The following is a 72089-nucleotide window of genomic DNA, read 5'->3' as shown; positions in this document are numbered from 1 at the left end:
TACTTTGTTGAGAATTTTTGCATATACCTGTTCCATAATTCTCTTTTTTCATCATGTCCTAGTCCAGTTTTGAAACGAGTGTAATACTGGCTTCGTAGAATGAGTGTGGTATCATCCTTCCCCTTTGTAGTTCATGGAAAAGTTTGAGGAGTATTGCTATTAGTTCTTCTTTAAAGTTCTGGTGGACTTTGGTAGTGAATCCATCAGATGCTGGGCTTTTATTTGCTGGGAGATGGTTTGTTTCAGTCTCATTGCTTGTTATAGCTCTTTTTAAGTAGTTGGTTCAAGTTGGGTAGGTCAAAGGCATCGAGGAATTCATTTATTTCTTCTGGATTTTCCCCTTTATTTGAATATAGGCTTCAAAGTATTCCTTCAGGAGACTTTTGACTTTATTATGTGTTTTGATACTGCTTTTTCATTTTTCATTTTATTAATTTGGGTCTTTTCCCTCTTTCTTTTGGACAGATCATCTAAGGGCTCACCAATTCTATTTATTTTTTCAAAGAAATAAGTTTTGGTTTTATTAATTATTTGTATAGTTTTTTTAGTCTCCATTTCATTAATTTCTGCCTTAATTTTTATAATTTCCTTCTGCCTGGCAATCTTTTGGTTTGGCTTGTTCTTGTTTTTATAGGAGCTTGACTTGTATCATTAGGCTATATATGTGAGACCTCTCTGGGTTTTTTGTTTGTTTTGTTTTACTTTTTTTATGTAGACGCTCATAGCTATAAACCTTCTTCTTAGCACTGTCTTTGCTATATCCCAAAGGTTTGGTATGTTTTAATTTTTGTTAGATTATAGAAGCTTTTTTATTTTCTCCTTTATTTCTTCAGTGGTCCACTGGTCATTCATTAGTGTATTGCTCAGTCTCCCTGTGTTTGAATATTTTTCTGTAGTTTCTTTTGCTGTTGAGTTCTAGTTTTATTCCATTATAGTCTGATAGAATACAGGAAGTTATTTCAACTTTCTTATATTTGTTAAGATTTGATTTATGTCTAAAGATAATCTACTTTCGACAAATTTGCATGAGCTATGGAAAAAAGTATGTGTTGTGCACCTGCTGGATGAAATATTCTGTAGATATCTGCTAAATCCATTTGGTTTATGGTGTCACTTAATTATGAGGCTTCTTTGTTGATTTTTTTTTGGTCTGGGTGACCAATCTATTGGTGAGAGTGGGGTATTAAAGTTTCCCACTATCATTGTGTTGGCATCTATCTGTGCTTTTAAGTCCAGTAGTGTTTGTTTAATGAAGTTGAATACACCAGTATTTGTTGCATATATGTTAAAAATTATTATTTCCTCTTATTCCCTTTATTAATCTGAAGTGACTTTAAAAAAACATCTTCTGACTAATTTTGGCTTGAAGTCTGCTTTATCATATATGGGTATAGCTACTCCTGCCTGATTTCAGGTTGCTTGTGCTTGGAAGGTCATTTTCTACACTTTCATCATGAGCCAATGTTTGTGTTTTCAGTAAGAGGTATTTCTTGCAGGCAACAAATGATCAAGTCTTGATTTTTAATCTAACTTGCCATTCTATGCTTTTGTTTGGAGAATCAAGACCATTAACATTCAGTGTTAATACTGAAATGTGCATAGTATTTCCTGTCATTTTGTTGTTTTTGTTTGATGTTTACTATTTTCCTAGTCCTCATTTGTTAACCTACTAGTGGTCTAGTGGTGTTTATTCTTTCCTGTATTTTCCTGGTTGCATTTATCTACCTCTGTTATGTGTAGTACTAGTTTGGCAGTCATAAATTCCTTGTAAGTTTTGTTTATTATGGAAGATTATTATTTCTCCTCCACATATGAAGGATCGTTTTGCTGCATACACTAGTCTAGGATGACAGTTGTTTTCTTTGGGGCTCGAAATACTTCATTGCATATCCACCAACTACTTAGAATTTGCCATGAGAAATCTGCTGCTATTTGGTTAGGTTTGCCTTTTATATGTGACTTGTCACTTCCCGCTTGCAGCTTTCAATATTCTTTCTTTGTGTTTTAGTTATAATGTATCTGGGGTGTTTCTTTTTTGATATTGCTTGTTTGGTGTTCTGAAAACCTCCTTTACCCGAATGCACCACTCTTCTCAAGATTGGGGGAATTTTCTTCTATTATTTTATTGAATAGGTTATCTATGCCTTCAGTTTGTATCACTTCTCCTTCTTCTATGCCCATGGTTCATAGGCTTGGTCTTTGGATAATGTTCCAGAGGTATTGCATGCTCCATTTGTATTTTCTTATATTTTTATTTTATTTTTGTCTTTTGACTAATGTAATTCATTCATTTTATATTCAATCTCTGATACTCTATTTTCATCTTATTCTGTTCTATCAGCAAGGCTTTCATTTTTCATTTTTTAGTAGTACTGGTGTTTGGACTCAGGGCTTTGTACCTACTTGGCAGGTGCTCTATTGCTTTAACCACACCTCTAGTCCTTTTTGTTGAGATAGGCTCTTGCTTTTTGCCCAGACTAGCCTGGACTGGGAGCCTCCTACTTTAAGCTTCCCACCATTATGTGGATGGCAGGTGCATGCCAACACATTCAGCTTTTTTTTTTTTTTGAGATGGGGGTCTCCCAACTTTTTTCCCGGCTGGCCTGGAACTGTGATCTTTCCAATGTAAGCCTCCCAAGCAGTTTGAGATGGCAAATGCATGCCACTGTATCCAAGTACTGGTTGAGATGGGGGTCTCATGAATGTTTTTTACCCAGTCTGGCCTTGAACCATGATCCTCCCAATCTCAATTTTTCAAGTAGCTAGGATTACTGACATGAACCACCAGCACCCTGCTTAAACTGAGTTTTTTATTTGGGTTATTGAGCTCTTCATACAAAGATTTCAATTTGATTTTTTCAAGAGTTCTTTGTCTTTATTGAATTCTTCTTTCATATCCTGTATTGTCTTCTTTATTTCATTCAGCAATTTGTTTGAATTTTCTCTGAGCTCAGTTAGTTGTTAGATTATCTGAGTCCTCTTTGCACTCATTCGGACACGTATACCTCTTTGATTTCATTGATCATTCTTGTTATTGTTTTTAAATTTTTTGTTTGAAATTTCTTCCTACCATTTAAGTCCTTAATTGTGGAGCTGTTGACTTTTGAAGGAGACCTATTGCCTTGTTTTTTCATGTTATTTGATTTCTTTGTTGGGACTTACACATCTGTGACAAAGGTTTGGGCTGGAAGTTCTAATCTGTGTACTTTTAGTTGGGAATTTCTTGAAGATTATTTAAAAACTGGGTAGAGGCTGAGTTGTGATGTATTTTCTTGTCACTAGACTGGAGGGTGAGGCTCAATCATCAGATATCAATATCAATCCTCAGGACACTGGATGCAATCCCCTACTCCATTCAGGGAGAGGAAACTTAGCAGCAGAAGCTATCACAGTTGACAAACCACAACTTTAAAACTACAACAATTCTTAATAAAATTCATTCACCTCTAATGTTCCAGTATGTTTAGAGGAATATGGTAATAAAATGAATCTTGATGATCTAGAAAGACCTTAGTTAATAAGGTTGGTAATGGGAAAGGGGCATAGGGAGATAACAATAATGAATAATAGAAGGTATATGATTTTATAAGTCAGGAAGTTGTGGCATCTAAGCTTAATAGGATGGGTTAATAAAAAATGGTATGAGATAAGTAGAAAAGATCTAACTAATGTTTTGAGGAAGAAAAGAAAAGAAAGTTAAATCAATAAACACACACAAAATAATCAGATAATCTAATTACCTGCTTAAAGTATAGATAAAAAAGAAGGATTATGGGTGGGGCAACAGAGATAGAAGAAAATATGAATGAAAGAGCAGCTCTAATTGTAAATGGAAGGAAAGTATAAATGGGGAAGAACAATAGGAAAGAAAAGGAGAAGATATAGTTTAAGTTTTAGTACTGAAATCCAGGTGTTGTGACTCACATATCATGATTACAGAGACAAGGAATGGAGGGAAAAGCAAAACTAAAAAGAGAGAGAAAAAATTGCCCAAATCATAATATCATTCTGTCCATAACAAGGTACAAATTATTTTTCTCTTCTCAACTGTAATTTTGGTGTCACATCAAGAAAACATTGCAAAATCTAATGTCAAGTTTTCCTCCTGTCTTTTATTTTATGAGTTTAATAGTTTTAACTCTTACATTTAGGTTTCTATTCATTTTGAGGTTTTTTTTTTAATGATAAGTGTCCAACTCCTTGCATTTGCAGGTGGATATCCAGTTTTCTCATCACCTTTTGTTGAAAAAAACTCCTTTCCACATTGAATGGTTTTGGCACAATTTTCAAAAGTCATTCAATAACAATAAGAGTTTGTTGCTTAGCTTTGTATTGTATTCCATTTATCTATGTGTCCATCTTTAAGCCAGTAACATACTCTCAACTACTGTAATTTTGTAGTGACTTTGAAATCAGAAGATGTGAGCTTTCAACTTTGTTTTTATTTTTCAAGATTGTTTTGGTTATTTAGTGTATCCTGTTGATAATGTGAATATTTAATAAAAATTTTAAGGATGGGTTTTTTTATTTCTACAAAATTTATCCTTGGGGATTTTGTGGGGTTTCCATTGAATCTCTAGATCCCTTTAGATAGTATTGATGTCTTAACAATACTAAATCATCCAACCCATGAACACAGGATGTCTTCCCATTATCTGTGTCTTTAAACTTCTTTAAGAGTATTTTGTAGCTTTCAGAATACAAATATTATATCTATGTGGTTAAATTAATTCCTAGGTATTTTATTATTTTTGATGCTATTGTTGATGAAATTGATTTCTTCCTTTCTTTTCAGATTGTTCAGTGTTACCATGTGGAAACATATTTTTTTAAGTTTTTAAGGGTTTCTTTTTTATTATTTTATTGTTGTGCTGGGGGCACATTGTGACATTTACAAATGTTCTTATAATATATCATAGTTGAATTCACTCCCCTCCATCATTATTCTTTATCCTCTCTTCCTCCATTCCTGGAATAATTTCAACAGGTCTTATTTTTCCATTTTCATACATGAGTAAATAACATTTCCACTACGTCTTGCTATGTAGCCTCAACTGGCCTCAAACTCTCAAATCCTCCTGCCTCAGCCTCTATAGTGTGTCACCACATCCAGCTCACAATTTTTTTTATGTACTGACTTTGTATTCTATAACTGCTGTTTTTAGCTAGTTTTAACAGTTTATTTGTGTAGGTGAGTAGGTTGTTAGGATCTTTCTGCCCATAGATCATGTGATTTGTGGACAAAGATTATTTTACTTTTTCTTTTCCAATTTGAGGCCTATTAAGTAATAAATGCTTTTCCTACTTGTTGTAATTTCAATTCTGTGTTGAATAAAACTGGTAGAAATAGGTATCTTTGTCTTTTGCTGATCTTAACAAAAAAGCTTTCAGCCTTTTATGATCGTGAGTGTGATGCTAAGTATAGGGAAGATGCTATTAGCAGTTTTTGAGGGTAGAATTCTGCATTAAATGATGACATTAAGTGATCACATTTATTGTCCAAATTCAGAAATATTGAAAAATATACCACATCTAAATATGTACTGTAGTCACTACAACTGTACTCCTTTGATTGTTACTTTAAACTGTGTGTTCATTAAACATACTTAAAATTTTTATGTACATATAATAATTATACATATTTGTGAGATGAGGAGTGATATTTTGATGCATGTATAAGAATGCATAATGATTACATCAGAGTAATTTGTATAGCTATTGCCTCAAATATTTATCATTTCTTTTCTTTCAGAGCATTCAAAATCCTCTCTGCTAGCTATTTTGAAATATATAATTAAATTTTGTCAGCCATAAAAAAAATTGCCCAAATCAATACAAACAAATTAAAACAACCAAAACAAAACAAAACAGTGATAAAAATTAACACAGTTACCAAAAAAATTTTAATTGCCCTCTGCATGGAGATTGGTTGTATCTATCTATCTATGTATATGTATATATAATTTTCTCTCATTGTCCAAGTCTTTTGAACCAGTGGATTGCAGTCTAGTTAGAAACTTCATTCTGGAATGGTGCCTACTTGTGTTTGTATTTCAGCATGGGTTGAGTGGCAAGAATTTGGAGATCTGAATACAATCTTCAGTAAAGGCTTCTGGGGTCTGGGTCCTCAACTCCTCATTCCCACAATGTGTTCCCACTAAATGTGTAGTTTCTTCTTCTTCCAAGTTGCCCACAACTCACAGTCTGTTGTAGTCTGCATTGGCGGCAATCCTTTCCCAGGTCAGAAGCTGATGTGCTGTGCATCCCACCCCTCCACCATGTTGCATACCGCTACAATTTCTTAGATGGGGCTGTGGCTGTTAGTAGTGCCCAGCCTGACCTGAGGGTTCTATCTTTTGTTTCAGTGGAAGTTTGTATTTAGATGAGTGTGCTGCCTGCTGTTTCTTACTGGTTTCTCTGTCACATTACAGCTTATGCAGCTGATGCCCCACACCAGACATCAGGTGGGGTCCTTGCACAGGGTGCAGTGTGTGTGGGCTTTTGAGCTTGCATTCTGTGGATCCACACAACCTGGAGCTACCTGCAGCTTATGAGATGTTGATTCTTTGTAGTTCTGCAGGGAATTAGCTATGAGAACCAATGTTCAATAAGGTGTGTCAAACAGGAAGAATGCTGGATGATGTCACTCTCCCACCTTCTTTTCATCCTCCTATGTGTATCACATTTTTTAAAATCTATTTACCATTAGGTCGAATACATGTTTTGGCTATTGTGAATCGTGATGTGATGAACGTAAGAGTGCAGATATTACTTTGACACAGATTTCATTTCCTTTGTTTTTATTTTTATCTTTTACTGTTTTGAGACAGTCTCACTATGTAATGTAGCCCACATTGGGCTCAAACTCTTGAGCCCAATATAGGCATGAGTTAACACACCTAGTATTTCCTTTGTATGTATACCCAGACGTGGAATTGCTGTATAGTAGTTCTAGCTCTATTTTCCTGCGGTATCTCCATACATATTTGCACAATGATGTTACTAATTTACATTCCCATCAATAGTGTGCAAAGGTTCTTTTTTCTTCACATCTTATGCATCCCTTGTTATTTAAGTCTTTTTTGTAATAGCCATTCTAACAGGTATGCAGTGATATTTTCTTGTACATTTGAATTTCATTTCTCTAATAATGTGGAGTTGAGCATTTTGCATTTATCTGTTGGTCTTTTGCATGTCTTCTTCTGAAAAATGTCGTTCATGCCCTATGCTCATTTTTCTTTGATTTTGATTTTTGCCATTAAGCTTTTTGTGTTTCTTATGTATTTTGCATATTCACACTTATCAGATAGACTGTTTATGGTTAGTGAAGTTCCATTTTATCAATGCTTAACCCAAGATTACTAAGTTTTCTTCCATGCTTTCTTCTACAAGTTTTATAATTTTGCTTTTAAAATAAGTTTATGATCCTATAGGAATCAGTTTTTATATTATACTGAAAGAATTTTTCCTCCCTCTTTCTTTCTCCCTCTCTCCCTTCCTTCTTTCCTTTCTCTCTTTAGGTCTAATTTTTTGGCACCAATATGGAACAGAATATATTTTCTCCTTTAAAATACTTTGACATCTTTGTCAAAATCAATTGACCAAATTGATGAATTTGGTGTAGTTCTGAACTCTTATTTGTTCCACTGCTGAACACGTCTACCTCTAAAGCAGTATTACATTGTTTAGAGACTACTGTAGATATATAGGAAATCCTTAAGTCAGGGAAAGTGTCACTTCAAATTTGTTCTTTTCAAGAATTAAAAATTTAATAATTTTTAATTTACTATTTAAATTGTAGAATCATGTGAAAATCTTCAAGACTGATAACATTTTGAATAGTATTTATTTGAATTTGTGAATCAAATTACCACCTTAATAATATTAAATCTTTTTATCTAGAAACATCGTGTGTCTCTCTACTTATTTAGGTCCTTTTAATGTCTCTCATCTTATTTTTTAAATTTTTTTCACTGTAATATTTTACACATACTTGCTTAGCTTTCCCCCTTAGTATTGTATGGTTTTATACTATTTTACATGACTGTTTAATTTCATCTTCCATGTCTTCCTTGCTCAAAAACAAATAAAATTTATTATTTCAAGGTGTCATATGCCCCTTGTCACTGTTAAAACTCATTATTAGTTTTAATATTTTTGGTGGATTCTTTGAGGCTCCCTATTTCAAAGAAGATTATATGATTGGTAAATAAAAATTTTTCCCCTATTCAAATCTGTGTGACTTGCATATTTTTTGCTTTCCTTTCCACAGTGACTAGAGCCTTCTATAGAATGTTGAATGAAATGCTGAGAGAATCCCTCCTTGATTGTTTCCAATATTAACAGGAAAGTATTCACTCTTCCATTCAAAATGGTGCTATTAGATTTTTGTTGAGATCTTTATTTCAGATTGAGGGCGTTGTCTTCTATTTCTGGATGCCTTATTTGTTATCATTTATTGTCACTAAATTTTGTCAATTTTTTATTGGTTGAGATTATCTAAAAATTTCTGTGAATACATTGGTAAGAGTGTATGACTTTTCTTCAAAAAGGTTTTATTTCAAACTATATTTAGCTTTACAGAATATTAGTGAAAATCATAGAGAAAGTTCCTCTTAAAACTAACATCTTACATAGCCATACAACAAATAGCTAAAAGAGAAAATGAACATTGGTATTATTAGCTAAGCAATAATGCTTAATCTATCAGATTTAATATCAGATTTAATTTATCAGATTCTACCAATTTCTTTTTTCTTTTATTCATTTTAAAATTTAAGATGTTGCACATTTTTTTGTTATTTCTCTGTTTTATTTCTTTTGATAACTGTTTTGTTCTTTACTTTGCTTTGATGCCACAAAGCTTTTGAGGACTATGGATCAATTGAATGTTATTCTCACTCTGCATCCTTGGGATAAAAAAGTCAATTTGAAAATACTGCATTTAAAAAATTTAGCTAATTGGCCAAATGTATTTAACACGAGTTATTTTAATAAGATTTTCAAAAATTCTTTTGTTGTCTACAGGATCTGCAACGTTGTCAGTCTTCCATGTTTAATACTGATAATTTGTGTCTTTTTTCTAACTTATTGTTCAGACAGGATAGAAGATTACCATTTTATTGATACTTTAAATAATAGGTTTTCCATTTCCTAGGTTTTCTCTACCTTTTTAGGGGGTAGCTTTGGAGTTTGAATTCAGGGCCTCATACCTGCTAACCTGGCACTGTATCACTGCAGCCATGCCCCCAGTCCTTTTTGCTTTTTCAGATGTACATTTTTGCCCAGGCCCGTTGGGACCATGATTCTACTTATGACTCCTTCATAGCTGGAATCAATGCCCAGCATTTTTTGTTGTTGTTGAGGTGGCTGTCTTGCTACCAGTTTTGCCTGGATTGGCCTGGAATGATGATCTTCCAGATCTCTGCCTCTAGAGTAGCTAAGAGTAAAGAAGAGAGTAGTAGCAGCTGGCTCTTTACTACTTTTCAGCTCCTGTTTCACTGACTTCTTAACTTTCTCAATTGAGCTTGAAATGCTTTGTCTTCTGGCCATTAATTTCTTGTAGCATTTGCATAACTAGCTACATTCTTATTTGTCCTTTGTTTTTGAAATGCACATTCCATGAGCATAGAATTCTAGGTTAGCATTTTCCTTTGTTCTCCCCCACTCTTATCTTTGTTCCTTTGTATGTAATGTCTTTTTCCTTATTGCTGGGTTTTTTTTTTATCATTTTAAAATTTATTATTGCTTTTCAGCATTTTGATAATGTACCACTTTGGTGTTTTCTTATCTACTTTTTATGACTGATGTTCATTGAGCTACCTCTGTGTTCATTATTTTCATTGCATTTGGAAAATCAGGGTTAATGTTTCCTAATACTGATGTTGTGTCTGACATGTCTCACCCCTCCCTTTGCCATCTGGAATTCAGATTTCAGTTTGACATTTCTCACAGATTATTAAAGAACTATTCAATTTTCTAGCCTTTCATTACTGTCTACTTCATTTTGCATAGCTTCTGTTGCTATGTCTGCATTTCTGCAGTCTTTCTGCAGTGTATTGTCTCCTCTTAATTCCACATAGCATAATATTTCTATCATAGGTATTGTATTTTTATCACCTATAGCTCAAATTGAGTATTTTATGTATTTATTTCCTTCCTACTCATGGTTAGACTTTTCCCTCTCACCTTCAGTATGTGAGGCTCTTTTATAATGGACATTGTAACGCACTTTCTTTGATTGTTTGTGTTTTATTCTGCATGTTTCTATTAATTGATTTTTCTCCTCATTTTTCCTCATTTGAATTCTTTCTTTTTTTTTTTTTTTTTGTGGCCTGGAACTGTCCTGTATATTTGCATGCCTGGAAATTTTTTTATTGGATCATAGATATTGTGAGTTTTATGTTTCTGGATGCTGGATATTTTTGTTTTTCTTTAAATATTTTTGCACTTTGTTTTGGCAGGCAGTTAAGTTTCTTGGAATCCTTTTATATTTCAAGCTTCCTTTTTCAGGGTCATTAAAATGGGTTCCAGGGCAGCTGAAGTGCAGATCCTATGTGCATCAATACTAAGGCTATATCTTTTTGAGGACTTTACTCAATGTCTGTGTTCTTGAGATCTTTCCATCCCAACTGGAGAGACTATGAATTATTCTATGCCCTGTGTGAGTTTTAAGGTGGTTCTGTTTACTGCTTTTCTTGGACTTGGTAGGTTTCTCACATTCATACATAAATCTGTAGTCAGAAAAATATTTAAAGACAATTTTCCTAAGCAAATGTCCACCTTCAAATCTGAAACTCTCTTTGCAGCTCTGCACTTTTTGGTACTTTTCTCCAACCATGACTTGTTTCTTCACAGCTCAGAATGATCGCAGGACTTTTGGGGGCCTCTTGGTTTGTGCTATGGCTTGGAAACTGTCTAGAAGTGACCAGGAACATCTTGGCTCACTGCATGTGCTTTTTTTCTCTCAGGGGTTACAGTCCTGCACTTCCTCTTGTCCCATGTCTGGAAATTATTTATTCTTGTCATTTTTCTAGCTGTGTTAACAGAATAAATACTATCCCTGTTAGTTAATCATGCCCTGTAGTTGAATTCATATTTGACTTCTGGTATAGATTTATTCAATCTATTAACATACCTGATCATTTTTAAATTTATCTGCATTATATTCATTTGACTAACTTACATAGAAAAATATATAATTCTAAACTAAAATAATGGTGTTGTTCTATTTTTCCACTCCTATTATATTATTCCCTGTCTTCTTCCACTGGTTATGACTATCAGATATCTATGTCAGGACACAGAATATAATTACTGAATGGAAAAATTTTGATATATGGACCTGCATGCATAATTTCTTCAAAGGAACAATTAAGAGGATTTAGAGGAAAGTCACAGTATAGAAGAAAATATTTGTAATATGCTTAAGAGAAACTCAGATTATCAATACGCAAAGAAATAAAATAAATAAGAAAAAGAGCAATTACCCAATATAGAAATGGGCACAACATTAAACATACATGTCAGAAAATGGAGTATCAAAATGACAAATAAGTATTTGAGAGTATGTGCAACCTCATCAGTCATAGGGGAAACATAAAATATAACCAACCACAACCTAATAGTACTATATAGCTACCAAAATGGATGAAATGAAAAAGACTGACAAAACTGAGGATAAATAAAGTTTGGAACAAAAGAAATTCTCATACATAGTTGATGAGAATTTAGTTAGTACCACTATATTTTAGGATGTTAGCAATATTAGCCAAAGCTGGACATTGTGTTCACCTGTGATGTTGCAATTATACTGTAGTCAATAGAAACGGGTACCTATATGGGACAAAGGATGAGTGTGTGGCTCGTGTATACAAGTGTTCATTGCAGTACTGTTTTTAACAGCTATAAATTAGCAACAACCCAAATGTCCATCAGGAGAATGACTATAACTAGAGATGTTCAATGTGCTAGTTTCTATAGTATTTGTGTAAAGTGAAGGCAGGCTTTTAGATATAAAAACAGTTAAATAATTTCACAGTTCCTACTTAAAGGGAATCTTTGAATAGTGATTCAGAGTGAGAAAAAGCCCCTCAAAATGTTTACATCAGTTATGAAGAGAATATTTGACAACAAATCATGTACAACTGAGGTGTTGTGTTACAGGAGCTATTGCTCAAAGATCCACAGTCGGTCCATTAACAACCGGACACACTGTGTTAAATATTCTAAATCATGAGTGTGAGGAGAGAAGGCCATAGGCAAGTCATAATTTCCTCAAAGAGAAACTTCAGCAGAGACTTGGGAGACGGTCACCTGGGGAGAAGAGACTTTGGATCATCTTCACATGCTTTTGGGTTAGTTAAAACTAAATTGTCGCTTTTAAAGTCTCTTACATATAGATGAGAACTTAAGAAAAGGAAATAAAAATACAAAAATTACTGAATGAAGGGGGAAATTGAGTAAAAAAAAAAAACAAGGAGAAAAAAATGAAGATGAAAAAGCAACAGAAGCCTAACAAACACAGCACAATTGGCCTGCAGAGAGTTTATCTCTGAGGGAAAAGAATACCGCATCTTGGGCAGCCCTCCTCTCTTCCTGGGGCAATGCTGGCTTCTTGTTCTGGAGATCAGCAGGCATGTTTAGGTGGGCTGCTGAGTACAAAAGCAGGAATTCCAGCCCCAAATCTGGGGTTTCCTGAACACACAGCCTCTTCCTAGACTTTTGAGCCTCTTGTGGCAATTGGACTGAATTTGTTAACTGAAGATATAAAGGTCCCACTTTCCCGACAGGTTGTAAAAACACACATTTTGGGTAGTGAAACAGAGGAGTGAGTTCTTCCAGATACATCTGAGGAAAAGGATAAGCATTCAACTTTGCTTCTGTAGGAATCAGCAGACTTCGCTGCCATAGGGCATATTTCTGGATTTGTCTAAATAGAGCATAGGTGCAAATCTGTCCTCCTTCATTGGAGGAAGGGGAGAAGGGAGGATAGCAATGGAGAAGGGGATTACATTTCCTTTGTCAAGCCCTTAACCAATTAAGGAAGAAGGGAGGAAAATGCAAAAGAATAAAACAGTGCCTGTGGACTCTGGCTTATGGACCAGTGCACAGGTTTGTGCTGCCCTGTCATTCTCCAATGGTGCTGGTCAGAAGGTCACTTCACCTGAATGATGGGTTTTCAGTGTTCTGTTGCCATAAGCAACAGAGTGTGTGTGTGTATGGGTATGTATATGGAAATAGGGATAGGTGAGGAAGACAGCTTAACCAATTACCACGTTTGGAACAGCTCAAGCTTACCTTGTGGTTTTGTTTGTTGAGAGAACACTTGTGATGTGGGACTAGTGGAAGCTAGAATCACAATTCCAAGGCGGAAGGGTAGTACAGAAATGCTTGTTAACTTTGCAACAATTAACACTGCCAATTAACTTTTGAAAATTTGTTGTTAGGATTTATTTACATATCAATTTTTCAAAAATATTTTGCACAGTTTTTATATAATTTTACTTTTTGTCCTATTTTCCTATAAAATTGCTGTTTCTACTATTGATGCCAAATTCTTATCCCACTGAGTACTCTCTTCTGTCTTTCTGTCAATGAATTTGAAAAACCTGAATGCATGCTCCTTTTAGACAGATCAAGAAAGTAGGTAATACAAGTTAGCAGCTTATTGACCACTCAGTTCACTCATCCTGGGAGACGTACTTTATCAAACAGGGAGATAATATAGACAACTGGTGGGCCTTTAAGGGAAAGTACTGACCCCAAATCAGGAATTATATTTTCTTTGTCAAATTCTTAACCAATTATTATTACTTTTGAAGAAATAAAATACTTAATACACCAAGGGATTAATATTGATTAAAAATGTTAAAAATTCATTATTTGGCACCTGATAGAGTCAGCAATCTTTGTACATATTTTTTCATCCCTCTGCTCTCATGAATTCCTTTACAAAATTGCTTCCTATGCAATAGCAGAACAGGGGACTACTCCTAGTATGGAAAAGAGTACCTGCTTATGGTCAAGTTCCATTGACAGGTCCCATACTTTGACTTTTCCCTCTGAGGTGACCTGCTTCTCTCTTTTCTATCTGTAGTGTTTGCCAATGATGCTTTCATATTTCAACTCTTCCTTTTTCATTAGGGACAAAAAAAGGTAGGTCTTCTCTTCCTGATAGAAATATTATAATGTGACTCAGTAATTTTTTGACATTCTAAGGTAATTTCTAAAAAAAATTAAAGAACATTTAGTAATTTTGTTGGCTTACATGAATTATATCAGGTAGGAATGGCTTTTCAAGTTTAATTTAGTAAAGAAGGATGTGTATGTGAACTCCCAGAGACATTTTGTTTTCTAGTACACTATTATTCTGCATGTAGCTGACCTTACTCTCATGAACACACTCACTACAGAGTATGATTCTCATCATGGATAGTCATTGGCACTGCCTGATCACAGATGCAAACAAATAACATATCTGTATATGAGTTTCATGTTTTCTTCCCAAAAGGCAGAATAATTAGAGAGATGGGGCATGTGAGAAATTGGGAGTGGCCCTCTTTCTCTCAGTCCATGAAATTTTTGAAAGTCAGTTGTGGAATGAATAAGGTGGAAACACAAAATGACTAGGAGCTCCAAAGGGCATTTATGAATACAGAGTCTGGGGAACTTTCTGAAATACTAGAGCAACATCAGGACTAGAAAGTTTAGGGATGGTATCAAGCAAACTAGACTATTATAATCTGCCTCTGTGGGTCACAGTCAAGTGAGAACAGCACAAAGATGAGAGAAAACAAAGTTTTCCAAAAGTGTGAAACACCCAAATATTTCACATGAGATAAGACTAAAGTACGTGGATGTGATGTGATCACAGCACTCAGGAGGCTGAGCAGGAAGACAGCAAGTCCAAGGCCATCCTGGTCTACATAGCAAAATCCTGTCTGAAAAAATAAAAACAAACAAACAAACAAAAGAATAAGTGTCAATGGAGTAAATAAGAAGAGATAACCAACATTCATTTCAATGAGTCAATTTCAGTGAGTTACTTTCCATCATAACCTACTCTAAACCTATCATCATTCAAGAAACGTAAAAAAGAATCAGTGAGCATTTGCAGCCAGATTCCAATGACCTTTTAGTTAATAGACTAATATTTGTGGCAAGAGCTTGGGTTCCTACATTAATGAGAGAAGCTAACTAATGCATCTTTGGGGTTGACTTGTTTTTCAATAGGCATATCCAACTGTGAACCCATTCTTTGCCACTCCTCCAAAGGAAGAAGAACATAACTCTGGTGATTGTTTCCTCTTCCTCCCATCCACACAGAGACATTCCTGTGAGGAATCTTCAGACTGATCTGGATGACCCAAGTTTTCCTCTTTTTAATATTACTAAATATGAAATGTAATTTTCACTATTTCTTTGTAGCTTAAAATCTATTTGAATTTGCTATTTCCTAAGTTGAAACCCAACATTTCTCAGTATAAAAGGATGAACATTGAGCATCATCTTTTCATAGTTAGAGAATCCAGAGATAAAAAGTAAACTATGACACCAAAGTTCATAACCGCTGGGTAACTTCACTATGGATTCTGAGAGGGTAAGCAGTGAAAATCTGGTATCCAACAAAGAAAGGAATGAGCTCCATGGTTAGAAATTGGATGCAAAGAAGAGTCAAGTATTACAGTTCATCTTTTAAACTGAATGTCTGGTCATTTTAATAAAATATTCCCCATTTAAGGAAGGAGACAAAGAGAGTTTGGTTTTGTTCTGTTTTGGTATTTAATAATGTGTAACTTATAACTTGGGTTAGGTGTTCAGAGGCTCATGGGCCAGGATAATCAGACATGGATGAGTGAGTTCATCTTGCTTGGGCCGTCAAGTAACTGGGAGACCCAAGTCTCCCTCTTTGTCCTGTCTTGGCAATGTATCTGCTGACTGTATTAGGGAAATTCCTTATTATCCTCCTTATCAGACTGGACAGCAGGCTCCATACCCCTATGTACTTTTTCCTTAGTGTCTTGTCATTCGTGTATATCTGTTATACCAACAGCATGTTCCACAGATGCACATTGACTTCCTGTTAGCCCGGAAGTCCATCTTATTTCACAGGTGTGTGTTCCAGACGTATAACTCCCTAGCAATGGGCAGCACAGAGTTCTTCCTGCTGGGAGCCCTGGCCTATGACCGCTATGTCGCAGTGTGCTTCCCACTGGACTACACAGTCATCATGCATGGAGGGCAGTGCCTGGAGCTGGCTGCTGGCTGCTTGGTGGCTGGTCTCACAAATTCACTGATGCAGACATTTATCATTTTCCAGTTGTGTCGTAATGTCATTAATCATTTTGCCTGTGAGATGTTGGCTATACTGAGGCTGACTTGTGTTGACATCTTCAACAAGGTCATAGTGGCCATCTCAGGATTTCTGGTGATCCTGCTTCCCTGTTTTCTGGTGCTGTTCTCCTACGCTCACATAGTTGCTGTCATTCTGTGCATTAGTTCTGCCCAGGGATGCCACAAAGCCCTTGGGACTTGTGCCTCCCACCTCACTGTGGTTTCCATGTGCTGCAGAAATGCCATCTTTACATACATGAGGCCTGTCCTGGCTTCTCAGTAGAACGGGAGAAGATGGTTGCCCTCTTCTATGCAGTAGTGACCCCATGCTTAACCTTTTAATCTGCAGTTTGAGGAACAAGGATGTGGTCGGTGCCTTGCTAAGAGTGTTGGGAAAAGTTAGAGAAAAATGGTAGTTTCAAAGAATTTTTCCTTTCCTCCAACAGTCCACACAAAGGTGTTCCAAAGTGGAAATGATAGACATGCCTCTTCTCCTAAGATTTTCTGACAAGGTGGATCACATTTTCATAGCCCCACTCTCCACATTGCAATTTTAATTATGTATCACTGCCCTATTATACACATGATAAAAACAAAACAAAACAACAGAAGCAAAAATTCCCTTCATTTGGTAATTGGCGTCTGCTTCTATTCATCAGGTAAACCATAAGATTCTTGAGAGCAGGGTGTGTGGAATTCATCATTTTTGATTGCCAGTGCCTTAGCAATGCTATCAAATCCCTGCTGACTGAATAATTTATTGATGATACTTCCACTATTATTTAGTTGTATGAAATATATGAAGTCAATATATGTTAGAATTTATATTAGAAAATAATCTATTTTGTGAAACCACAGGTATAGAAATAGTTAATAATTCTAGGTACATGGAACATTATCACATGCATAGACCTTTCCATAATTTTTAGAAATGAATTTTTTTTTACTCATTCATTTTTACTTACTTACATTTCTTTCTGTCTTTTGGAAAGCTATTCTAATATGTTTATTGTAATAATTATGTTGGAAAGTGCATATAGTTTTATATATTTAAATGAATTTTACTAACTATCTTATTCTATATATTAGCTTTTCAATATTCATTGTATGATTAATACTCATAAGTATTGCTAGTCTACTATTTCTACTGCTCATGCTAATCCATAGCATCTATAATTGTTTACTTATCATTCTTGGTGTTGGCACCCAACTTCCCAGTCTCTTGTGATTATTCACTTAAGCCCATTCTGTCAATAAAATATTTTTTATTAATTACTGTTTTCATTTTACATTCTTTCACAATTATTTCCTTAGGATTTCTGACATGTACTTTTGCATAAGTTGCTAATTACAGATCCTGTCTTATTTACTCAATATGGTGACCCATTTATGGAACAATGCATTCTTTAGTCATTCATTAGTAATAACTTTAATGCATAGTATTAGGTTCATCTGAGTAAGAGTCTGTTTTTGAGATCTTGATTCCATTCTGTATGTTCTTTTGTCTGTTTCTCATTATTATTATATTTTTTTAAAATTAATTTTTTAGTAATTTACTTTTTAGTATATAGCATATCAAATATAATGGGAAAATCTATCTTTTTAAAGTTAATTCAAGTATTTATAAAATAATTAATTCCACATATTTTTTGGTAAGTCTGTTAAATCCCCTAAAAAGTTCACTTCAAAATTTGATTGGGTTTGCATTGTTGTAGGTTGCTTTTGAACTGATATCTTTATATTACACCATCCCATCAAAAGCATGTCTTCACAGTTATTCAGAAAATCTGCAATGTTTGCTTAGAATTTTAATACTTTCTTTTCATTTTTTAAATAAATATTTGTGAAGTGAATGTTAATTACAGGTACTTTTCCAGACGTTGTGGATGCAACAACAAAAGCAAACAAAAATATCTATCCTCATGGAGCTTGATTTCTGTTTAAGAGAAACAGACAATAAGTACAAGAAAAAATAAGATCTCCGTATGTTGGTCGGTGTTAATTATTGTGGAGAAAATCTAATAGGTACACAAAGAACACTGGGAGTACTAAAGGTTTGGTATAGAGTTCCAAGAAGTCACGTAGATTCTCTCTTAGGCAATTCCTGTATTCCTCATGATTTCTGTCACTGCTATAAGCAGCATTTTCATTTGTTTTTGATTTGCTTATAGCTGGGGTACAGAAATGTTATTGATTTCTACAAGATGGACTTATTATTAAAACCAATAGATTATCCACAGTCACTAGTGACTTTTATATAATCTTTGTACAATGTAATTTATTTTCTTTTCTTATATTTTAAGCAAGAATCTCTAGTATCATGTCAAACTTTAACTTTCCTTATTCTAAAGAATGCATCTAATTCTCCATCTTGTTGTGGAAATGGGGTATTTTACACTGATCATGTTAAGGAAGCTCCCTTCTAATTCTAATCTTGAAATGATCTTTAAAAGAAATGTGTGTTATAATTTATCAAATTCTTTATGATCCATTAATTAAAATAACAATATTCATTTTCTAAAGGCTTATTAATGTAGTTAATTGCATAAATGAATTTTATGGTTGTGAGCTATTCTTACATCCCCAGGACAAGTCACATATGTTATGAGGCATGATTTTCCAAAAATACACTAACTAGTATCTCACTTAGGGTTAGTGGTCCTATCACCATTTGCCTAGACACATTCTTACTGTTTTTTGAGGAAAGGACTATATCTTCTCATATAATTAATAGATGAGGCACCTAATACAGAGAGAATTCTGAGCAAAACCAACCCCTATAGCATAGTACTTTCAACAATAAATATATTAACAAGTCTTCTTTTTTCTTTAAAAGCTAATAGAAAAAAAATCCCAACTTACAATATCAGCAGAAACTAAGAAATAAATACAATAAGACATATAGAAGACTTTAATGAGAAAATTTTAGTTTAAAGAAAGTAATAAAAGAAACCTAACATAAATGGAATGATATTTGCTTTTGGATGAAGAATAATTAATATTTAAACATTATATTTGCTCAAGTGAGTCTATTTTGGTGGTACTGGGATCTTGAACTTAAGACCCTGCTCTTGCTAAGCAAGCACTCTGACATTTGAGCCATACCTCCAGCCCTCAAAGAAATATCTGAATTCAAGGTAGTAGCAATTGAAGCCTAGCACACATTTTTATTATTTGCACTTATCAGGTTGATTTGAGATTTCACAGGAAATAAAACTATCAAATAATAATAATCAGAAAGGTTTTTAAGAAAGTGAAATATTAAAACATATTATAAAGTAACTACAATTAAAACCGTGCTATTGGTATAGACAAAGTCAAATCTTTTGATGAATCAAAATGAAGTCCAAAACAAAATTTGTGTATATCCGAATCTACCATATTTTAGATTTATAATTTCAAATAATTTTAGGAAAATATGTATTACTAATAAATAATGTTAGAGCAAAAGATTAAACAGGAAAAGACATGTCATTTTTCTGTTAAATATCAAAAAAATTAATGCATTAAGTGAGGAAGCACATTTGCTAATGAGTTTATTTCTGTGCCCTCCTACATTCATATAAATAATGTTAGAAGAATAAAACTATAATAGTAAATCCACAAGGAGAATAGAAGGAAGAAAAAAAGTGCTTTATGATAGATGTAAACAACATTTTGGAAGCATGAGGAAAACAGCTTTTTTCTTTCATCTCTTCTTTCCTCTTCTTCCTTTTCTTCTAAAGGTCCAGGGCTGACTCAGATATGTTGTATCTCCACCTCTAGCTCCACTGCTCATGCTGTGTGCTCTCTACACAGATTGTATTGTTCTTAGAAAGTGGTTCTCAGACTATTGACCAGAAGTGGATGCCAATGCTGTCAGCTTCAGAATGAAATAGAGAGAACTCAGAAGTCAGTTTTTCTAGCACAGTAGTAAGTAGCTGAGCTGAGGATGCACACTCTCATATGAACAGGTGCACACCTGTGGAAATTTTCATTCTTATTCTTGGGGAATGAGAAAAATGCTTTGCAGGTCTGCAGATTTCACTGCACAAGGTTTACCATCCTCGATAGACTTTCTTTCACATAAGATACTTGTGTTTTCATTAAAATGACTTTCTAAGTCATAAACCAGAGTAGGATCTATCTTCCTTAAAAAAAGGGAAAGCCAAAATTCTGAGAAAGTTAAGATATGGTGTTAGAATTAAAAACATGGAGAAAAGGTCAAGAATAGCTAAAGTCTCATTAGGGATGCAAATGAAAATGAGCCCCTGCCCTGCTTTCATCAAATTATACACAGAGAGAGATCACCATTTAGTGGAGCCCTGCGTGACCTGGACAAGTAGCTATTCTTCAAAGGGAAGTTGAGATGGGTGAATTGGATGAAGGTTTCACAGCATTTGTATCCTCATTAAGGTCAATGAAAGTGCTCACTATTTGATTTGGAATCACTGAAGAGCAGGTGCAGTTCCCTTGAGAAATTAAAGTTTGGTGAACTCCTTCCTGTGCCCCAGGGACAAGACAGTAAACTTTCATTTGCAAAGTTGAAGTGTAGACTAGAGTGTTAGGTGAAGAATTGACCAAACTGGGGACAGGGGGAGTTGTGGGAAGAAAGAAACCTAATAAACAACATATAATTGGCCCTTTGAAATTTCCTTCCTAAAATTTGAGAAAGTTAACTGTTCCGACCACTGTTTTCAAATTTCAAACTTAGTCTGCCATACTTCGAACATCCAGGATAGTCTTACACACTCTCAAAGGTGAGACAGGCATTTTTATTCTTGTTGTTTCTTTAACACTTTCAAAAATATGAATCATGAACCCAGTTTCCTAAAATCCGTGACCTTCTCTATTGAAGCCTAAGACTATGGTGGCTTGATATAGTTGTCCTCTACTAGAAATCTGTCCTAAGAATCCAGGGTCTAGTTATTCAGAACTGGGAACCAGAACTTTCCAAGTGATTTAAGGGTTCCAACCTTCGATGGGCATAGCCTCCTAATCGGTCAGCTACAAATGCTCAGCTTTGGTCCCTGACAACCCACACTGTGGGATTTTCCTTTGCAGATGTCACCAGAAGGAGAATCTCAGAACCAAGTCTTTTTTTCTCCAAACCAAATTGCTGTTTGGAGAACAAGTATGTAAAGTAACATTTCTGTATAAATTGTTTCTCTCAACTGCCCATTTAGAGATGGTGAGAATGCTATACAGACTCTCTAGGTTTCAGGTTGCTTTCTGATGCAAATTTTAAAAATATGCTTACAGTTTCAAGGTTATTTCCACTTGTATATTCACTTAATACATTGTTTTGATATTTTAATTTTTGCTGTGTAACTATGTCTTTGACTGCTGAAAGAGTGATAATTTATGTCACTTTCTTGAATTTATACATGTGAAAGCTGATGCATTATAGTGTTAAGGAATATTTTTTGTTTCCGTAAGTCACCAATCCACTGGAAAGGGTTTTCTAAGGTGAAAATAAAATATCTGAGCCACATGAAGATGATCCAAAGGCACAGATTTGTTATGGTAACACTAAATACTGGCATTTCTACTTTCAATAAAAATTTAACTCTGTTCCCCCTTGTAACCAGGTCCACGTGATTTTTTTTTTTTTTTTCTGAATTTTGGGCACAGAAGAGGTGAGGGAGGAATGAGACCACAGCAAAGACCTGGACAGGAGCTGAGCAGAGGGGAGGGAGACCGATGGCCACGGAGGCAGAAGACCCAGGGTTCCTGGTTATGCTCCAGATCGTGTTTGTGTGCTTCCTCTGATCCTTTAGGCTCTCCGTGCATTTTACTGAGGTTCCTTTTCTTCATTACATGTCTATTTTCAAAACTGTTTAAAGGCTCTGAGTAAAGGCATATGGGCTTTTGTACATCTCCACTATGTACTGGTAATGTAGGGATGATTCAGGATAAGTACTTGCTGTCCTTTACAAAAACAGATGATGACATAGGAGTGGGAAGCCAGAAATAAGGTTGTAGTGTGTTGAAATAATAATGCCATAGCTATGTAAAAGCTAAGTGTTTTTGAGTTCTTTGGCTTTTGCTTAGGGATTTAGTGTTTGCTGTAATGTATGTGGAGATAAAAAGGTGAATGTATGGGAATGTTCTGAAATTCTCACTGTTCAAAGCTTCAGATTTGAAGATTCAGATTTCATTGATTCTCCCTGGTGACTGTTTTGAGCAGTTTCTATGATAAACTCAAATTCCAGAAAACCTTCACTACAAAGGATTAAGCATAACACTCTGGAATGGAGTAACAACAATAATAAAATATTGAAGGTGCTTGAGTATTAAAATATTATAAAAATTTAAAGATACAAGAATTGATTAAAAATGGCCAGTGCCATCCATAAATGTTTATTTCAGAGGTTATTTTTCTAATAGTCATGGATTCAGTTGTTCACTTGGTTTAATTTTAATTTCTTGGCATCTTTATTATACAGTTTTTCCACTTTCTTTTTGGTTCCCTTTTGCCCTCATGCATGTTAATTATTTTTTAAATACAAACCTTAGTTTTCTAACTTTTTCCCACATAGATCCTATCAATAAGTTCCTCATTTATTTGTTCTTATTTACAGGTATTCTTGTTTTTATACTTCCATTTTAAAAAATATCAAATATATTTTATTTGGGAGAAGCAACATTTTTTTACACTAGTAAAAGTCCCTTGGGTAATGCACTTCCTTGTCCACATTACTGAGCAAAATCAACGTGGATCAAGCACAAATTCAATGCCTTTGGAAATTGTTTTTGACATATTTAGGAAACTTTTCTTGTTTTGTTACTGTTTGTTAGATTTTTTTTCTTTAAATCCAGAATAGAGAGGTGTAAATAGTACACATGAATTCACCATTAGCCATCTGTTTAATATTGAGGCTACCTGTGTACCCATGTTCTACTAAGAACATCTGGGGGTGGGGGGCTGTTGTCACATTTGAGCTCTTGGTAGATAGACCCAAAGAAAGGTTAAAATAAGTGTAATGTTCAAGAAAGACAAATTATTGTTATTTCTTCAAAGAACAGGCCACAATATAAACACTTATAGAAATTATACCTCCCACTTTGGTATATTTTAAGTTTTACATATAACTTACATAGTTGCTTAGTTCATTTGTTCCAATTCTATCATGAAGCAGTATGCACAAGGTAACTATCTATTCCTTCAAGATCTACATTATCAGGAATTCTTTTTTGGGGGTTGGGCTGGGGTTTGAACTCAGGGCCTCACACTTGCTAGGCAGGCACTCTACCATTTGAGCCACTCCACCAACTCTTATCAGCAATTCTGGATGTGTGTGTGTGTGTATGTGTGTGTTTGTGTGTGTGTGTGTGTGTGTGTATGAGAGAGAGAGAGAGAGAGAGAGATAGAGAGAGATAGAGAGAGAGAGAGAGGTGTTATTCTCTTCTAAAATGGCAGACTTGTAATCATATTAGCAGGGGAGGAGAAAATAAAAGAAGAAAAAAAATCAAAGACTCCCACGTGAAAGAAACATAGTTCAAAATCTAAATTTAAAAGAGCATCTGCAGAGAAGTTAGTTATAATTAATTTTTCAGAAAACTCCCTTGCCTGTCAAAATGAACCTAATGATACCCTCAATCTATATATTTTGAAAACTGCAAGTGCTGGAAGTCATAGGTATAGAAAAAAGCAGTTACATTGGGATGGATGGATGGGGCTGGCATTTAGCTGGATTTTGTAGTGTGGTCCCTGTCACCATTATTGCTTCTCTAAAGAGCATTGGAATAGCAAAAGCACATTTACATCAGAATAAGAAAACACTGTGAACAGTGTCAGTCCATGTTTGTATCAGAGCTTTCGTGGCTAGGGAATTTCCTAATCATTATAAGAAATTTCCTATGATTATAGAATAAACGCCTTTTATGCCAGTGTAAAATATGGCAGAATAAAAAGCAATTCATGTACAAATAATATATCACAACAGAAAATTACAAGAAGAGGAATACAAAAGAATTAAGACAGCACATTCTTTTTTAGTTATGGGTTAAAAAATAACCTTGAACATTCAAGTAAGATATCACTTTTAATCATAAACTACCCACTTGTGCCAAGGATTTAGAATCCTTTTATCTTTTCCCACAGTGAAGAACCACATTTAACACCTTAAATGCTGTGTGTTTCTCTACAAGTCTTATGGCTACTTTGTTTCATATATTTTGGTGTGGGTGGATGAAAATTCTCTGTGAAATATGTTGAATGTGGTGCATGTGTCATATTGATTATTTTCTCTAATCCGTTTGACATACAATTTCTGAAATTTCTGTTTTGAAAACATTTTGTTGCCATTTTAGACCTTATTTAAAACAATATTAAATCCTGAATGTGTTATGATGAACCTCTGAATATTGCTATCTTTAGGATGCTGAAATTTAATCTTAAGTACTCCAACCTCCTGTTACCAGTCATTTGATTTCTAGCAACCATGGCCAAATATGACCTTTCCTCTAATGTGCAAAGGCTTACTAAGGTGCTAAACAAACAAACACTACTCCCTGCTGCTAGCTACTACTATGTTCTTTGATTGTTGTCTCATGTCCTATTATCCTATCTTCATTGGTGAGAATGAGTCCTTCTTCCTTAAGAAATAAATGAGGTTAGTACCAAGCAGCATATAAAATTCAGAATATGTTGTTCATGTGGACCAAAATTTTTCTCACTACAAAGACAGGAATTAACCCTATTAAAACTACTAAATCAAATAGATTTAAGCCTAAAAAACTCATTGATCCCCTTACCCAAATCACAGTAGCCATTTAGGAGAGGAAATTATGTTCATGTAAATTGAATTCAGAGAATATGACTTCTTTTCTCCTTGATTTTTATCTGCACAGCTGGGTCCTGTTGTGTTCTTACCATGGATGTGACCAAGCTGAGTCTGTATGAACTTTAAGCTCAGAAAGGCAGGCACCTAGTAGGGTCTGAAATCATCCTTTCAGTCCTGAAGCTCATGGGGCAGGAAACTACCAACCAGACATGGGTGAGCGAGTTCATTCTGCTGGGCCTGTGCAGTGACTGGGGCACTCAGGTCGTCCTCTTTGTCTTGATCCTGGCCATGTACTTGGTGACTATTGTGGGGAATTCGCTCATTCTCATTCTGATAAGACTAGACAGCAGGCTTCATACTCCCATGTACTTCTTCCTGAGTGTTCTGTCCTTTGTAGACCTTAGTTATGGAAACAGCTTTGCCCCACAAACACTGGTCCACTTGCTCTCAGCACAAAAGCGCATCCCGTTCAAGAGTTGCGTGCTCCAGCTCTGTGCTTCCCTGGGATTGGGTGGATCTGAGTTCTTCCTGCTGGCAGTCATGGCCTATGACCGCTATGTCGCAGTGTGCTACCCACTGCACTACACAGTCATCATGCATGGAGGGCTGTGCCTGGGGCTGGCTGCTGGCTGCTTGGTGGCTGGCTTCTCCAATTCACTGATGGAAACAATCATCACTTTCCAGCTTCCCCTGTGTCACAATGTTCTGAATCACTTTGCCTGTGAGACCCTAGCAGTGCTTCGACTAGCCTGTGGGGACATCTCCTTCAACAAGGTCATGGTGGCCATCTCAGGATTTCTGGTGATCATTCTTCCCTGTTCCCTGGTTCTGCTCTCCTATGCTCGTATAGTTGCTGCTATTCTGTGCATTCGCTCTGCTCATGGACGTCACAAAGCCTTTGGGACCTGTGCCTCCCACCTCACTGTGGTCTGCATGTGCTTTGGAGCTACAGTCTTCATCTACTTGGGGCCACGCTCTGCCTCTTCTGAAAACAAGGAGAAAATGGTTGCTCTGTTTTATGCTGTGGTGGCACCCATGTTGAACCCCTTGATCTACAGCTTGAGGAACAAGGAAGTTAAGGCTGCTCTTGGGAAACTTCTAGAGAAATTCAGATAAAGATGAGGACTAAGACTTCTTGTTTTCTTTCACCAAAGTCAAATGAGAGACCAGATAAAAGGAGACAGATCTCCTGATCTTATACAAAAAAAAAAACCTATTATGTTCAAGATCTGTGTTCATAAAAGTGTTCCTTTACATTCTTAATGAATGTCCTTAAGCAGAAGCATTCTGGTAATTTACGTGCTGGTGATCCATGAGGGGGCCTCTTTTAGATCCTGTTCTCTCAGGTATACAGTAAGTTTTAAATATTTTTTCAAAGATTTAAAAAAAATTTCATATAATAGTTTTACAGCTAAAATACATTGTGACATTTTCATATGTTCTTATAATATATCTTAATTAGATTCTCTTCCCTGCATTGTTTCCTTCATCTCTCCTTTTAACTACTTAGAACAGTTTCAACAAGTTACATCCTTCTGTTTTCATACATGAATACAAAATACATCCACCATATTCACCCTCCCTCACCCTTTTCCTTTTATCCTCCTGCCTCTCACTGGTACTCTCTTCCCATTTTACCTCTGTCCTACATATTTTTTAAGTGTATTTTGGTTGTTTAAGGGGGTTTTGTCCTTGTATTTCACATATATACATATAACATATTAATACTTATTAATAGTGTAATTTTAAATAACTTGAAAAAATAGGAGAAAATTCTAGAAGGGTACTTTTTACATGTACATATTTGGGGGAGAAACACTGACCTGAACCTCACTAAGCTGTTGTAACTATGTCTTCTTTTACTGCTTAATCCCTTCATGGACTAATTTTCAAGTTTCCTCATTTATTTTTAAATGGCTGATATCCTTCAACATTTCTACCCTGTGTAAATGTCACTAACATGGATAGATTTAAGACAATAATTCCTACCTACCTTCCAATTGTTTTGGAAATTGCTGGAATACCTCAGTGCATGTTAGGCTCAGGTCTTTGGAGGACAAAGATTTCATCTTTTGTATGTAATAAACCTAGTGTTTAGTCACATACATATTATGTAATAATAGGTCAACAAACATTACTGAGTAAAAGAATAAGCGAATGGATTTTATGTTGCTGGCAAAGACTTCTTTTCTATAACACTCTTACGATATAAAATTATTCCAATTACCTAAACCTAGGTAACGTTTCTGTTTTCTCAATTAAAAGTTTTATAGATGATAACATATAAATTTGCACTGTTATATGATTTAAATCATATGCTCTATATGTAAGGGCTGTTAGTACTGATTTTTAAAATGCCATTAAAATTTAATTTGACATAAAAGTAAAAAGAAGCTAACTTTTTTGTGCAGTGGAAAGAACCAGCACTTCGAAGGAGAATACATTATTACCATTCTGGGTCATTATGGTTTTCTCAATTGTAAAATAATGAAAAGAAGGGTGACACGGTTTCAGTTTTCTAGGTCCATTATTTTGTTATTTTATTTTATCCTAAAAAGGAAAGTAAAAATTTACAGTATGAGAAATCTCGATATGACCTAAGCCTCTCACTGACAGATTCTTCTCCAACACCCTGACAGCGGCTATCCATTTATTTTTCCTCAATCAATACCTCCAGTAGTCAGGAAACTGTGTCTTCTTATTTCTAATCTACCAATCTAAGTATATAGCTTCTACCTCATGGTGCAAGACATGGCTTGAGTTCTAGCTATTTTCATATACTGGCCATCAAAATAAGGAAGGAAAGAACTTGTATATATATATTTCTACTTAGAGAACTTTTTAAAAGATTAGTCACAAGGGTGGAAAGTGGTGGTATATTTCTGTAATCCCAGCTACCTGGGAGCCAGAGATGTGAGAATCAGAAAATGTGGACTTTTAGTCCAACTTAGGATTCTGCCTCTGAGCTAGATCGGTTATTGCAATATTAGATAAACAATGAAATAATATCTTTCTATGGAATTCAGAAAGTAATGTTGAAAAAATTCTGTATTAATTTGAGGCATCAATTTTATTTTATTTTCTTTTATTATTCATATGTGCATACAAGGCTTGGGTCATTTCTCCCCCCTGCCCCCACCCCCTCCCTTACCACCCACTCCGCCCCCTCCCTCCCCCCCCACCCCTTCAATACCTGGCAGAAACTATTTTGCCCTTATTTCTAATTTTGTTGTAGAGAGAGTATAAGCAATAATAGGAAGGAACAAGGGTTTTTGTTGGTTGAGATAAGGATAGCTATACAGGGCATTGACTCACATTAATTTCCTGTGCATGTGTGTTACCTTCTAGGTTAATTCTTTTTGATCTAACCTTTTCTCTAGTACCTGTTCCCCTTTTCCTATTGGCCTCAGTTGCTTTTAAGGTATCTGCTTTAGTTTCTTTGTGTTAAGGGCAACAAATGCTAGCTAATTTTTTAGGTGTCTTACTTATCCTCACCCCTCCCTTGTGTGCTCTCGCTTTTATCATGTGCTCAAAGTCCAATCCTTGTTGTGTTTACCCTTGATCTAATGTCCACATATGAAGGAGAACATATGATTTTTGGTCTTTTGGGCCAGGCTAACCTCACTCAGAATGATGTTCTCCAATTCCATCCATTTACCAGTGAATGATAATATTTCGTTCTTCTTCATGGCTGCATAAAATTCCATTGTGTATAGATACCACATTTTCTTAATCCATTCATCAGTGGTGGGGCATCTTGGCTGTTTCCATAACTTGGCTATTGTGAATAGTGTGAGGCATCAGTTTTAAAGATGACATAAAGAAAAACTTAAAAACAAAAAAAATTCAATAAATTTATTATCCATTTTTATTAGTTAGGTTTCCATCAGTATAACAAAATATCTGAGGCAATGGAATTACAATGTTTATTGTGAGAAAATGTTTATTTTGTCTCTTGGGTCTAGCATTTCTAGTCCAACACTGAGTGGCCCATATGTTTGGGGCTCTAGTAAGGCATATCATGATGGAGCACACAGCAGAGCAAACTGCTCACTTCATGAGCCAGGAGGAAAAGAGGAACATGAAGGAGCTGGGATCCCACAATCTCCTTCTATGGCACACCCAACGTACTGAGCTTTTTTCTTTTTATTATTTTTTGGCCTTACTGGTTTGAACTCAGGGCCTCATAATTCTTAGACCCCAATGTACTGAGGACTTCCCACAAGTCCCCTTTTCCAGAACAACTGAAGTTCTTCCTAAAAGCACCACCATAGGTACCAAGCCTTTAACACATAGACCTTTGGGGAGCACTTACTGAAAACAAAGCACCATCCATCATTCATGAAGACTGTAAGAATTACAAAAAAATGTGAAGATAACTTCAGGCACTAAGTTATGACTTACCATAAAGTACTGGAGGACACAAAGATTGTGATGGGACAGGCAACAAGCTAAAAATTTTTACTATAAAATTAAATTTAAAAGGCTATGCATTTCTATATGTTGAAAGTGAAGAAATAAAAACCAGAATGGTCAGTACAATTGGAAGTTACAACTCATAGAAAATGAGGACTTGGGTAGAACTCAGTATCAAGAAAGTCATCTTAATTAGATCTGATAAGCTGCTTCCCCCTATGAGTCTTTCCTCAGCAATTTTTTTCTCTGTTTATCTGAAGCAGAATAGGAAGTCCATAATGTATAGGTGATCTTTTTCATCTGCATTCCTTTACATAGCAATATCTTGAAAGAATTGGCTGCACTCTAAATTTCCATTTCCTTCCCTTTCAATTTCTCTTTCACTATTCTTCTGACATATTAAAAGTCAAAACCTTTCAAGTTGCAAAAGCCAATATTCAATTTCAGTCCTAATCTCACTCAGCTTTTCTAAAAGGATGATAAGAGGAGTCCACATTCACTTTGTTAACTTACTGAAATACCAAATAATTACATATAAGTACATGTTAGAAAATGCAGAATTCAAATATGTACTTATCTTCAAGTATTCTAGTAGCAATGTAGAGCTGATCAAATTTCATAATATCACCCAAGTGCTGGTGACTCCCAAATGTGCATACCCAGGGCAGATCCTAGATTTAACTCCCTTTTAGTGACTTCACTTGGACTTTCACATATCAAAACATAACCCTTCATGGACCCCCCACCAGATTATTCCTCTTCCAAAGTCCACTTCAGCATATGACATCACGATTCATTTATACTCTTATTTCCTTAATTTTTCTCATAATGCATATTCAATTCATCATCAGTGAATCCTGTTAGCTTTTCATTCAGAATATACATTGATTTTAGGACTTCACATTTTGCTATAGTAGAGCATTTTATGTCAGATATGCACTGCCACAAGAGATCATTTGAAAAGTTAGATAGAATTATGAAATCTGGAAGAATTAGAGAGCTTCATAGTCACAAAATTTGAAAGACCAAGATCACAAAGAGAGGGAAGAATGAAAATTTGAACCCAACACTCATTCACCCTATGTTTTCCATACATTTTCCAGGTTTATGCTAAACTAAAAAAAACAAATACAGAGAATATGTGGTAGAACAGAGATCTGAGAAAGAAATAATCACATTTCAAAGCTGTCAAGGAAAAGGATCTCTTATTAGCACCCACACCACCATTTGGCATTTATGAAGTATTTTTCTCTAGAAACCAGAACCATCACTATTCTAGACAGTTAAGTGAAGGTAATCTGTCTGCAGGTTTATTGCCTGCCAGAACTCAAATAAATCCACTTTTGAAGAGGATAACTTCATACAGAGCCTCAAATTACCCTACAATTTTCCATATACTATTTCTAATATTCAATCAAATATTATGAGACACAAGAGACGAGATCAAAACACTGAAAAAGAGAAAAAAATTGTTGGTAAATATAATCTGAAGATATATTAATATTGATACTCTCAGACATCACAATAAAATAATTGTTTAACATATCAATATGACAAGAGAATCCATTTTGTAGAGTAGGTTCAAAATGAGACAAACAGTACATCTGGAATTATTTTACAATGTATGTAATTGCAAATTAAATGTAGCAAACATTAATAAGTCCAAATGGCATATTAGAGAGAACTGAAGGTGATTTGTGAAGTAGAAGAAGATAAGTCAGTAAAATATAACCTGACTTAGTGGAAAAGAGGTAAAGAAGGAAAATCAAAAGGAGCATTAGTGATGTATGAGACATGGTAAAAAGGTTTAACACTTGGGAAATAATGAAGGCCTAACATAAAGTAACAGATGATTTAATCTCAGAAAAGGAGGAGAATACAAAATGAATATGTAAAATATAGTGATTAAGTATTTTCCAAAACTGAATGAAGTCATCAAGCCACAGACACATAAAATATTAAAAATCTACAGCAGGAGAAATACAGTGGAATCATCCCTTGGTATAACTGCTGAAAACCAAAGGTTTTTTTGCTTTTTAAAACAGAGAAAATAATCACTTCTAAGAATGAAAGATAGAAAGATAGACCAAAAATTCTCCTCTGAACGAAGAATAGAAACCCTCTGCTCCCACACCTTGTGAACATGGTCATCATAAGTTTACTTCTAGGGAAAGGTCAGAAGTCCTTCCTGTCTCTTGACCAGAAAAAAGCCCATGGTTACTGAGGGAAAAGTAAAAGTAAAAGCAATCTTCCCTAGAAGAAGAGTAGAAATTTGTTCAGGCCAGGATCCTGATGCCAATAGATCCCACTAGGAAAGAGACAGAAACTCCCACCCATGACCAGTCAAAAGGTAGAGACAGGATGTCATGATGGGTGGGGTAAGGTTGGAACACTGATTCCCAAGCTTCAGTTCTAGGACATGATAAGACAAAGGCTGGAGAAGGGAAACCAAGGATATTCCCACCCTACCTGCCACAAACCTCATGCCAAATAAAAAGAAACATTATCTATTTCTGGGGGAGAGAGTTGACCTGTATTACAAAGGCAATGCTGTGTTTGGTGAAAGCTGGGTAGAGCAGAAACACTCAGAAAAATACTTTATTTGCTGAGCTTAACCAATGGCAGTAGCACTACTGATGAATCTGCTGTCTTTGAACCACCAAAAGTAACTTTAACAGCAATACCCAAACCATCTGAACCTCACACAATCAACCTGACAGAAGTACCCCATTTTTAAGTATAAATACTATTTACCCCAGTTTCAAGGGTTCCTTGCTGCAATTTCCAGGAATTTATAGAAAGCAGGTTTCAAATATTTGCCCATTAAATTTAAAAAAAGTTAAAGCATTCCTAAGTATGAGAACCAGAAAAATACCTAGATTGAGGTATTTTTTAATATGTTTTTTAGCATGATTAATACATTAACTAATACTGTATAGATGCTGCTTACTTACACTGGGGCTATAGATCAATAATACCAAGGTGAACTGAGAGTGTGGTAATTCCAAAATGCATTTAGTCACCTAACCTATGGGACATCAGCACAATAGCAACACAGTAGGGTACCCTCTTGAACACCCAGTTGACTAGAAGCTGGAGAAAATAGAATAGTGTAGTTTCACCAGCATGGGAAAAGATCTAAATTCAAAATGAGTCCAGGTTTTAACTAAATACATATTGCCTTCACACCATCTGACTGTCAAAAAAATAAAACAAAACAACAAACCCATTCTAAGCTGGGACTATGTATGTTAGAAAGCATGAGCAACAATAATGAATGAATGAGGACTTTTCTGAAGGCAATAAATGCTATATTAAAGAGTGAAATAGAAAGCTAGAACTAAAAAAGCATGAAAAAGTAAATGATTCCTTTGTTGGACTTAAGACTAACCAAAAAAGGGAGAATTTGAGGATAGGGAAACTATCCCAATTGGAATCTGAATGAAAAGAAAATGAAAAAAATAGTTTAAGAAATTCAAGAACTGTGTGACATTATGAAACAATCTAACAATTTTCTAAGTTGAGCCTCAGAAGAAGAGGGCACAACAAAGAAGATAAGGATCTTAAAGGATTATGGTTAAAATATTTTTCAAAATCAATCAAAGAAACCACAGATTCAAGAACACCAGACAAACATAAGAAGAATCAGAACAAAAATCACATTCAAATTGCTTAATTATCAAAAGAAAACCCTGAAGATATGCAGAGAAAAATAAATATACACACCCCAGAGACACAATAAAAATACAACACACATTATCAGAAATGAGACAAACTATAAGATGAAGGAAGGATACATTTAAAATACTTGCAAGAAAAATAGAACATGCTCATATAGAAAACTACACCTAGTAAATATCTGACAAGGAGTTCATGCCATGAATAGATAAAGAACTGTAGAAACCCAATAGCCACTAAAAATGGACAAATAAACCTTAAATAAATATTTCTCCAAGGAAGACATACACATGGCCAACAGTTCTATGAAAAAGATGCTTAACTAGTTATTAAGAAAATAAATCAGATTCACCCACACCCAGGCAGCTTGGGATGACGCAGACAAGGTGAGCTTTGTGGTACCATGGTACTCCCACAGAGAAGCCTGGACCAGAGCAGCATAGCCCCCTGGACAGACTGACCTCTACCGGGGGAAAAAAGAGAAACTGACTAATAAGCAATAAGAACAATAAAGACATGTGGGAAAGAGGGTGGGGCACCCTGAGCACTGAAGAGTGGGGGAAGGGAATCCTTCTCAGGACTGTAAATAAACAAGCCAGGCTGGATGGAGAGGCTCTGACGGGAGCGGGGGCACACCGAAAAACCAGGAGTGGGAAAGCTTCTGAGAATGGCAGAGGGAGGAAAGTCCTCTGGAGAAGGGGGAAGATCACTTCCCATGTGAGCTGTAAACAAACACGCTGGCTGGCAGGAGCAGCAGCACATGCCCAGCAACCAGGAGTGGGAAAGCTTGTGAGAGTGACGGAGGGAGGAAAACTCCACAGGAGAGGAGGGAAGACCCACTTCCCATGTGAGCTGTAAACAAACATGGCAGCTGGCAGGAGCAGCAGCACAGCCCAGTAATCAGGAGCAGGAAACCTTGTGAAACTGGCAGTGGGAGGAAAACTGCACAGGAGAGGGAGGAAGACCCACTTCCCACATGAACTGTAAATAAACATGCAGGCCTGAGAAAGTGAGTGCAGTGTCACCTTTCTCAGCGGGCTTAGAAAGGGAAAAGCTTGTAGCAGAGGCTCATGCACAGTAGAACTCTGAGTAAACAAAGCCTGCAGGGCCAGGTGAGTGCTAAGCTCACTCCTGAGATCTGCATAAATAACATCTCCAGCAACAGCAGGCTGGCAAAAGTGGGCAGGGAAGCCACAGCCGCAGATACCATTCTCAGAACAGTCTCCAGACTCTTTTTTTTTCTTTTTCTCCCTAACTTTGATGAGAGAACAACCGAATTATACCTGCATGCTGAAAAACTTACTGAAACTGTATTGCATTTGAACTGGGGACACTTGGTGGGGTTTTTGTGTGTGTGTGTGTGTAGTTTTGTTCTACTTTATGCGTCCCCTTTGATGAGACAACTACAGAACAACATCTGAGGCAACATCTCCAGGATTGGAGATTGAGATGGACACCCAAATTATTAAGACTGGAACTTCATTGCATTTGAACTTGGAGGTTTTTTGGTTTTTTGGGTTTTTAAAATTTTTCTATTTTTCACTTTATTTTAATTTATTTTTATATATAGATATTTTTTTCATTTACTTATTTTTTATTTTTATTCTTATCTTTTTTTTCTGATTTTTGATTTTCAATCCTCTCTATGTCTCTCTAATGTCTGTTCAGCTTACTGTCAATTAGTACACTAAAGCTCCCTGTTTATACCTTTGAAACTTTCATGTCTGATTCCTTGTTCTGTATTCTCCTTCTTGTCTGTTTGTTTTTCCCTTTTCTTTAACTTCTTGCTTTCCATCTCTGCTTACCCTTCCATTCTAAATATTACCATTGTCACTATTAAAAGCTAGAAAATACTTAATTGCACACGGTACAGGAACAGTAACAACACCAAAGACAATGATGGAAAGACAGAAAAAAAGGGAAACCAGTTTCCCCACAACAAAAAATTAGCACAGGAACCAGAGGGGAATGAAGAAAACAGATACTCAGATCCAGACTCCAACAAAATGAAGATAAACTATGCCAAAGGATCCAATGAAGCCCACAAAAATAATTTAAAAGAAGACATACTACAGGTACTCAACGAGAATTTTATAGAGATGATACTGGATAGGGTCAACCAAAATGTACAGGAGTCACTCAAGAAATTCCAAGACAACAAAAATAGAGAATTTGAAAAAGAAAAAGAAGAAATAAAGGAAACCATAGAAGCATTGTATAAACACCAAAGTGAAACGGGGAACACAATGAATAAACAGATAAATGAACTCAGGACAAAAATAGACAACATTAAAGAAGAAACCACCCAGGATATGGAAAACCTCAGGAAAAAGAACAAAACAAAACTGCAAAACAAAATGGAAGGCCAATCTAGCAGAATAGAACAAACAGAAGACAGAGTCTCAGAACTTGAAGATGAAATGATAATTAAAGGAAAAACTGAAGAACTATTAATTAGACAACTCAAGACCTGTGAAAAGAAAATGCAAGAACTCACTGACTCCATCAAAAGACTAAACTTGAGTATTATGGGCATCGAAGAAGGAGAAGAGGTGCAAGCGAAGGGAATGCACAATATGTTCAACAAAATAATAATGGAAAATTTCCCAAATCTAGAGAAAGATATTCCCATACCGATGCAAGAGGCCTCCAGGACACCAAACACACCAGATCAGAATAGAACTACCCCATGACATATCATTAAAACAACAAGTTCAGAAACTAGGGAAAGAATATTGAAGTCTGTAAGAGAGAAAAAATAAGTAAAATAAGAAGGTAAACCCATCAAAATTACAGCAGACTTCTCAACAGAAACATAAAAAGCAAGAAGAGCCTGGGGTGAGATCTTGAGGGTACTGAATGAAAATAACTTCAACATCAGGATACTCTATCCAGCAAAACTATCATTCAAAATAGATGGAGCAATAAGAGTGTTCCATGATAAGCAGAAACTAAAACAATATGTGACCACAAAGCCACCACTACAAAAGATTCTGCAAGGGATTCTGCATGCAAAAAGTGACACCCAACTTAACCATGAAAAGACAGGCAGCACCAAACCACAGGAAAAGAAAAAGCAAGATAGTAGAGAGTAACCTCAAAGTAGGCACATACAATGAAACCTTCAAACAACTAAGACAACTAAATGACAGGAATCAACACATACCTATCAGTACTAACACTTAATGTTAATGGACTTAATTCACCCATCAAAAGGCACCATTTGACAAAATGGATTAAAAAGGAAGATCCAACAATTTGTTGCTTACAGGAGACCCATCTCACCGACAGAAATAAGCATATGCTTAGGATGAAAGGCTGGAAGAAGATTTACCAAGCCAATGGCCCCCGAAAACAAGCAGGAGTAGCAATACTTATCTCTGACAAAGTAGACTTCAACCCTACATTGATCAAATGAGATAAAGGAGGACGTTCCATACTAATAAAAGGGGAAATAGACCAAAAGGAAATAATAATCATTAACCTGTATGCACCCAACATCAACACATCCAATTTCATCAAACATACCCTGAAAGACCTAAAAGCATATATTAACGCCAACACAGTGGTTGTGGAAGACTTTAACACCCCATTATCATCAATAGATAGGTCATCCAAACAAAAACTCAATAAAGAAATCCAAGATCTAAAATATACAATAGATCAAATGGACCTAGTTGATGTCTACAGAACATTTCATACAACTTCTACACAATATACATTCTTCTCAGCAGCCCATGGAACTTCTCCAAAATAGATTATTTCCTAGGGCACAAAGCAAGTCTCAGGAAATATAAGAAAACAGAAATTATACTGTGCATACTATCTGATCACAATGCAGTAAAAGTAGAACTCAACAACAAAAGTAAAGACAAAAAACATGCAAACAGCTGGAAACTAAATAACTCATTACTTAATGAAGAATGGATCATCAATGAAATAAAAGAGGAAATTAAAAAGTTCCTGGAGGTCAATGAAAATGAAAACACAACCTACTGGAACCTATGGGACACAGCTAAGGCAGTCTTGAGAGGTAAGTTTATAGCCATGAGTGCATATATTAAAAAGACTGAAAGATCCCAAATCAACGACCTAATGATACTTCTGAAACTCCTAGAAAAACAAGAACAAGCAAATTCCAAAACAAATAGAAGGAGAGAAATAATAAAAATAAGAGCTGAAATCAATGAAATAGAAACCAAAAAAAAAAACCATACAAAGAATTAATGAAACAAAAAGTTGGTTCTTTGAAAAAATAAACAAGATCGATAGACCCCTGGCAAACCTGACTAAAATGAGGAGAGAAAAAACCCAAAGTAGTAGAATCAGGAATGCAAAAGGGGAGATAACAACATGGAAGTCCAGGAAATCATCAGAGACTACTTTGAGAACCTATATTCAAATAAATTTGAAAATCTTAAAGAAATAGACAGATTTCTAGATACTTATGATCATCCAAAGAGGAAATGAATCACCTGAATAGATCTATAACATAAAATGAAATTGAAGCAGCAATCAAGAGTCTCCCCAAAAAGAAAAGTCCAGGACCTGATGGATTCTCTGCTGAATTCTATCAGACCTTTAAAGAAGAACTAATACCAACTCTCCTTAAACTGTTCCATGAAATAGAAAGGGAAGGAAAACTGCCGAACACATTTTATGAAGCCAGTATTACCCTTATCCCAAAACCAGTCAAAGACACCTCCAAAAAGGAGAACTATACGCCAATCTCCTTAATGAGCATTGATGCAAAAATCCTCAAGAAAATAATGGCAAACCAAATTCAATAACACATCAAAAAGTTTATTCACCATGACCAAGTAGGCTTCATCCCAGGGATGCAGGGTGGTTCAACATATGAAAATCAATAAATGTAATAAACCACATTAACAGAAGCAAAGACAAAAACCACTTGATCATCTCAATAGATGCAGAAAATGCCTTTGATAAGATCCAACACCATTTCACGATAAAAGCTCTAATAAAACTAGGAATAGAAGGAAAGTTCCTCAACATTATAAAAGCTATATATGACAAACCTACAGCCAGCATTATACTTAATGGAGAAAAACTGAAACCATTCCCTCTAAAATCAGGAAGGAGACAAGGATGCCCACTATCTCCACTCCTATTCAACATAGTACTGGAATTCCTAGCCAGAGCAATTAGGCAAATAGAAGGAATAAAAGGAATACAAATAGGTAAAGAAACTGTCAGAATATCCCTATTTTCAGATGACATAATCCTATACCTTAAAGACCCAAAAAACTCTACTCAGAAGCTTCTAGACATCATCAATAGCTATAGCAAGGTAGCAGGGTATAAAATCAACATCAAAAAAATCATTAGCATTTCTATACACTAACAATGAGCAAACTGAAAAAGAATGGATGAAAACAATTCCATTTACAATAGCCTCAAAAAAAATCAAATACCTAGGTGTAAACCTAACAAAAGATGTGAATGACCGCTACAAGGAAAACTATACACTTCTGAAGAAAGAGATTGAGGAAGACTATAGAAAGTGGAGGGATCTCCCATGCTCATGGATTGGTAGAATCAACATAGTAAAAATGTCGATACTCCCAATAGTAATCTACATGTTTAATGCAATTCCCATCAAAATTCCAATGACATTCATTAAAGAGATCGAAAAATCTACTGTGAAATTTATATGGCAACACAAGAGGCCACAAATAGCCAAGGTAATACTCAGTCAAAAGAACAATGCTGGAGGTATCACAATACCTGACTTCAAACTATATTACAAAGCAATAACAATAAAAACAGCATGGTACTGGCACAAAAACAGACATGAAGACCAGTGGAACAGAATAGAGGACCCAGATATGAAGCCAAACAACTATAACCAACTTGTCTTTGACAAAGGAGCTAAAAATATACGATGGAAAAATAGCAGCCTCTTCAACAAAAACTGCTGGGAAAACTGGTTAGCAGTCTGCAAAAAACTGAAACTAGATCCATGTATATCACCCTATACCAATATTAACTCAAATAGGATCAAGGATCTTAATATCAGACCACAAACTCTAAAGTTGATACAGGAAAGAGTAGTTAATACTCTGGAGTTAGTAGGTATAGGTAAGAACTTTCTCAACGAACCCCAGCAGCACAGCAACTAAGAGATAGCATAGATAAATGGGACCTCATAAAACTAAAAAGCTTCTGTTCATCAAAAGAAATGGCCTCTAAATTGCAGAGAACACCCACAGAGTGGGAGAAAATATTTGCCACCTATACATCAGACAAAGGACTGATAACTAGAATATATAGGGAACTTAAAAAAATAAATTCTCCCAAAACTAATGAACCAATAAAGAAATGGGCAAGGGAACTAAACAGAACTTTCACAAAAGAAGAAATTCAAATGGCCAAAAAACACATGAAAAAATGCTCATCATCTCTAGCAATAAAGGAAATGCAAATTAAAACCACACTAAGATTCCACCTCACCCCTGTTAGAATAGCCATCATCAGCAACACCACCAACAACAGGTGTTGGTGAGGATGCAGGGAAAAAGGAACCCTCTTACACTGTTGGTGGGAATGTAAACTAGTACAACCACTCTGGAAAAAAATTTGGAGGCTACTTAAACAGCTAAACATCGATCTACCATTTGATCCAGCAATCCCACTCTTGGGGATATACCCAAAAGACTGTGACACAGGTTACTCCAGAGGCACCTGCACATCCATGTTTATTGCGGCACTATTCACAATAGCCAAGTTATGGAAACAGCCAAGATGCCCCACCACTGACGAATGGATTAAGAAAATGTGTTATCTATACACAATGGAATTTTATGCAGCCATGAAGAAGAACGAAATGTTATCATTCACTGGTAAATGGATGGAATTGGAGAACATCATTCTGAGTGAGGTTAGCCTGGCCCAAAAGACCAAAAATCGTATGTTCTCCCTCATATGTGGACATTAGATCAAGGGTGAACACAACAAGGGGATTGGACTTTGAGCACATGATAAAAGCGAGAGCACACAAGGGAGGGGTAAGGATAGGTAAGACACCTAAAAAATTAGCTAGCATTTGTTGCCCTTAACGCAGAGAAACTAAAGCAGATACCTTAAAAGCAACTGAGGCCAATAAGAAAAGGGGACCAGGAACTAGAGAAAAGGTGAGATAAAAAAGAATTAACCTAGAAGGTAACACAGACGCACAGGAAATTAATGTGAGTCAACTCCCTTTATAGCTATCCTTATCTCAACCAGCAAAAACCCTTGTTCCTTCCTATTATTGCTTATACTCTCTCTTCAACAAAATTAGAAATAAGGGCAAAAAAGTTTCTGCTGGGCATTGAGGGGGTATGGGGGAGAGGTAGTGGGCTGAGTGGGTGGTTAGGGAGGGGGTGGGGGCAGGGGGGAGAAATGACCCAGGCCTTGTATGCACATATGAATAATAAAATAATAATAATAAAAAAAGTTCAAGAACTACAATGAGATACTACCTCACTCCCAGTAAAAATAACTATTATCAAAAAGATTAAAGATAACAAGTGCTGGTGGGAATGTGGAGAAAAAGGAACTCTTGCACTGTCAGTGAGAATGTAATTTAGTACAGCCAGTGAGGAATACAGTAAAAAGGTTCCTCAAAAAATTAAAAATAGTACAACTAGTTGACCTATTAATTGTGAGATTAATAGATGCTAGAATCATAATTCTGGAAATGATAGAGGTGCTCTTTTCTAAGATTGTCTGACAAGGTGGATCACATTCTCATAGCCCTACTCTCCACATTGCTGTCTTAACTATGTGTCACTGCCTTATTATACACATGATAAAACAATAGAAAACAGAAGCAAAAATACCCTTTATTTGTTAAGTGTCATGTACTTGTAATCATCAGGTAAACCATAGGTTCTTGGAAACAAGGGCATTTTTTTCATTGTTCATAAATAAGTTTTTATTGGAGCACATCTTCATTTATTTGCATTTTTTTTTCTTTTATTCATATGTGCATACAATGTTTGGGTCATTTCTACCCCTTCCCCTCCCCACCCATGTTCCCTCCCTTCCTCCTCCCCTCCCCCATCTCTCTCCCCACCCTCCCTCTTTACCAGGCAGAAACTACTTTGCCCTTATCTCTAGTTTTGTTGAAGAGAAAGTATAAGCAATAATAGGAAGGACCAAGGGTTTTTGCTAGTTTAGGGAAGGATAGCTATACAGGTAGTTGACTCGCATTGCCTTCCTGTACATGTGTTACCTTCTTTAACTTCCTGGTCCCCTTCTTCTATTCGCCTCTGTCGCTTTAAAGTATCTGCATTAGTTTCTCTGCATAAAACAAGGGCATTTTGAGTTTATCATGTTTGATTGCCTGTATCTTTGCAATACTATTAAAGCCTTGCTGATTGAATAATGTATTAATTGACACTTCCTTTACTATTTAGTTATATTTTATATAATACATAAAGTCAATATTTGTCTGAATTTATTATATTAGGAAACAAGTTATTTTGTGAAATTCAAGGTAGAGAATCAGTTAATATTTCCCAGTACATGAACCATTATCGCATGTACAGAGTTTTCTACAACTTTTAGAACTGAACTCTCTCATTTTTTACTTACATTTCTTTTTGCCTCTTGGACAGCTATTCTAATGTATTTACTATAATAAGCATGTTTGGGAGGGCATTTATGTTTATATATTTAAATGCATTACACAGTTAACTATCTTATTCTATATATTGGGTTTTTTTCAGGATTTGTTATATGTTTAATATCCTTAAATATTGCTAATTTACTATTTCCACTGCTCAAACTAATCCATAGCATCTGTAACAATCTAATTATTCTAGGTGTTGGCACCCAACTCCCCCTTTTCCTGTGATTATTCACTGAAGGCCCATTTGTCCATAAAATATATTATATTTTTATTAACTACAGTTTTAGTATTACCTTTGGCAATTATTTCCTTAGAATCTCTGATGTGCATATGTTGTTTATTAAGAGCCAGACTTGTTTGCTCCATGTAGTGGCCAATTTATTAAGCAATGCATTCTTCATCATTGCTAATAACTTTAATGCATAGTATTAGGTTTATTTGGGTCAGAACCTGTTTTTGAGATCTTGATTCTTCTCTGTTTATTCTTTTGTCTGTTTATCATTATTATATATTTGAAAATTAATTTCTCTGTAACTTTGGTTTTTAGTATATAGTATATCAAACAGGATGGGTCAATCCATCTTTTTAAAGTTAATTCAAATATTTATAAAATGAATAAGTCCACATAATTTTTGATAAGTTTATTAAATCCCCTAAAAAGTTCACTTCAAAATTTGTTTGGGTTTGGATTGCTTGCAGGTTGCTTTTGAACTAATAGCTTTATATTATACCATCCCACCCAAAGCATGTCTTCACAGTTATTCAGAAAATCTGCAATGTTTGCTTAGAATTTTAATACCTTCTCTTCATCTTTAAAATAACTATTTTGATGTGAATGTTAATGGCAGGTACTTTTCCAGATGTTGTAGATGCAACAGCAAAAGCAAACAAAAATATCTATCCTCATGGAGCTTGATTTCTCTTTAAGAGAAGCAGACAATAAATACAAGAAATAATAAGATCTTAATATATTGATTGGTGTTAATTACTGGGAGAAAATAGAATAGGTAGACAAAGAACACTGGGAGTAATATAGATTTTGGTAAAGGGTTCCCAGAAGTCATGTATATTCTCTCTTAAGCAATTTCTAACTATTTTATGATTTGTGTCACTGATATAAGCAGAATTTTTTATTTTGATTTGCTTATAGTTTGTGCACAGAAATACTATTGACTTCTTTTTTATTCATTTATTCACATGTGCATACATTGTTGCATCATTTCTCCCCCCTGCCCCTTGCCCCCTCCCTCTCCCCCCCAACCCCCTCTCTTCCAGGCAGAATCTGTTCTGCCTTTATCTCTAATTTTGTTAAACAGAAAACATAAGCAATAATAAGGAAGACAAAGCATTTTTGCCACCTGAGATAAGGATAGCTATACAGAGAGATTCCTAGCATAGCTTCCATGTACAAGTGTGTTACAACCCAAGTTGATTCATCTCTCACTCATCTTTACCTTGGTTCCTGATCCCCTTCTCGTGTTGACCTCTGTCGCTTTAAGGTTTCTCTATTAGTTCCTCTGCAGTGGGGACATCATGCTTTCATGTTTTGGTTTTCTTACTTATCCCCATACCTCCCATATGTGCCTTCCCCTTATTGTGTGAGCCAAGTCCAACCACATTGCTGTATTTGCCCTAGATCTGAAGTCCACATATGAGGGAGCACATACGATTTTTGGTCTTCTGAGCCTGGCTAACCTGCTCCGAATGATGTTCTCTAGTTCCATCCATTTACTTGTGAATGGTAAGATTTCATTCTTTTTCGTGGCTGAGTAAAATTCCTTTGTGTATAAATTCCACATTTTCTTAATCCATTCATCAGTAGTGGGCATCTTGGCTGTTTCCATAACTTGGCTATTGTGAATAGTGCTGCAGTAAACATGGATGTGCAAGTGCCTGTGGTGTAACCTGTGTCACATTCCTGTGGGAATATCCCCAGGAGTGGGATTGCTGGATTATATGGCAGATCTATGTTTAAATTTTTAAGAAGGCTCCACATTTTTTTCCAGAGTGGTTGCCCTAGCTGGCATTCCCACCAGCAGTATACAAGGGTTCCTTTTTCCCCACATCCTCACCAACACCTGTTGTTAGTGGTGTTTTTAATGATGGCTATTCTAACAGGGATGAGGTGAAATCTTAGTGTGATTTTGATTTGCATTTCCTTTATGGCTAGAGATGGTGTGTGTGTGTCGTTTTTTTTTTTTTTTTTTTTTTGGCCATTTGAACTTCTTCTTTTGAGAAAGTTCTGTTTAGTTCAGGTGCCCATTTCTTTATTGGTTCATTGATTTTGGGAGAGTTTAGTATTTTGAGTTCCCTGTATATTCTAGTTATCAGACCTCTGTCTGATGTGTAGCTGGCAAATATTTTCTCCCAGTCTGTGGGTGGTCTCTTCAGTTTAGAGACCATTTCTTTTGTTGGCCAGAAGCTTTTTGGTCTCATGAAGTCCCATTTGTCCATCATTTCTCTTAGTTGCTGAGCTGCTGGGGTTCTATTGAGGAAGTCCTTGCCTATACCTATTACTTCCAGAGTGTTTCCTGCTCTTTCCTGTAGTAACTTCAGAGTTTTGGGTCTGATATTAAGGTCATTTGATACATTTTGAGTTGATACTAGTACACGGTGATAAACATGGATCTAGTTTCAGTTTTTGCAGACAGATAACCACTGTTCACAACAACATTTATTGAAGAGTTTGTCTTTTCTCCGTCATATATTTTTAGCACCTTTGCCAAAAGTAAGGTGGGTATAGTTGTGTGGATTCATATCTGGATCTTCTATTCTGTTCCACTGGTCTTCATGTCTGTTTTTATGCCAGTACCATGCTGTTTTTGTTGCTATTGCTTTGTAATATAGTTTGAACTCGGTATTGTGATACCTCCAGCATTGCTCATTTGCTGAGTATTGCCTTGGCTCTTCACGGTATCTTGTGTTTCTAAATGAATTTTAGGATAGAATTTTCAATCTCTGTGATGAAAGTCATTGGGATTTTGATGGGGATTGCATTAAACATGTAGATTACTTTTGGTAGTATAGCCATTTTCACTATGTTGATTCTCCCAATCCATGAGCACAGGAGATCTTTCCATCTTCTGTAGTCTTCCTCAATCTCTTTCTTCAGGGGTTTGTAGTTCTCCTTGTAGAGGTCATTCACATCCTTTGTTAAGTTTACTCCTAGGTATTTATTTTTTTGAGGCTATTGTAAATGGAATTGTTTCCATATATTCTTTCTCAGTTTGTTTGTTGTTGGTGTATAGAAAACCTAAGGATTTTTGAAAGTTGATTTTGTATCCTGCCACCTTGCTGAAGCTGTTTATGGTGTCTAGGAGTTTTTGTGTAGAATATTTTGGGTCTTTAAGGTATAGGATCATATCATCTGCAAATAGGGATATTTTGACCGTTTCTTTACCAATTTGTATTCCTTTTATTTCTTCTTCTTGCCTAATTGCTCTGGCTAGGAAGTCCAGTACTGTGTTGAATAGGAGTGGGGATAGTGGGCATCCTTGTCTAGTTCCTGATTTAGAGGGAATGGTTTCAGTTTTTCACCATTAAGTATGATGTTGGCTGTAGGTTTGTCATATATAGCTTTTATAATGTTGAGGTACATTCCTTTTAGTCCTAGCTTTCTAAGAGCTTTTATCATGAAGTGGTGTTGGATCTTGTTGAAGGCTTTTTCTGCATCTATTGAGATGATCATGTGGTTTTTGTCTTTGCTTCTATTAATGTCCTGTATTACCTTTATAGATAATATAAAGCCACCCCTGCATCCCTGGGATTAAGCTGACTTCATCATAGTGAAGGATTTTTCTGATGTGTTGGATTTGGTTTGCCATAATTTTATTGAAGATTTTTGCATTAATGTTCATTAAAAAGATTGGCCTGTAGTTCTCCTTTTTGGAGGTGTCTTTGTCTGGTTTTGGGATGATTGTAACACTGGCTTCATGAAATGAGCTAGGCAGTTTTTCTTCCCTTTCAATGTCATGGAACAGTTTAAGGAGGGTTGGTATTAGTTCTTCTTTGAAAGTCTGATAGAATTCAGTAGAGAATCCATCAGGTCCTGGATTTTTCTTTTGGGAGACTTTATTGCTGCTTCAATTTCATTTTGTGTTATAGATCTATTCAGGTGATTAATGTCCTATTGGTTCAATTTTGGATGGTCATAAGTATCTAGAAATCTGTCCATTTCCTCAAGATTTTCAAACTTATTAGAATGTAAGTTCTCAAAGTAATCACTGACCATTTCCTCGATTTCCATGGCATTTGTTTTTATCCCCCTTTTGTGTTTCTGATTTTACTGATTTGGGTTTTTTTCTCTCTCCTTTTAGTCAGGTTTTCCAGGGGTCTGTCAATCTTATTTATTTTCTCAAAGAGCCAACTTTTTGTTTCATTGATTCTTCGTATTTTTTTTTGTTTCTCTTTCATTGATTTCAGTCTTTATTACTATTCTCTCTTTCTGTTTGTTTTGAGATTTGCTTGTTCTTGTTTTTCTAGGAGTTTAAGATGTAACATTAGGTCATTGATTTGAAGTCTTTCTGTCCTTTCACTATATGCACTCACAGCTATAAACTCTCCTTTCAGGACTGCCTTTGCAGTGTCCCATAGGTTCTGGTAGGTCATGTTTTCATTTTCATTAACTTCCAGGAACCCTTTAATTTTCTTTTTTATTTCACCAATGACCCATTGATCATTGAGCAATGTGTTGTTCAGTTTCCAACTGTTTGCATATTTTTTACTGTTGTTTTTGTTGTTGAGTTCCAGTTTTAATGCATTGTGATCAGATAGAATGCATGGTATTATTTCCATTTTCTTATATTTGCTGAGGCTTGCTTTGTGCCCTAAGATATGATCAATTTTGGAGAAGGTTCCACGGGCTGCTGAGAGAATGTATATTGTGCAATAGTTGGATGAAATATTCTGTAGACATCGACTAGGACCATTTGATCTGTGGTGCGGTTTAGAACTAGGATTTCTTTATTGATTTTTTGTTTGGATGACCTATCTATTGGTGATAGGGGGCTATTAAAGTCTCCCTCTACCACTGTGTTAGAGTTTATATATGTTTTCAGGTCCTTTAGAGTATGTTTGATGAAATCGTGTGCATTGACATTGGTTGCATATAAGTCGATAATTGTTATTTCCTTTTGGTGTATTTCCTCTTTTATTAGTATGGAAAGTCCTTTTTTTATCTCATTTGATCAATGTAGGTTTGAAGTGTACTTTGTCTGAGATAAGTATTGCTACTCCTGCCTGTTCTCAGAGGCCACTGGCTTGGTAAATCTTCTTCAAGCGTTTCACCTTAAGCCAATATTTTTGTTTCTGTCTATGAGATGGGTCTCCTGTAAGCAACAGATTGTTGGATCTTCCTTTTTAATCCAGTTTGCCAAACAGTGTCTTTTGATGGGGGAATTAAGGCCATTAACATTCAGTGGTAGTCTGATAGATATGTGGTGATTCCTGTCATGTATTTGTCTTTGTTGTTTAAGGATTTGATTGTGTGCAGTTAAATCAATGTTATTCTGTACTTTCTTGACTTTTCTTCTCCTGTGGTTTAGTGCTGCCTGCCCTTTCATGGTTTTGTATGTTTTCATTTTCTGTGTGCAGGATTCCTTGAAGAATCTTTTGTAGTGGTGGCTTAGTGGTCATATATTTTTTTAGTTTCTGCTTATCATGGAAGACTTTTATTGCTCCATTTATTTTGAATGATAGTTTTGCTGGGTAGAGTATCCTAGAGTTGAAGTTATTTTCACTCAATCCCCGGAAGACCTCACTCCATGCTCTTCTTGCTTTTCAGGTTTCCGTTGAGAAGTCTGCTGTGATTTTGATGGGTTTACCTTTGCATGTTATTTGTTTGTTCTCTCTTACAGCCTTCAATATGCTTTATCTATTCTCTGTGCTATTTGTTTTAATGATAATGTTGTGGGGTAGTTTTATGTTGGTCAAGTCTGTTTGGTGTCCTGGAGGCTTCCTGTATCTGAATGGGCATAGTTTTCTCTGGATTTGGGAAATTTTTTGCTATTCTTTTGTTGAATATGTTACAAATTCCTTTTGCTGCCTCTCTTCTAGTTCTTCAATACCCATGATTCTCAGGTTTGTCTTTTAATCGAGTTGGTAAGTTCTTGCATATTCCTTTCACAGGTTTTGAGTTGTTTAAGTAATAGTTTTTCTGTTTTTCCTTTAATTTCCATAGGATCTTCAAGTTCTGAGATTCTGTCTTCTGCTTGTTCTAGTCTGCTGGGGTGGCCTTCCATTGTGTTTTGTATTTCTGTTTCTTTTTTCTTTTCTGAGGTTTTCCATATCATGGGTCATTTCCTCTTTGATATTGTTAATTTTTGACCTTAATTCATTTATCTCTTGTTTATGGTGTTCTCTGTTTCACTTTGGTGTTTATTTAGGGCTTCATGAGTTCACTTATTTGTTTTTGTGGTTTCTCATATTCTTTATTTTTATTGTCTTGGAATTTCCTGTGTGCTTCCTGTACATTTTGTTTGACTTTGTCTAGTAATATCTCCAGAGATTTTCAGTGATTTCTTGCAGGATTTCAGGGTGTTCTTGTGGACTTCATTGGGTTCCTTAGGATAGTCTATCTTTGTTTTGTTGGGGTCTAGGACTGGGTATCCGTTTTCTTCATTTCCCTCTGAATCCTGTACTAATTTATTTTTGGAGGGAGAATAGTTTCCATCCTTTTTACATCTTCCCATTAGTCCACTTGGTGCTATTTCTGTCCCTGTTCTGTGTGTAATGTAGTATTAGCTAACTTACGATATTAAAAGTAATGCAACCAAGAAGGAAAAAGAGAAAAGAAAAGAAAATAGAGAACTAAAGAAATCAACAGGGGGCGATGGTGGACTAACAAACAATGAACAAGACAAGCACTTAGAAAGACAAAAATGGAAAAAAGGAAAAAGAAAAAAAATTATTGAACCAAAGAAATCTACAAGGATAGATGGTGGACTAACAGACAGTGAACAAGACAAGCACTTAGAGAGAGAAAAAAAATTCCAGTTGCAGGAACAATGGAATTTCAGTCTTAGTAGTTCGGGTGTTGCTCCTTCAGCATCCAGCACTGGTGGTGGTATTTAAGGAGTAGTCCTGTCATAGTCTCGCCAAGTAGTTGCATTAAGAGATGAACTTTGTGAACTGCTATCTGCCTTATTTCAGGCAGCAGCTCATCTGCCACCTGCTGTCAGCAGGACACTCTTGCAGGCTCTGTTATTTGGTCTGTTCAGGGGGCTAGGCCGGTCCGTCCGGGGGTGGCTGTGGGAATGCTGCATGCTGCATTTCTCACCAGTTGGACTGGATTGCCCAAGCTGGTTTGGAGCCAGTGTCTTGCAGCACAGGAACCCTCCTGTTTTCTCAATGCGATATGTTGTGAAGAACCTTTGTATGGACCGGGAGTTCAGGGTATCAGGGTCTTGCTTATTCCTGGTGGTTTTTTTCTTTTTCTTCTGTGAAGTGTGACTCCAGATTCTCAGGAAAATTTTTGATCCACGGAACTAATGCTGTCTGCTTCCTCCCTCTAGTCACCATCTTGAATCAGCTGCTATTGACTTCTGTACGGTGGATTTATAGCTACTTGTATCATTAAAACTAATAGATTGTGGAAAAAGATTTTCCTGTGCATCTAATTGAGTCTATAATCAGTAGTGACTTTTCTTTATAATCTTTGTGTAACCTCATTTATTTTTTTCTCTTATACAATAAGCAAGAATCTCTAGCATCATTTTAGTCATTAACTATGAGAATGAGCATCCTAATCTGAGTCTAAGGAATCCCTCTAGACTCTCCATTAAGTACCATGCTTCTTGTGGAAATGGGGTATTTTACCTTGACCACATTAAGGAAATTTCCTTCTAATTCTAATTTTTAAATGATTTATAAAGAAATGAGTGTCATAACTTATCAAAATCTTTGTAATCCATTAATTAACATAACAATATTCCTTTTTCTAAAGACCTACTAATGTAGTTAACTGCATAAATCATTTTATGGTGGTAAACTATCCTTCTATTCCCAGGACAAGTCACATTTTTTATGATTCATGACTTTCCAAAAATACACTAACTAGTACGTCACTTAGGTATTAGTGGTCCTATCACCAATTGCCTAGCCACATACTTCCTGATTTTTGAAAAAAAGAACTATAGCTTCTCATATAATTAGTAGATGAGACAGCTAATTCAGAGATAATTTTGAGCAAAACCAAACCTCTATAGCATAATAGTGTCAATAGTGAATATATTATCCTTCTCAAGAATCTTCTTTTTTCTCTAAAACTAATAGGAAAAATCCCCATTTAAAATAGCAAAAACTAAGTAATAAATCCAATAACACATGTGGAAGACTTTAATGAGAAAACTTTAATTAATTAATTAATTTTTATCTTTATTCATATATTCATATGTACATACATTGTTTGGGTCATGAGAAAACTTAAATTTATAGTAAGCCATACACCGGCACACCCATGTTTATTGCAGCACTATTCACAATAGCCAAGTTATGGAAACAGCCAAGATGCCCCACCACTGATGAATGGATTAAGAAAATGTGGTATCTATACACAATGGAATTTTATGCAGCCATGAAGAAGAACGAAATGTTATCATTCGCTGGTAAATGGATGGAATTTGAGAACATCATTCTGAGTGAGGTTAGCCTGGCCCAAAAGACCAAAAATCATATATTTTCCTTCGTATGCAGACATTAGATCAAGGGCAAACACAACAATAAGATTGGACTTTGAGCACATGATAAAAGCGAGAGCATAGAAGGGAGGGGTGAGGATAGGTAAGACATAGCATTTGTTGCCCTTAACGCAGAGAAACTAAAGCAGATACCTCCAAAGCAACTGAGGCCAATAGTAAAAGGGGACCAAGAACCAGAGAAAAGGTGAGATCAAAAAGAATTAACCTAGAAGGTAACACACAAGCACAGGAAATTAATGTGAGTCAACTCCCTGTATAGCTATCCTTATCTCAACCAGCAAAAACCCTTGTTCTTTCCTATTATTGCTTATACTCTCTCTACAACAAAATTAGAAATAAGAGCAAAATAGTTTCTGCTGGGTATTGAGGAGGTGGGGGGAAGGGAGGGGGTAGAGTGGGTGGTAAGGGAGTGGGTGTGGCAGGGGGGAGAAATGACCAAAGCCCTGTATGCACATAAGAAAAATAAAATAATAAAAAAAAATAAAGTAAGCCATAAAAGAAGACCTAACATAAATGGAATGATACCTACTTTTGGATGAAGAATAATTAATATTGTAAAAGGTAGATATTTTCAAATGAATTGTTTTGGTGGTATTAGGTCTTCATCCTAAGGCCTTGCACTTGTTAAACAAGCACTCTCCCATTTCAGCCATGCCTCCAGCCTTCATATGAATACTTGAATTCAAGGTAGTAGCAATCAAAGCCTAGCACACGATTTTGTAAGTTGTACTTATCAGGTTAATTTGAGATTAATGTGAAAAAAAACTTTACGTAGTAATAATCAGAAAGTTTTTTGAGACAGTGCAATATCAAACCATATTACAAAGTAACTACCATTAAAACCATGCTATTGATATATGCCAAATGCATTGATGAATCAAAATGAAGTCCAAAACGAAATTTCTGTAAACACGAATCTACTATATCATAGATAAAATTTCAAATAATTTTAGGAAAATATGTAATACTAAATAAATAATGTTAGGACAAATCATTAGACTAGTAGGAAAAAAAATGTAATTTTTCCTGATAAACACCATAAAAATTAGTTCTTAATAGTGAGTAAATGTGAAAAAGCACAATTTGCAAATGAGTTTATACTGTTTCCTCCTACATTCATATAAATAATGTTAAAAGAATAAAAATATAGATAGTAAATCCACAAAGAGAACAGTAATTAAGAAAAAAACTGATTTATGAGATAAAAACATTTGGAAAGCAAGGAAAAAATAACTTTTTTCTTTGATCTCCTCTTTCCTCTACTTCTTTTTCTTTTAAAGGCCCAGGATTGACTTGGATCTGTTGTGTTTCTAGCTCTTGCTCCACTGCTCATGCTGTGTGCTGTCCACACGGATTGTGTTTGTTCTTAGAAAGTGGTTCTCAGACCATCACCCAGGAGTGGATGCCATTGCTGTCAGTTTCAGAATGAACTAAGAAAAAGAGCTCAGAAATCAGGTTTTCTAGCACAGCCTCAGGTAGATGAGCCGAGGATGCACGCTCTCATATAAACAGGTGCACACTTGTGGAAATTTTCACCTCATTCTTGGGGAAAGTGAGAAATGCTTTTCAGTTCTGCATATTTCACTGCACAAGGCTTACCATCCTCACTAGAGTATCTTCCACATAAGTTACTTGTGTTTTTATTTAAATGGTTTCTGAGTCATAAACCAGGACCAGATCTATCTTCCTTAAAAGAAAGGGAAAGTCAAAAATCTTGAGGAAGTTAGGATGTGGTGTTAGAATTCAAAATACAGAGAACAGCTCAAGAATAGATAAAAACTCATTAGGGATACTAATGAAAATGGACCCCTGCCTTGCTCTCATCAAATTATACACAGAGAGCATCACCATGTATGGAGCCCTGAGTGGCTTGGACCAGTAGCTATTGCTCAAAGGAAAGTTGAGATGGGCAAATTAAATGAAGAAGTAGAGGTTTTATTGCATCTGCATCCTCATCAAGGTCAATGAAAGTGCCCACTATTTGATGTGGAATCACTGAAGAGCAGGTGCAGTTCCCTCGAGAAATTAAAGTTTGTTGAACTCCTTCCTTTGCCCCAGGGACAAGAAAGCAAACTTTCCTTTGCAAACTTGGACTGTAGGTTAGGGTGTTAGTCACAGAATTGGCCAAACTGGGGACAGGGGGAGTCATGGGAAGAAAGAAACCTAATTAACAACATATAATTGGCCCTTTGAGATTCCTTCCTAAATTTGAAAAAGTTAAGTGTTCTAACCACTGTCTTCAAATTTCAAACTTACTCAGCCTGCCATATTTCAAAGACACAGGACAGTATTCCTCACTCTCAAAGGTGAGACAGGCATTTTTATTGTTGTTGTTTCTTTAACACATTCAACAATATTAGTCATGAACCCAATTTCCTAAAATCTGTAGCCTTCTCTATTCAAGTCTAAGACTATGGTGGCTTGATATAGTTGTCCTCTACTGGAAATTTGTCCTAAGAATCAAGGATCTAGTTATTCAAAACTGGGAGCCAGACTTCCCAAGAGATTTAAGGGTTCCCAACCTAAGATGGGCCTAACCTCTTAATCAGTATGCTATAAATTCACAACCTTGGTCCCTAACAGTGTACTGTCGGATTTTCCTTTGCAGATGTCACAGGAAGGAAAGACTCAGAACCAAGTCTTTTTTTCTCCAAACTGAATTTCTGTTTGAAGACCAAGTCTCTAAGTGACAAACCTGTCTAAAATGATTCCCACAACTGCTCATTTAGAGCTGGCGAGAATGTCATACAGCCTCTCTAGCACTCAGGTTGCTTTCTAATGCAAATTTTTAAAATATTCTTACAGTTTCAAGGTTATTTCCACTTGTATATTCACTTAATACATTGTTTTGATATTTTAATTTTTGCTGTGTAACTATGTCTTTGACTGCTGAAAGAGTGATAATTTATGTCACTTTCTTGAATTTATACGTGTGAAAGCTGATGCAGTACAGTGTTAAGGAACATCTTTCATTTCCATAAGTCACCAATCCACTGGAAAGGGTTTCCTAAAGTGAAAATAAAATATCTGAGCCACATGAAAATGATCCAAAGGCACAGATCTGTTATGGTGACATTAAATATTGGCATTTCTACTTGCAATAAAAATTTAGCTCTTTTCCCCCTTATAACCAGGTCCACGTGATTTTTTTTTTTTTCTGAATTTTGGACACAGAAGAGGTGAGGGAGGAATGAGACCACAGCAAAGAGCTGGACAGGAGCTTAGCAGAGGGGAGGGAGACTGATGGCCACGGAGGCAGAAGACAAGGGTTCCTGGTTATGCTCCAGATGGTATTTGTGTGCTTCCTCTGATCCTTTAGGCTCTCCGTGCATTTTACTGAGGTTCCTTTTCTTCATCACATGTCTATTTACAAAACTGTTCTAAAAGCTCTGAGTAAAGTCATGTCCGTTTACGAACATCTCCACTGTGCATTGGTAATTTAGAGATGATTTTGGTGAAGTACTTGGTGTCCTTACAAATTATGACATAGTGATGGGAAAGCAGAAATTAAGCTTGTGTTGAAATAATAATGCCATAGCTACATAAAAGGTAAGTGTTTTTGAGTCCTTTGGCCTTTGCTTGGGGATGTAAAAATGAAGAGTTGAATACATGGGTAAGTTCTGAAGTTCTCACTGTTCAAAGCTTCAGAGAATCCACTGATTCTCCTTGGTGACTGTTTTGGGCAGATTTTCTACAATAGACTCAAATTCTAGAAAACCATCACTACAAAGCACTAAGCATAACAGTCTGGAAAGGAATAGTAAAGGTGTATTGGAGCTGGTGGAGTATAAAGTATTAGACAAATTTAAAAAAACATGAATTGATTAAAAATGAGAAGTGCCATTCATAAATGTTTATTTCAATGATCTTTTCTCTAATAGTCACAGATTCCATTGTTCACTTGGTTCAATTTTCATTTCTTGGCATTTTTAGCCTACTCTTTTTGCATTGTGTTTGAGTATTTTTGGTTCCCTTTTTCCTTCATGGATGTCAATTCTTTCTTTTTATAATAACATTCGTCTTCTAACTTTTTCCCATAGAAAGCTTAAATTCTGTGTGTGAGTTTGTGTGTGTGTGTGTGTGTGAGAGAGAGAGAGAGAGAGAGTGAGAGGGGTAGAGAGAGAGAGAGTGAGCAAGAGATTGAGAAAGACAGAAGTGTTACTCTCTTCTAAAATATGACTGCAAACTTGCAGTCATATTAGGAAGGGAGGAGAAAGTAAACATAGAGAAAAATAAAACACTCCCACATGAGAGAAATATAGTTCAAAACTTTTAATTTAATATAGCATCTGTAGAGAAGTTAGTTATGATCTTTTTAGAGAACTCCCTTGGTCATCAAAATGGACCTAAAGATCCCCTCAATCTATATATTCTGAAAACTGCAAGTATAGGAATCCATAGGTATAGTAAAAAGCAGTTACATTGGGAAGGATGGATGGGATTGTCATTCAGCTGAATTTTGTAGTGACACCGTTATTGGTTCTCTAAAGAGCATTGGAATAGCAAAAGCACATTTACATCAAGATAAGAAAACACCATGAACAGTGTTAATCCGTATTTGTATCAGAGCTTTTGTGGCTAGGAAATTTCCTAATCATTGTAAGAAATTTCCTATGATTATAGAATAAATCCCCTTTATACCAGCATAAAGTATGGCAGAATCAAAAGAAATTCATGTACAAATAATATAGCACAACAGAAAATTACAAGAAGAGGAATATAAAAGAATTAAGACAGCACATTTGTTTTTTAGTTATGGGCTAAAAAATGACCTTGAACATTCAAGTAAGATATCACTTTTGATCATAAACTACCCACTTGTGCCAAGGATTTAGAATCCTTTTTTCCTTTTCCTCAGTGAAAAACCATGCTTAACACCTTCAAACATTGTGTATTTCTCTGCCAATCTTATAGCTACTTTGTTCAATGGATTTTGGTGTGGATGGCTGGAAATTCTCTGTAAAATATGTTGAATGTGGTGCATGTGTCACAGTGATTATTTCTCTAATCTGTTTGACATGCAATTTCTGAATTTTCTGTTTTGAATACTTTTCATTGTCATTTTGGTATTTAGAACAATATGAATACTGAGTGTTTTATGATGAACTTCTGAACATTGCTATCTTCAGGATACTGAAATTTAATCTTAAGTACCCCAACCTCCTGTGTTTGATCTCTAAAAAACACTCCTAGAACTTGTAGACTGAATCTACAAGCCTTTAGTCAAAACCAGAATCGATGGTTGTTCCCAGCATGAGTATTAGCAGTCATCACGTGCCCATCCTCATATACTGCTGTAGGGTTCTCTCCAAGGCCTCAGGCCATAATCAACACTCTTTGACAATGGATCTCTTCCTTCCTACCACAAATTTCACTTTGGTCCGTGAATCACTATTAGTGTGAGGACATGTCACTGTGGTTTCAACTTGAATTTCTCTAATAGTGGTGCTAAGTATATTCTCATACTCCTACTGGAGTCTTCACTCCTACAGTGGTGCTAAGTATATTCTCATACTCCTACTGGGTGCTTACAGGTCTTCACTTGAGAAATGCACATTCAGATCCTTTGCTCATTTGTTAATAAAGTTTTTTGATGTGGTTGATACTGTTGTTATGTTTGTTTTATTGTGCTTTAGAGGCTTTTTGTTTGTTTTGCTATATTGTATGCCGAAATATCCTATAAATATTTTGTATATTAACCTTATTTCAGGTAATTGGTTTGCAAAGTATTTCTCTCATTCTACGGTTTGTCTTTTCATCTTCCTGATGTTTTCCTGTCTTGAGCAGAGACTTACTAAGGTCTAAATAAACAAACCATACTACTACTACTACAATATTTTGTGATTAATGCTCCCATGTCCTATTCTCCTGCCTTCACTGGTGAGAACAAAGCCTTTTCCTTAGGAAATAAATGAGCTGTATCTTCCCTGAGAAAATATTACTATTAAGTAGGACCTTGACATTATCAAATTCTTCATTAAATTCACCTCAGGTGATACATGGGACTATTTTTTGCCATATGTACACTTTCTCTTTGTGTAACATCTAACCCTTGAAGTTGACACTTTTTAGTTGGTGTTGACCAACTGGGGCCACTAGTATAAAGTAGGTTGGGAGGAAGTCTTTAACTTGACAGTAGAATTAAAAGGGTAAGTTACATAAAACAAACTCAAAATTTCTTAGTGTTGGAATGTATAAGAAAACTATGTAAAAGATCAGAGTCTTATGGATGCATTCCACTGTGGAGAGCTGAGTAGGGTTGTGTCTGAGATCTCTAGAGTGGAAACCCAGAAAACAAGAAAGAGGTAAGTGGTACTAGATAGCATTTATAATTCAGAAAAAGTTGTTCATGTGGACCAAATTTTTTCTCATCAGAAAGACATTTTATTGTCTATGTGTGTGTATGCATTATATATGTGTGTATGTGCATATACATGTATGTATATACTATAACTACTAAGTCAAATAGGATTTTAACCTTAAAAAACTTCATTGACCCCCTTCTGCAATTCAGAGAAGTCATTTCGAAGAGGATATTATGTTCCTATAAATTGAATTCAGAGAATATGACTGCTTTTCTCCTTGATTTTTATCTGCACAGCTGGTTCCTATTGTGGTTCTCACCATGGATGTGTCCAAGCTGAGTCTGTATGAACTTTAAGTTCCCTGTAGGGTCTGAAATCATTCTTCCAGTCCTGAAGCTCATGGGGCAGGAAACTACCAACCAGACATGGGTGAGCGAGTTCATTCTGCTGGGCCTGTCCAGTGACTAGGGCACTCAGGTCGTCCTCTTTGTCTTGATCCTGGCCATGTACTTGGTGACTATTGTGGGGAATTCGCTCATTCTCATTCTGATAAGACTAGACAGCAGGCTTCATACTCCCATGTACTTCTTCCTGAGTGTTCTGTCCTTTGTAGATCTTAGTTATGGAAACAGCTTTGCCCCACAAACACTGGTCCACTTACTCTCAGCACAAAAGCACATCCCGTTCAAGAGTTGCGTGCTCCAGCTCTGTGCTTCCCTGGGACTGGGTGGATCTGAGTTCTTCCTGCTGGCAGTCATGGCCTATGACCGCTATGTCGCAGTGTGCTACCCACTGCACTACACAGTCATCATGCATGGAGGGCTGTGCCTGGGGCTGGCTGCTGGCTGCTTGGTGACTGGCTTCTCCAATTCACTGATGGAAACAATCATCACTTTCCAGCTTCCCTTGTGTCACAATGTTCTGAATCACTTTGCCTGTGACACCCTAGCAGTGCTTCGACTAGCCTGTGGGGACATCTCCTTTAACAAGGTCATGGTGGCCATCTCAGGATTTCTGGTGATCATTCTTCCCTGTTCCCTGGTTCTGTTCTCCTATGCTCGTATAGTTGCTGCTATTCTGTGCATTCACTCTGCTCATGGACGTCACAAAGCCTTTGGGACCTGTGCCTCCCACCTCACGGTGGTTTGCATGTGCTTTGGAGCTACGGTCTTCATCTACTTGGGGCCACGCTCTGCCTCCTCTGAAAACAAGGAGAAAATGGTTGCTCTGTTTTATGCTGTGGTGGCACCCATGTTGAACCCCTTGATCTACAGCTTGAGGAACAAGGAAGTTAAGGCTGCTCTTGGGAAACTTCTAGAGAAATTCAGATAAAGATGAGGACTAAGACTTCTTGTTTTCTTTCACCAAAGTCAAATGAGAGACCAAATAGAAGTAGACAGCCCTCCTGAGTTTACAACAAAGAAGACTTTTATGGTCAGATTGTGTGTTCCTAAAAGTATTCCTCTGTATGCTTAATAAATTTCCTTAAATGGGAGAATCCTGGCAATTTACGTGCTAGTGATCTATGAGGGGGCCTCTTTTAGATCCTGTTCTCTCATGTATACATTAAATTTGGGGTCTCTTTCTTTCAGATTTGAAAAAAAGTTGCATATAATTGTTGTACAGGGAGAATACATTGTGATAATTACATATAAGATTACAATATGTCTTAATTAGGTTCCCTCCCTCCATTGTTCTCCTCATCTCTTCTCCTACCTTCTTAGAATAATTTCAATAGTTGTCATTTTTCTATTTTCATACACAAATAAAAAATACAGTCACCATATTCACCCTCCTTCATCCTTTCCATTTACCCTTCTCCCCCACTGATGCTTACTTTCAGACGTGGCCGATTTTAACCTTGTGTGCTTCATTTTTTCAGGTGTATATTGATTGTTTAAGGTTTAGTCTTTGTATTTCAGACATATATATTTTTATCTATATCATGCTTCAATAAGATTAAGCACCACTCTTTTTTCTCTTTCTCTAGTATTCAACAGTTTACAGTCCATACGTTACACTATCTTCATATACAGATGCATTACATTTCAATATTGCTTATTCTCTATCATTCTCTTTTCTTCTCCTGCCTCCCTGTAGTCCCCTCAGACAGACCCACTTATATAAGCATGTTTTATCTCTCTCTGCTAATACACACATGTACATACATATGTAAATATATGATCATATATATATTTATGTGTAAGTTTGTCTTATAAGCCTAGTTTGCACATGAGAGAAAACATGTGACCTTTGTCCTTCTGATCCTGATTTGTTTCACTTAATATGACCATATCCAGTTGCATCCATTTACCTTCAAAAAACTTAATTTCATTCTTTATGGCTGAATAATACTCATTGCATATATATACCACATTTTGTGAATTCATTCATCAGTAGAAGGTCCTCTGAGCTATTTCCAGAGCTTGACTTTTGTGAATATGCTGCAATAAACATGGATGTGCAAGTGGATGTATTGTAAACTTGCTTGCGTTCCTTCAGGTATATGCCCAGAAATGGTATCACTGGATCATATGGTAGGTCTGTTTGTAGTTTTTTGAAGAACCTCCGTATTGCTTTTTGCTGCACTAATTTACATTCCACCAATAGTGTGCAAAAGCATTGCTTTTTCCTGCATCCCCTCAGCATTTGTGCTGTTTGTGTTATTGATGTTAACCATTCTGACTAGAGTGAGGTGAAATCTTAGTATCATTTTGATTTGTATTTCCTTTTATGGCTGAGGATATTGAGCAGGTCTTCATGTATTTATTGGCCCTTTGTTCTTCTTTTGAGAATTGTCTGTTTAGTTCACTTTTCCAGGAAAAGAATACCATTCACAATATCATATAAATTAAAATACCTCAGAATAAATTTAATGAATTTTGGATTTCATCTGCCACTTTTGATTTTGTCAGTGTACCAGTGAATAAAGGAACAATTCTCATGCTCCTCAAACAGACCTGGATTCTAATCCTTATTCTACCTTCACTAGTGGTGCTATCTGGTTAAGTTATCAAAACATTTTATAGCTGAGTTTTTCTTTTTTAGTAAATAAGGAAATAGTATTTAGCTTCTGTAGTGATTGGGAATATTATAATTTGTATAAAATACTTGCCGGACAATTGATGCTTTTATAAAGGGCATTCATTCTTTTTAGTTGTGTCAACTTCACATCTCAATTATTCTTGTTATTATTTTTTTCTTTTTGGCAATACTGGGGTTTGAACTTATGGCCTTGTTCTTCATAGGCAAAGTGAGCCCACACCCCCCCACCCAGCCCTTATTGCTTTAGTTGTTTTTCAGATAAGGTCTTACATTTTGATATAGTGTTGTGATTCTCCTAACTATGCCTCCTGTGTAGCCACAATGCTTGCTCCATTATTAATTACAGGGACCTTTCACTTTTCCCAATCTTTTGAATGCTTCAAATTGCCTGCTAATTGACATTTCTAATATGTAGCAAATGCATTTGTTTCTCCTTTGAAATGACTTCCAGAAGTTTTAGTGCAATTGTTTTAGACATCTTGGGATACCTGTTGAGCTCTGACCATTCTCGTTAAAGAAGAGAGTTTTATACAAATTAGAAATGAACAGTATAAATATATGGTGTGTTCCTTTTAATTTTGTAACTATACTTCTTAAGGTACTTGTAAAAATGAACTGGCTCTCTAAATTTTGTAATTAAGAATCCTTGAAATGTATGTTAAGAAAATTTCTGAGAAAATTACATTATCCAAAAGAATTTATGTAGGTTTAATTTTATATAAAATTCATGTTTGTATGTGCATATGATTTTGTGCATATGTGTCTATATGTGGGAGGGTTAAAGAATGGGGTATTGACCATGAAACAAGCAAAAATTTGTACCATTAACTTATTACTGGTGTAATTTTAAATAACTTGAAAAAATAGAAAGTTCTAGAAGCATAATTTTTACATTTACATAATTGGGGGAGAAACTCTGACCTGATCTCACCGAACTGTTGTAACTATGCCTTCTTTTATTGCTTAATCCCTTCATGGGATAATTTTCAAGCTTTTTCATTTATTTTTAAATGATTCCTATTCTTCAACATTTCTACCCCATGTAAATGTCACTAACATGGATAGATTTAAAACAATAATTCCTACCTACAATTAGAGGGGTTTTTGTTTGCTGTCTAAGCCCTTTCAGTAGAAAACAACTCTTGCTGTGGTCTTTGGAAATTGCTGGAATACCTCATTGCATGTTAGGCTGCTGTCTTCAGAGGACAAAGATTTCATCTTTTGTATCCTCTCAGCCTAGTGCCTAGTTATGTACATATCATGTAATAATGAGTCAATAGACATCACTGAGTAAAAGAATAAGCAAACTGATTTTAGTTTACTGGCAAAGACTGTTCATTCATATGATACTTCATACTCTTATGATGTAAAATTATTCCAATTACCTAAAGGTAATATTTCTGTTTTCCCAATTAAAGGTTTTATATAAGATAGTACACAAATTTGCAGTGGTTAGTGATTTATGACATTACTACAGTCTGTAGTAAAGGCTATTAATACTGAATTTTAAAATGCTATTAAATCTAAACAAATAAAGGTTTTTAAAAAAATCTAAAATGAGCCAACATTTGGAAAGAGAATACATGATTCTGGGAAAGGGAACTACTTATCATGCTGGGTCATTATGGCTTTCTCAATTGCACAATAACAAAAAGGTGACACAATTTCAGTTTTCTAGGTCCTTCATTATTTTATTTTATTTTTAATAGTAAGGTGAAAATCTGGAGCATGAGAAATTTTATTGTCGGAAATAAATTCTAAATATTGGCATGTCACAAGAGATCACACAACTTGGAAGTCAATGGGCAAGACAAGTTTTACTTCTGCACAAGGGTGTGCCACAGAGAAAGAGTCCAGTTACCAAGCTCACTTGAGTGAGAAGTCCACTCAGGTTTTTATCTCTAATGCAAGTCTGCCCCTCACCCTTATTGAACAGGTTTGAGTTCACGATCTTCATGATTGGTTAATTTGAAAAGAGGACATTTTTGGCAAAGGACCTTAGGGCAGACGAATAAGGAAATTCCTCTGAGCAATAGTTATTTTAAGCAAGTATTTTTAAGATAGGAAGTTATTAATATAAGAAATAACTTATTAATCTAAGAAAAAAACCAGTCCTTTGCTCAAAGACAGGAACCCAGCAAGGTTAAGTATATATAAAACATAGGCAACAATTTGGAGAAGTTAAGCTGACATCTGCACAATGATAACTATACTATAATTAACCCTTTTGGCAGAAAAGACTTGACTTCTGTTGATTCTTACAATTCCCCCTTCTATTTTATTAACAGTTCTTATCTTTAACCCTATCTAAATTTAGTTGACTTTTCTTTTAGCTGTATCTAATAGGAAGATATTCTTTTGGCAATTCCAGTTAATCTTTGAAAGAGAGTTATTCCTCTCACACAAGGAATAATACAACATCCTACTGTAGCCATTGCTCCACATATAATAATTAGAGAAATAAAAAAATAGATGCCACCATACCTTTCCATTTTTTGAACCATTGCACCTTTAGGTTAGTAAATGTGTCATCAATTCCAGAGTTTTTGACTAATTCACTTGCCAGGGTAGTCAGTCATTGTAAATCTTTTGTGATAGTGCCATCAGAAGCCATGTTATTAGGGGTGAAAGTACAGCATTTGCCTTTGATCATTACACCAATTTCTCCCTTTTCAGCTAGCATCATATCCAGAGCTAGTCTATTTTCCTAGGCTATTCTATTGGTAGCATCCCTTGTATAGGTAACAAGTCTTTGTTGATTGTAGTAGATATAATTAATCCAGCTTATGTTTTTATTTATCGTGGACTGCCAGAATAGTACTGATTTAAAGCCTTCTGCTATTTGGTTTCCAGCCTTGAATTCATTAGGAACTTCCCAAGGAACTCCAGTGGCATCTTTATAGATGTTTGGGTCAAATGACCTCCCTGGAGTTTGTTTGTATCTCTTTTATATGGGGACCTGAGTTCTCCTTTAGATTGGCTAGGTTTTTGAAATGCTAGGGTGAAAGGGATGATCAATTGAACCAAAGTACAGGTTTTATTTTAATTTTTCAGAGGATCTCAAGCAAGGCCCTCCACTGTATCATCATATATCTGCTTGGACATTGGTCAATGCATTTTGATTACTCATCTCATCAAAGGATTGACTTTCATCGTAGCCAGCCAAGTTACCCACAAACATCAATGACTACCCATACCTAAAGAGGCTAGAGGTGTAGTTGGCATCTGGGAATGGAGGCTTAATGGTTTGAAGGGGCTTTTGTCCTGGGCCTTTTATTGCTGGAAACAATAATGTTAAGGTCTTGTAGGATTTATTTCCCCAAGTCAACTCCTTTTCTCCTTTTGATAAAGAGATAGCATGTATACCATAACATTAAAGTCTGAGGTTCAATCAAGTGGAATGGGACCACCTGAGCATCTGGTCAACCTGCAGTGCAAATGTAAGCTCTAACAGAATATTTTATCCACTTCAACCAGGCATTTGTTTTCCCATATCCAGTCTTAATTTTTAAGCTTTATCATAAGTCTTTTATTTTAATTACTTGTACTCTTTTAGGGTCATTAAAGGGGTCATGGTTACCTCTCAAATTAGCGTTAGGAGTGGGTCCAGTTACAGAGGAAGAAATAACTTTTTTTAAGGTGTAAAGCCAGTCTGCCCAAAGAGTCAGTTCCATGATTGAGATTTCTACTTTATATATCCTGGGGGGAAATTTTGTGCTCTCCATCCATGAAGTGAGATTAATTATGGTTATTAATACAGGGTTATCTAAACTTATCACAGTCCACTGCCATTTTGTTCTTTTTGATGGATTGGAGGCTGGTTTTTTGGTTCAGGTGTAGTGAGTCCAACCCTGTTTGGAATAGCTGTCTCTAGAAAGGCCCTTTCCAGGTGTGCTCAAGTTTTTCTTCCTTTCAGGCTGTTATCAGGATATAGTCTCCAGGTTACTGAGGGTGTGCTGAAAACTCAAGAGGAGGGCTTTGAGCCAAAAGACCTTGTACTCTGAGAGAGAGAGTAGGGTGGAAGATAGCCCAAGTGTATAATTTTTGAGGAATTCATCTTTGGTTTCCATAGTAGGAGATCAGAGGCCCTCTCTAGCTCTGGTATTCCGTATAAAGCTCATATGGGTAGAGCCCAATATTCTTAGGGGCTGTCCTTATTTGGAGAAGTGCAATAGGAAAGCATTTTGTCCAAGGGAGTTTTGTTTCCAATATTAATTTAGTTACTTTTCTTAATATTTTACTGAGATTTTTCTTTTAAATAGGGATGCATTAAATCCCTTTCCTTTTACTCCAGAAACATAGTTTATCAGATGATAGCTACAGGCAAGGAGGGTGAAATGCTGACGAGGAGTGGACTACTCTGGGGTCAATTAAAAATGTTACCTCATTTAATTTAGATCCTATCTCTAGATTTATTAAGGGCTCTTGGTAGGATTCATTAAAATAAAAGAGCCCCTGACCCTCTAGGCCTCCTCAAAGGATATAAAAGGTATCACCTATTTTTAAATTTTGCCTTTAGAGTAAATAAACTTTAAACAAGTTACAATCTTTTTTATCATAGATATACTTTATGAGTGACCCATGTCCAATCTTTAAGTGGCACTGCTTTTAATTTTATGAAACATATACTTATTTACTTATTAAATTAAATTATGTAAATTTAGCATTTAAAGACGGCAACAATTAGCATCACAGCTACACAGATGTCATATATGTCAATTAAAATTTTACCTTTGGAGTAGGATTTAGCAAAGCTTTTAAAACTCTTACAAGCTCAGAGAAGAATGATGGTCTTCTTGTAAACTTTTGTATAGCATTTAAATAAAGTTTAAGCATAGAGCCCACACATTTTTGGGGTGTCAAATGTATTAAAATCATTGAAAAGACAAATACTTAAATTGACCAATCTAGTTAAGGTTTAGCTTCCTAAGTATTTAAAAGCTTGACAAAATCAACAAGAAACATAAGTAATCATTTTGATAAAATTTTTTCTTAAGACAGGCTTTTTTTACAGATGTTACTCAGAGCAGAACAACATTAAGATAACCTTTTTCCTATGGACATAGAGAATCAGATTCTATTTTAACATGACCCTAGGAAATTGTGTAGGCAACTCTGAGTTTATAGTCAACTTAATTATCCACCTAAGCTTTTGTAAGCTCCAGCCATCATACACTTTTAAGATTTACTCAGGACCTTCATACAACATTCTGAACATTCTGATGGTTTGACCTCATCCCTCTTTCTATTTTTGGAACAATCCTTTAGAACAAACCTTTTTACAAAATCCTTTCTCATCCAAAAGCACTTTCTTTTTCCCTTTAATTTTTATCCTTGTTAGAAACTTTAAGTGGGAACAAAGACCCAGGTCCCCTTCACCAGCAGGGGACATAGTCCATCTCTTCCTAACTGACTGGACTCTTATCATTTATGTATTTTATAAGCAGCTGACATACCCAGTCCTCATCCGAGCCAAATTTAGGCCAGAATATGGAAAGCCTCAAGATTGGCTCTTGTATTTAGATAAAACAACAATAGTTGGTCATTTTTGTTGTTGTTGTTTCTGGGATTCTCTAGCCAGGATCCTAACATTAGGACTAACATTGGGTGGAATGGTGAATGATGCATCTTTTCTTTTGGGAGTCTCCTTCTTTGGAATTAAATTTTTGCTATCCATTCTTTAACTTTAGCTGTGTTAGGAAAAGGAAAAGGCTCAATCCCCTGTATTGGAGGTTTCTTGCATTCTACTCATATCCCCAGTAGAATATTCAATCCCCCCCTCCCACATATTGGAGGTTTCTTATATTCTACCCAAAGTGCTTTCTTCATCTTGGGAGTCACTATTTGCTTTATGTCTGAGACAAATTGCCAGCCACATCCACACAGTCTCTGGGATGTCCTGTGGTGCTAGCTAGGGCCAGCCCCTTTCCCTTGCATTGCCAATTGACTTTTGATTTCAAGTTTGCTGTCGGCCACAGAAGAACAGATTTCCCCAGCTCTGGGGCTGTAGCAACAAGAAAGCCTTATTCATCTCCCTTGAGGAGGGCATCTCCACAGCTCTCTGGGTGACTGAAAATCCCTGATGATCCCCACATTGTTAGAAATGAGTTAGAGATATTGGGGTATCACAAGAGTGATGACACAACTCAGAAGTCAATGCACAAGACAAAATTTACTTCTGCAGAAGTGCCACAGACAAACCGGTTACCAAGCACACCAAATGGGAAGTCCACTCAGATTTTTATCTCTAATGCAAGCCTGCACCTCACCCTGATTGAACAGGTTTGCTTCACAATCTTCCTGATTGTCTAATTTGAAAAGGGTACATGTGGGGTAAATGACCTGCAGCAGGGGAGCATGGAAATTCCTCTGAGCAACAGTCATTTTAAGCAAGCATTTTTAAGATAGGATGTCAGGCAATAACAGGAACTTATTCATCTAAGAAAGGAACTTATTCAACTAAGAAAGGAACTTATTCAACTAAGAAAGGAACTTATTAATCTAAAAAATAAACCAAAACAAAAAACAGCTTCTTTGCTCAAAGACAGGAACCCTGCAAGATTAAGCACATATACACCAAATTTGGAGAAGTTAAGCTGACATTTGCATAATGATAACTATACTACAATTAATCCCTTTGACAGAAAAGACCTGACTTTAGTTGAGTCTTACAATAGGACCTAAGCCTCACACTGACAGATTCTTTTACAACAACCCTGACAGCGGCTATCCATTTCCTCTTCTTCAATCAATACCTCCAGTAGTCAGGAAACTGCATCTTCTTGTTTCTGATATACCATTCTAAGCATATAGCTTTTACCTTATGGTGCAAGACATGGCTTGAGTTCCAGCTAAACTCACATTCTGGTCATCAAAATAAGGAAGGAAAAACATATACATATAATTTCTTTTTTTTGTTTTTTTCATTTTTCTTTTATTATTCATATGTGCATACAAGGCTTGGTTCATTTCTCCCCCCTGCCCCCACCCCCTCCCTTACCACCCACTCCACCCCCTCCCGCTCCCCCCCTCAATACCCAGCAGAAACTATTTTGCCCTTATCTCTAATTTTGTTGTAGAGAGAGTATAAGCAATAATAGGAAGGAACAAGGGGTTTTGCTGGTTGAGATAAGGATAGCTATACAGGGCATTGACTCACATTGATTTCCTGTGCGTGGGTGTTACCTTCTAGGTTAATTCTTTTTGATCTAACCTTTCTATTTGGAGATCTTTTTAAAAGATTACTCACAAGAGCTGAGATTGTGGTACATTGCTATAATCACTGCTACTTGGGAGGCAGAGACTGGGAGGATCAGAATATCAGAACTTGGGGTCAAAATTAGAATTCTGCCTCTAACAGCTAGAATCAGTCATTGCAGTATTAATGATAAAAACAATGAAATAACATGTTTCTATGAAATTCAGAAAGTAAATAATGTTAAATATTCTGTACTAATTTAAGGCATCACTTTTAAAGATGATATAAACATGTACTTAAAAACAAAAAAAATTCAATAACATTATTACCTATTTTTATTACTTAGGTTTCCATCACTATAGCAAAACACCTGAAGCAATGGACTTACAAAAATGTTTATTTTGGCTCATGGGTCTGGCATTTCCAGACCAAGATTGAGTTACCCATATCTGTGGGCCTCTAGTAAGACATATCATGATGGAGCACACAGTAGTGCAAATTGCTCACTTCATGAGCCAGGAAGAAAAGAGAAATGGGAAGGAGCAGGGATCCCACAATCTCCTTCTAGAGTACACTCAGTGAACTAAGGTTTTTTATTTTTATTTTTTTGGTTGAACTGGGGTTTGAACTCAGGGACTCACCCTTGCTAGAACCCAATGTACTGAGGACTTCCTACAAGGGCCCTTTTCAAAAGAACTGTAGTACTTCCTAATAGCACCACCATAGGAATCAAGCCTTTAAAACATAGACCTCTGGGGAACACTTACTGAAAACATAGCACCATCCATCATTCATGAGGACTATAAGAATTACAAAAAAAGGTGGACATAAATTCAGGCAACAAACTGTGACTTAACATATAGTACCAGGGGTGGTGGGGGGAACATGAAAGTTGTGATGGAACAGGGAACAAGCTTAAACAATTAAGTTTTAAAGGCTACGCATTTCTGCATGCTCAAAGTGAAGAAATAAAAAACAGAATGGTCTGTACAATTTGAAGTTACAACTCAGAGAAAATGAGGACTTGATTAGAACTCAGTATCAAGAAAGTCATTTTAATTAGATCTGATAAGCCGTTTCTCCCAGTAGTCCCTCATAAGGAATTCTTTCTCTGTTTATCTGAAGCACAACAGAAAGTCCATAATGTATAGGTGATCTTTGTTCATCTACATTCCTTTACATAGCGATATCTTGAAAGAATTTCAATTTCCATATCCTTTTCTTTCAATTACTCTTTTCGCCATTCTTCTGACATGTTAAAAAATCACTAAAATTTTCAAATTGCTAAAGCCAGTGGTCAATTTCAGTGCTCATCTTACTCAGCTTCTCTAAAAAGACTATGATACAGAGGACCCCCACATTCCCTTTGCATTCCTGTTACTCTACTGGAAACCTGTCAGCCTTTGCAGAATCCAAATAGTCTTCCATAAGTTTATGTGTTAGATGATTCTATGCTCATTGCAGCACTAGTCACAGTAGCCAAGAAATGGGAACAAGCTAAGTATCTATCAACTGATGAATGGATAGTGAAAATATGTATGCATATGCACAGTGAACATTATTCATTCATAGAAAAAAGGCAAGCACAGAAACAAAATTGCTGCATGATTTCATACATAAAATCTAAAAAAGTTGGTGTCACAGAAGTTGAGAGTAGAATGGTGGTTACCCAAGACTGAGGAGAGTGTAAGGAGGGAGGAAAGGATGAGAAAGGTTGTAAACTTGCAGTTTGACAGGAGCAAGACATTCTGTTGTGCTATTGCACAGTTGGGTGGATTATAGGTAACAGTACAGTGCACATTTTAAAAAGCTGGACAAAAGAATTTTGAATGTTTTACCACAAAAAAAGAAATAAATGTTTGAAGAGGTAGATATGTTTAACCTGAGTGAAACATTACATACTGTATACATGCATCAAAACATAACATAATATCCCATTAATATGTACAACTCTTATGTTTCTACACATCCTTTAAATAAATTTAACTTGAAGTATTTCCTTTAAAACTGAGCATGGAATACTATTTTCAGATAAAAAACTGAAATAATTTATTTCCTGAAACTACTAAAATAAAACATATGGAAAAATTTCAGAATTCAGCGTGGGCAAAGATATCTTTGGATATGATTCCAAAAGCAGATTTGGTAAATGAAACAAATTGAAAAATGGAATTACAGCAAACCAAATAACTCTCAGCAAAGGAAATAATCAACTGAGTTCAGAAAAAACTTACAAAATGGGAGGAAGTATTTGCAAAACATTCATTTGACAAGAGACTAATTACCCAAATTATATAAATAACTCAACAGAAAAGTATCTGATTTAAAAATATGCAAATGATCAGAATGGACATTTCTTGAAAGAAGGTCACAAATAGTCAAAAAGTATATGAAAAATGTTTCATATCTCTAATCATGAGGAAAATGTAAATCAAAACACTGATTCTAACACCAGTTAATATTCAAGACAAAAAGCCCAAATGCTGGTGAGGATGCAGAAAAGATGGAAGCTCTTATACACTTACAACCATTATCAAAAGAGTATGGCAGATCCTTAAAAAGCTAGAATTAGAACTATCATGTAACTCAGAAAATTCCCCTGCTGGTTATATACCCAAAAGACAATGTTTATGGCTACACACATTAGGCAAGAAGTGGAAAACAAATTAAGTGTCCATTAACTGATGAATGAATTTTAAAAGTTATAAATAAATAAATAAATAAATATATATATATATATATATACACACACAAACAATGGGATTATTATTCAGCTCCCCAAAAGGATGAAATCCTATATTTGTTCAACATGGAACCAGGAGACAACATGTGAAGTGAAGTAAGCCAGGCATAGAGAGAAAATACTACATGCTCTTCCTCCTACAAAAACCTAAAGTAATTGACCTCATAGAAGTTGAGAGCATAGTGGTGGTTACCAGGGTCTGGGAGGGGTTGAAATAGAGAAAGATTGGTTAATGACTAGAAATTTCCAGTTAGAGGGATTAAAATCTAGTGATCTATAGAACAAAAGGGTGACTATAGTTAACAATACCTTATTGCATATTTCAAAGAGAGAATTTTGAATGCTCTCCACATAAAGAAATAAAAATGTTTAAGGTGATGAATATTCTAATTACCTTGAATTGATCAATATACCTTGTATATGTTTATTGAAATATCGTACTACACCCCCACTAATAGGTATCATTCTATGTATCAATTAAAAATTTCAATATCAAGATGAAAAGAAACCATAAAGAAAAGGAAAAACTAAACATATAGAATGGAGAAGAGAGAAACTAAAATAGGAAATAATAGAGAACCCCCCCAAAAATAGAAAAATTCAGTGAAACTAAAAGCAAATTCTTTAAAAAATTCAGTAACACTGAAAAAAGTTCTACCCAGATTGAGAAAGAAGCAATGAGAAGTAATACAAATAACCACACATGGAATTAATAAGTATAATATCTGTACAGAATCCACAGATATTTACACCACTAATTTAAAAAACTTAGATGGAACAGTTAAATTCTTAAAGGTCAGAAGCTACTAAAACCAACATAAGAATAAACAGGTAACCTGAAAAGTGAAATCCATGGGGTCAATTAAATTTGTAGTTAAAAATCTGCTCACAAGGAAAAAACCAGATGACTCCACTAATGAGTTATATCAACTATACAAAGATGATCTACACAAACTTTTCTAGGAAATAGAAGAGAATGCTTACCATATTATTTTAGGAAGATATGATAATCCTGACAAAAACCAAAGATATTTTAAGAAAAATTGCAGACTAATAGCCTTTATGAATAGATGCACAAATATCTAATAAAATGACAGCAAATCTAATCCATCAATTAACAAAAATCTAATGTAGAGAGCACATGTAAAAATTCAAGGTTAGTTCACCATTCAAAAATCAAATCAATGTATTTCATTTATCAACATACTAAAATGAAAAATTAATTGATCGTTTCAGGTAGAAAAGGCAGTAAATATAATTCAACATTAATTCATGACCATAAATATAAAGAATTAGGTATAAAAGATAACTCTTAGCCAATAAAGAGTCTCTACAAATAACTCTCAGCTAACTTCATCCTTGATGGATGAAAGACTGAATGATTCCCTCTAAGACTGAATACATGACCATGCTCACCATTTCTCTTCAACTGAAATACAAGATACTAAGACCAGAAAAAGAACGAAAAGGATTGTAGAACAGAAAGAGATACAATTATGTTATTTTTCAGTCAACATTATCATAAACATAGACAATAACAAAGAATGTGCAATAAAGCATTTAGCGCTAAAAAGTGAGTTTTGGCAAGTTTGCAAGTTACACAAAAAATATATAATGTGTATGTATGTGTTTGTGTGTGTGTGTGTTATCACCACTGATACAAATGAAATAGGAAATTCAGACACTTTACAAAAATAACTGGGTAATAGTCAGGCATAGGGGCTCAAACCTCCACCCAGGAGGTGGAGATCAGGTGGATTGTAATTCAAGGTTAGCCCTGGCAAAATGTTCATAAGACCACATGTCAACCAATGGCTGGGTGTGGTGGCCCATGCCTGTCACCCCAGTTATGCTGAGATGCATAAATATGAGGATCGAGATCCAGGCTGACCCCAACATACAACAAGATTCTACCTCAAAAATAACCAAAGCAAAATAAGGGCTGACAGTGTGACTCAAGTAGATCACCTGCCTACCAAAGGACTTGAGCCCAACCCTCATTACTGCCTCAAATTTTTTAAGAAAACAAAATTAGTGGCAAAGCTACCAGAGTTAACATTTTTAGAACTATGGAATCTAGAATAAAAGATTACAGTATGCAAGGGAAAGATTCATGAAGACATAAGCTATTGCATTGCAGTAAGAAAACCAGGACCATTTAAACTTCCCACTTACCCTGCCTCAGTTTTCAGACCAGTGGCAAATATCAAGATGACAGCCTGCACATCTGGTACAGATTGTTAATGGGAGAAAGAGCAATGTGAACC

The 72089-nt window shown here is 35.8% G+C and overlaps 1 protein-coding gene and 2 pseudogenes across 1 annotated transcript; all 3 read left to right on the top strand.

The window, feature by feature from the left end:
- The first annotated feature begins 15828 nt into the window (after window positions 1-15828).
- On the top strand, window positions 15829-16751 carry LOC109675634 (olfactory receptor-like protein OLF3; annotated as a pseudogene).
- An 8535-nt stretch (window positions 16752-25286) lies between these two features.
- Window positions 25287-26219, top strand: LOC109675633 (olfactory receptor-like protein OLF3). The gene has a single exon (XM_020152303.2). It carries the CDS (start codon window positions 25287-25289, stop codon window positions 26217-26219), a length of 933 nt encoding a protein of 310 aa, XP_020007892.1.
- Window positions 26220-57235: 31016 nt separating this feature from the next.
- LOC109674880 (olfactory receptor-like protein OLF3) lies at window positions 57236-58168 on the top strand (annotated as a pseudogene).
- Window positions 58169-72089: the final 13921 nt, after the last annotated feature.

Source organism: Castor canadensis, chromosome 2 (assembly GCF_047511655.1).
Source record: "Castor canadensis chromosome 2, mCasCan1.hap1v2, whole genome shotgun sequence".
Lineage (NCBI taxonomy): Eukaryota > Metazoa > Chordata > Mammalia > Rodentia > Castoridae > Castor > Castor canadensis.
The sequence above is the reverse complement of the archived record's forward strand: the minus strand, read 5'-3'. Positions and strand labels throughout refer to the sequence as shown.

What these genes read in the sequence shown, in the direction of transcription:
- LOC109675633 (XM_020152303.2), top strand. Translation starts at nt 25,287, where the DNA reads ATGGGGCAGGAAACTACCAACCAGACATGGGTGAGCGAGTTCATTCTG.